The sequence below is a fragment of the Capra hircus genome, chromosome 28, assembly GCF_001704415.2.
Source record: "Capra hircus breed San Clemente chromosome 28, ASM170441v1, whole genome shotgun sequence".
In the NCBI taxonomy this organism is placed as follows: domain Eukaryota; kingdom Metazoa; phylum Chordata; class Mammalia; order Artiodactyla; family Bovidae; genus Capra; species Capra hircus.
The window spans coordinates 34,585,838-34,657,926 of NC_030835.1; positions in this window are offsets into that span (position 1 = coordinate 34,585,838).

Here is a 72,089-nt window from a genome sequence, read left to right on the forward strand (position 1 = left end):
TGTCCATCACCAACTCCTGGAGTCTACCCAAACCCATGTCCATCAAGTTGGTGATGCCATCCAGCCATCTCATCCTCTGTCGTCCCCTTCTCCTCCTGCCCCCAATCCTTCCCAGCATTAGGGTCTTTTCCAATGAGTCAACTCTTTGCATGAGATGGCCAAAGTATCAGAGTTTAAGCTTCAAGATCAATCCTTCCAATGAACACCCAGGACTGATCTCCTTTAGGATGGACTGGTTGGATCTTCTTGCAGTCCCAGGGACTCTCAAGAGTCTTCTCCAACACCCAGTTCAAAAGCATCAATTCTTCGGCACTCAGCTTTCTTTATAGTCCAACTCTCACATCCATACATGACTACAGGAAAAACCATAGCCTTGACTAGATGGACCTTTCTTGGCAAAGTAATGTCTCTGCTTTTTAATATGCTATCTAGGGTAGTCATAACTTTCCTTCCAAGGAGTAAACATCTTTTAATTTCATGGCTACAATCACAATCTGCAGTGATTTTGCTATATATAGGTTAGCAAATTTTAATAAACTCAGAAATGCACAGTGTTAAACATTCTGTAATTTTCTTTCAATTAGGTCAATTTATATATTTTCTTATGCAAAATGAATTATGTTCATTCTGATATAATAGAGCATAGGAAGACATTCAGTCTAATTAATTTTTGGTCTAATTAATTTCAGTTGCATTGTCATAGTTAAATAAGAAGTCAGAATATTTTAATTAAATGATAGTATCATGGGCTTTTTTTATGCTGCACTTTCTGACTTTAAGATATTCTAACATATTATTGAATGTAATTTTTAAAAATTAAAACATTAGTATCTTGACTCTCCAAGAAAAAATATTAAAATACTGGAAATGTACTGTCTAGGTCAACAGTCCTATGCCACTGTCCTATGCCATTGAGGTATAATAACAAAATTATCTTTTATATTATCTTCAGAGGTCAATATGAACAAATTACTCACATATGTTTTAGAAGTTTGAATATTTTGAATTCAGAATGTCACAAGGACTAATTTACTGTAAAGTCTCCTCCTTCAATAAGTAGAAAGCACTTACACTGCTTAAAAAACATTTCCAACTGCTTAACCATCTCTAAAGACTGTGGATGGTTGTGCACTCAATCACTTACAGCTATAGCCACTGGTGACTTTTATTCCAGACTTGAACTTGCCCTGGTACTAAGCCAATCCTGGTCAGTAAGAAGGCTGCTTCAGTAATCCTGGGCCCACCAACTAGAAGAGTCTGAATTAGTCTGCTATCAGCCTGGTATCTGAATCACAAAGGATGAGCCCTGGGTTTCCATGTACCATCAAGGGGTTCCATGATTCCCTACTCCTGACAAACTAGATCCAGCAACTAATTGAATTTCTCCAAAAGCACTTCTGTGTTCCATAAGGAGCTGACATTTTGCCCAGCTGCCTAGTTGAAACCCTGTTTTGTTTGTGGTTAAAAAAATGGAAAGGTGGATAAACTGTTATAAGTAATATATGTAATTGTTTCAACCACATGGATCTAGTTCTTCTCAATGGACCGTTTTCTTGACTTTGTAAACTTCAAAATGAAAGTAATACTTCCACATAAAGCCAAGGAGAAAGGCCTTAGCTGACAATTATTGTATCCTGACTGTCTCTGAACCCAAGCTTGTACTGTTCACCACACAACAGGCCAATAAGTTGAACGACATGAGGCTTCTTTTATACTAGAGCGATGGCACCCCACTCCAGCACTCTTGCCTGGAAAATCCCATGGACAGAGGAGCCTGGTAGGCTGCAGTCCATGGGGTCGCAAAGAGTTGGACACGACTGAGCGACTTCAGTTTCACTCTTCACTTTCATGCACTGGAGAAGGACATGGCAACCCACGCCAGTGTTCTTGCCTGGAGAATCCAGGGATAGGGGAGCCTGGTGGGCTGCCATCTCTGGGGTCACTCAGAGTCGGACACGACTGAAGCGACTTAGCAGCAGCAGAGGGGTATGGGCGGTTGTCACAAACTTCTTGGTGCTAGAACCCTTTGTTCTTGCATCTGTCCATGTAGGTCTGGTCACAATGTTTCTATAAATCTCCAACAAGACAAATATTATTCTCTGTTCTGCAACTTTTTATCTCTATATGAATGGAAAAGTGTTATACTTTTAAAGCTTGGAACCTTGAGAAGGGGGTATCCTATATATTTCGGGCTATAGACAACATTCTTTTACAAAAGGTGCAGAGCCAGTGTAACCAGACACAGATAACAGAGCATGAGGCTTAGAGCTAAAAGAATAGATTAAGTATGGAGTCAGGATTTTTTCTTCTCTGTGACATTGCCAGTAAGCGTATCTCTTCAGAACAATGCCCAAAAGGGAAACTAATTATTTATGCCACTTTCTTCTATCCAGTCTTATCCAATGAGCAGCCTTATCCTCATTTTGCACCTTACCCTTTAGCATTCTCTGTGCTTCTCTTCCCACTGTGTTCCTGATACTGCTTTGATTTCACCCCCAAGGCTATCTTGCCTTCTTACTTCTGATTTAGTTTGGCCAATGTGGTGTATCTGCAAGAGACTTGGGGTAGGAGACAGAATTCTGGATACTTCTTCCCTCAGAAATGTCCATGTTCTGGCATCATGTTTCTGGGGATAGCTATATCCAAACAACCAATGTGCTTACTAGGACAGCGCTTCTCCATGTTTCCATCTTTTACCTCCTAAGGGTCTAAGAATTAAAAGGATTCTGTTTTCACGGTCACTAATTCCTGGATCCCTTAGCATCCTTTGTTGAATTCCCAATCTCTGAACATGACTTTTTAAATCATTTCTTTATTAATTTGTCTTCAGAATCTAATCTCCTGTGCCCTGTGCTTCCTGTCAGAACTCTGGTCAATCTCCCAAAAGATCTTCCTTGAAGGGAAGAACTTGGACTTGAAATTCAAGTTAGATCTCTAAGGTCTTATCTGTATCCAGGACACTTAGGATAGAAAACAAAAGGAATTGGTGAGAAAGTTTCAAATGTAATATTGAGATAACATTCAATGCGAAGGCATCCGACTGTGGTGGAGAGCACACAGAATACTTATTTTCACACTGTGCAAAGCCCAACCAACTGACATGGAGGAAAAAAAACAGCACATTCACTGAATACATTTCACCTCCCTTCAATCCCAGTATGTCATGCTCTGAATTTGTTAGCTCTGACAGGTCTCAAATGTACAACTGTGCCAACCTCACTTGTCAGCATTTTTGAACTACCTGTAACCATAACCCTTTCAAAAGCCCTTTTAATAAGGAACTCACAACTATTCACTGTGTTTAAAAATCTGCTATTAATCCTGGCTAAAGTAGGTCTTGCATTGTAAGTAACATTAAATTTTACACCCCCTCATGACTTTATAATTTTAAACACTTGACAGATATTTAATGAGGATTTTGCCTCCTTCTCTCTGTAAAGCTCTTCTCAGTAATATGTGGTTATCTTATTCACCAGGTGTCTGCCCATGCAATAAAAAGGAATACAAATGATTTTTCATTATGCTAGTAATTTGAATCATAATTCTGTTTCCCTTCCATTTACAGAAGCAGCATGGTGAAATGAAATCAGTGTCCTCTAGACAAAATATCATTACAATTGGAACTTAAAACATACTCTTATTTTTGCTATGTTAATAAATTCCTTTATGATTACCATTGCCTGATTCTTTTAAAGGAATTATTAAGTGATGGGAACTAGTTTTGGCAACGTCATCAATACCTTACCTTACTGATACAGTATTATATAAACACTGTGCACAAGATCAATAAGGACCAAAAAGTACACATGCATTTACAAGGAACATTCCCCAAGAAGGGATATGTGTATGTACGTGACTGGCACAGGATATTTCACTGCAAATACTGTTGAGATCCTAGTGCAATTCACTTCAGTCAGTTCAGAGGGTAGTGAATTTAAAAGAAAGAAAGAAAGCCTTCCAAGCTGAATCAGACAGTGGACCTAAATGGCAAGATGTAAAAACAGCTTTATGTTCCTCAGGGAGTCTTTCCAGCTCTCATCCTCCCAACCCTGAATTGTTAGTCTGGTGACTACATAGCATTCCACTAGCCCAGCCTCTCATAAACTGGAGTCAGAATTATGGGGGGAACCCATTACAAAGGAATGGGAATTTTATTCTAAGTGGATGAAGGGCTGTATCTTTAACCATTTCATTCCCTTTGGTTGTTCTGTGTTTCTCCCAATATATGCAACTGAAGCAATACTCTGCCTATGCCAGTCTGCAGTCACTTCCATGAAAGAATCCATGAAATCTTATGTGATTATGTCACAGAGTCTGGTTCATCAAAGACCACATAGGTCATCAAATTTCTTATCATCTTGAATCTTGAATGTTACCAAGATGAATTTGATAAACATTAATTTCAGATCAAATGAACTAGGTATTTCACTTAACAGTACTTTCTTAACACAGTCGCATGAATAATGTCTATTAAGTCTTTGATGTACTGAAAATATCTAAAATAATGAGGATCCTTGAGTGGCTAATTAACATAGACTAGAATTATACATGACTCCTTTCCTAATAGATATAGTTTCTTGGTATCCTGGATGATTTAGAGTCAGAAAAAGACCTGTTTGATCAAAACATACTTTAAAATGTGACTAATCATAGGCAATTTACCAAGCCACAGGGAACAGCCTGACAACCTTCTGTGTATCTCCTCTGAACCCATTGCTCCCCTGACATAGTGCGCAGAGAGCAACAGGGAGCTATCCCTGGTGCTGTCCTGTTCTGAGCCTCCTGGACACAGAATTTTCCATAGTGAACACAACCACTGTCATGATTTGGGGCTGTCAGTTAATCTAAGGTGCACGTTTCAGTATTACGTTTTTCCTATCAACTTTCTTTCATCCAAGAGAAAGAGCAGACATCTCTTAAATAAATTAACTGAGGCATCAGAAATACAAAAATAATAACAGGAAAGTCATTCTGATTTTAGAAGAAAGTATAAACTATTGTACCTTCATCAGAGTTTCCCTAACTTAGTTTAACCATCAAGTTTCTGTATGACTACTGATATTCCTTAATACCTAACATTCTAGGATATACTCTTCTCTGTCTTTAAGTGCCTGTAATAGACTTCCCAGGTGGTTCAGTGGTAAAGAATTTGCCTACCAATGCAGGAGGTGTGGGTTCAATCCTTGGGTTGGGAATATCCCCTAGAGAAGGAAATGGCAATCCTTTCCAGTGTTCTGGCTGAAAAATCCCATGGACAGAAGAGCTTGGTGGGTTACAGTCCATGAGGTCCCAAAGAGTCAAATACAGAGTCTGACATGACTGAGCATGCATAGAAATGCAACTACAGTTCATGCTTGCCTTGTCCTTTCTGCTCGAATTTTACTCCTGTATCACCTCTGATTTACTCATATGATTTTCCACTAGACTAGGTGTTTCCTCAGGAAAAGGACCGTGGTTTTTCTTTTTTTTAATTTATTTATTTTTGGCTGTGCTGGGTCTTCATTGCTGCACACAGGCTTTTTCTAGTCGCAGTGAGCCGGGACTACTCTTCGTTTCGGTGTGCAGGTTTCTCATTGTGGTGGTTTCTCTTGCAGAGCACAGGCTCTAGGCACAGGGGCTTCAGTAGTTGCAGCTCACAAGCTCAGTAGTTGCAGCTCACAAGCTCTAGAGCACAGGCTCCTGTGGTTGTGGTGCATGGGCTTTAGTTGCCTGCAGCATGTGGAATCTTCCTGGACCGAAACTGTGTCCCCTGCAGATTCTTATCTACTGTATCACCAGGGAAGTCTAACAGGACTGTCTTATCACTAGCGACTTTAAATAATAAAATGATGAATAAGATGGAAATCTCAAGTAGTTGTCTTAACAAAATATATTTTAAATAATTAAAAATGACATTTTTATTTCTAAAGAGAGTCTGGGTTGTAGCCTCCTCTGCCTGATTAAAATCTGGAGTCAAGTTAAAACAGGGGTGCTTTTTATGCAACCTCCCCTCCAGATGCTGCCCAGTAATAGAAATGAACACTACACGAATAATGCCAAGAAATTTGGAAAGTCATGTAATTTAACAAATCAGAAAAGCGGCAGAGAATTATGATGTGATTGGTCAGGTCCACGATGGCCCTTCTCACTGAGTCAGGTAGGGACAGGTTACAGGCAGGTAATAGTATATGGTGAGCTGGGGAAGGAGGATAGGGCAGTGAAAATACTAGCTCCTCTCCTACAGCAGCGACCCTTGAACTTATTCCTCCTAGTTTATTTCTTTGTTTGTCAAGGAGCATGACTCTCTGACTTACCAAGAGTATGATTATTTGCTACAAATTTTAAAATATAGAAAGATGTGAGTTGCACATTATTTTTGTCTACCTGCCTGCCTCTGGTTTGTTCAGATAGCTGTTAGGGGTTACTGGTTTGGAAAACCAATTGTTTCACACTTGAATGTGCATCAGACTCAATAAGCTTGTTAAAACACAAGTGGGCCTTAAAACTAGAGTTTCTGACTCAGTAGGTCTGATTTGGGACCTGACAAGTCCATTTCTAACCAACTTGTCTAAACCTCTGAATATAATCTATTGCCATTGGTTTAGTCATGGATTTATGGAATAACTCTGATGGGGTCACTCATAAAATATTTGTTGTGTGCATATTATGTATCAGACATTGCCCTGTACACTGTGCCCATCAGTCAGTGAAGTAAAGATCATTGCCATGTGGCTCTTATATTATGACAAGAGAAACAGATAATGAATAATAAACACAAGAAATAAAATTTTAAAATAATGGAAAAAAGAAAAAGTAGAACCAGGTACTTTTACTTGGCTCAAGGATAATGGAGAAGCAGGTAGTGCAGTTTGTGGAACTGAATGTGGTGATAAGTATCCATCATACTGAGAGACGGAGACAGCTTGAAGGAGAGGAGGAAATTCGACAAGAGGTTATCTGGGGAGGGGCATGCCAGGCAGACAGAATGGTTAAAAGCAAAGGCCCTGCTAAGGACTGAATGTTTGTGTGCCCCCCCAAAATCCATATGTTGAAGCTCTTCCTCCCAATGTGATGGTCTTTGGAAGAAGAGCTTTTGGAAGGTCACTGGGCTTAGATGAGGTCAGGAGAGTGAAGCCCCCATGATGGGATTAATACCCTTATACTAAGAAGGTGAAGAGATTGGAACACTATCTCTCTCACCATGTGAAGACTCAGCAAGAAGGTGATTGCCTGCTGGTCAGGAAGAGAGCCCTCACCAGGGCTCAACCATACTGACACCTTGATCTTGGAATTTTCAGCCTCCAGAATTGGGAAAGTAAATGTTTATTGTTTAAGCCACCCAATTTATGATAGCTTGTTATAACAGCCTGAAACACTAGGATAAACCCTTAGGCTGGAGTATGTATGGTATGTAAGAGGAATAACAAAGAGGGGGTGTGGCTGAATAAAGGCAAGGAGCATACAGTGCTAGGACTCTTAATACTCTTCAGGACTGATAGATTGATCAGCAAAGTGAGTATAAGTGTGCCCCACTGTATGCTTAGGGCTTCCTAGGTGGTGCAGTGGTAAAGACTCTGCCTGCCAATGCAGGAGACGCAAGAGATGCAGGTTCGATCCCTGGGTCTGGAAGGTCCCCTGGAGAAGGAAACAGCAACTGATTCCAGTCTTGCCTGGAGAATCCCATGGACAGAGGAGCCTGGTGGGCCACGGTCCATGGGGCCGCAAAGAGTTGGACACAACTGAGTGACTAAACACACACAATATATACTAACCTTCCCATCAGATGTAGACAACTACATTTATGAGGCTCAAATGATGCTAAAGCTGAAACTCCAGTACTTTAGCCACCTCATGAGAAGAGTTGACTCATTGGAAAAGACTCTGATGCTGGGAGGGATTGGGGGCAGGAGGAGAAGGGGATGACAGAGGATGAGATGGCTGGATGGTATCACTGACTCAATGGACGTGAGTCTGAGTGAACTCCGGGAGTTGGTGATGGACAGGGAGGCCTGGTGTGCTGCAATTCATGGGGTCGCAAAGAGTCAGACACAACTGAGTGACTGAACTGAACTGAATGAACCAAATGCAGGATTCTTACATAGCAGCTGTTGAGGAGCAGCGTCTGGGAGACCAAAGTACACATAATGATTCTGTCATTAATTACACAGCTGATATTAGGAAAATTACTTCACCTCTCTGGAATCCACTTTGCTCAATTATAAAATGAAAAGAGTTGGACTGCATCATCTTACAAGTTCCCTTCTAGTTCCAACATGCTCATTCACCCCTAACAATTCTGTTAGGGCTGTAGTATAGTTATTTAAAAAGTGAAATTACAAATATACTGTTAAAAAGGACTTCCCTGGTGATCCAGTGGCTAAGACTCCATGCTTCCAATCCTGGGGACTCAGGTTTGATTCTTGGTCAGGGAACTAGATCCTACATGATGCAACTAAAGATCCCACAAGCCACAACTTAAAAAAAAAAAATTCCTGCATGACACAATGATGATCAAAGATTTTGCATGTTGCAACAAAGACCCAGCACAGCCAATTAAATAAATGAAAATAAATATTGAAAAAAGTAGCAGCTAACCATTATATGTATAATCATAAAGGATTTGATTTAGGTCATAGCTGAATGGTCTAGCGGTTTTCCCTACTTTCTTCAATTTGAGTTTGAATTTTGTAATAAGGAGTTCACGATCTGAGACACAGTCAGCTCCCAGTCTTGTTTTTGTTGACTGTATAGAGCTTCTCCATCTTTGGCTGCAAAGAATATCATCAATCTGACTTCGGTGTTGACCATCTGGTGATGTCCATGTGTAGAGTCTTCTCTTGCGTTGTTGGAAGAAGGTGTTTGCTATGACCAGTGCATTTTCTTGGCAAAACTCTATTAGTCTTTGCCCTGCTTCATTCTGCATTCCAAGGCCAAATTTGCCTGTTACTCCAGGTGTTTCTTGACTTCCTACTTTTGCATTCCAGTCCCCTATAATGAAAAGGACATCTTTTGGGGGTGTTAGTTCTAAAAGGTCTTATAGGTCTTCATAAAGCCATTCAACTTCAGCTTCTTCAGCGTTACTGGATGGGGCATAGACTTGGATAACTGTGATATTGAATGGTTTGCCTTGGAGACAAACAGAGATCATTCTATCATTTTTGAGATTGCTTCCAAATACTGCATTTTGGACTCTTTTGTTGACCATGATGGCTACTCCATTTAAGATCTTCACAACCCAGATAATCATGATGGTGTGATCACTCATCTAGAGCCAGACATCCTGGAACGTGAAGTCAAGTGGGCCTTAGAAAGCATCACTATGAACAAAGCTAGTGGAGGTGATGGAATTCCAGTTGAGCTGTTTCAAATCCTGAAAAATGATGCTGTGAAAGTTCTGCACTCAGTATGCCAGCAAATTTGGAAAACTCAGCAGTGGCCACAGGACTGGAAAAGGTCAGTTTTCATTCCAATCCCAAAGAAAGGCAATGCCAAAGAATGCTCAAACTACTGCACAGTTGCACTCACCTCACATGCTAGTAAAGTAATTCTCAAAATTCTCCAAGGCAGGCTTCAGCGATACGTGAACCGTGAACTTCCTGATGTTCAAGCTGGTTTTAGAATAGGCAGAGGAACCAGAGATCAAATTGCCAACATCCGCTGGATCATGATCATGGAAAAAGCAAGAGAGTTCCAGAAAAACATCTATTTCTGCTTTACTGACTATGCCAAAGCTTTTGACTGTGTGGATCACAATAAACTGTGGAAAATTCTGAGAGAGATGGGAATACCAGACCACCTGACCTGCCCCTTGAGAAATCTGTATACAGGTCAGGAAGCAACAGTTAGAACTGGACATGGAACAACAGACTGGTTCCAAATAGGAAAAGGAGTACGTCAAGGCTGTATATTGTCACCCTGCTTATTTAACTTATATGCAGATTACATCATGAGAAACGCTGGACTGGAAGAAACACAAGCTGGAATCCAGATTGCTGGGAGAAATATCAATAACCTCAGATATGCAGATGACACCACCCTTATGGCAGAAAGTGAAGAGGAACTAAAAAGTCTCTTGATGAAAGTGAAAGAGGAGAGTGAAAAAGTTGGCTTAACGCTCAACATTCAGAAAACGAAGATCATGGCATCCGGTCCCATCACTTCATGGGAAATAGATGGGGAAACAATGAAAACAGTGTCAGACTTTTTTGGGGCTCCAAAATCACTGCAGATGGTGACTGTAGTCATGAAATTAAAAGACGCTTACTCCTTGGAAGAAAAGTTATGACCAACCTAGATAGTATATTCAAAAGCAGAGACATTACTTTGCCGACTAAGGTCTGTCTAGTCAAGGCTATGGTTTTTCCAGTGGTCATGTATGGATGTGAGAGTTGGACTGTGAAGAAGGCTGAGCACCAAAGAATTGATGCTTTTGCACTGTGGTGTTGGAGAAGACTCTTGAGAGTCCCTTGGACTGCAAGGAGATCCAACCAGTCCATTCTGAAGGAGATCAGCCCTGGGATTTCTTTGGAAGAAATGATGCTAAAGCTGAAACTCCAGTACTTTGGCCATCTCATGCGAAGAGTTGACTCATTGGAAAAGACTCTGATGCTGGGAGGGATTGGGGGCAGGAGAAGAAGGGGACGGCAGAGGATGAGATGGCTGGAAGGCATCACGGACTCAATGGACGTGAGTCTGAGTGAACTCCGGGAGTTGGTTTTGGACAAGGAGGCCTGGCGTGCTGCGATTCATGGTGTCGCAACGAGTCGGACACGACTGAGCGAATGAACTGAACTGAGTCTTCCAATCCTTACATAGCATTCAAATTTCACTAATTATGTAAGTCAAATCTCCCACTTTCTTAGTTCAGAATTCCATTCAGGAGTCTTGTTTCATTAAATTGTTATTGTTTCTTTTGCTTTCTCCTAAGTGGAAGACTTTCTTTCTTGTCTGTTTTCTTGAGCCCCATAGCTTTAAAAAATGTAGATCAACAGACTTCCCTGATGGTCCAGCGTCCAAGACTGAGCTGCCAGTGTAAGAGGCACAAGTTCGATTCCTGGTCAGAACACTAGATCCCATATGACAGATGGTGTGGTCAAGTAAAAAAATAATATATAAAAACAACAAACAAAAAAAATAAATAAATAAGAAATGTTGGTCTTAAATATTGTCAAATGACCCTGAATTGGAGTCCACCTGAGGTTTCCTCATTACTGGACTCAAGATGTGCTTTCACAGTAGACAAACTACAGAAATCAGGCACTTTTCTCTGCCCTTCACATGAGAGGCCCACAGAGGGGATGTTAACCTTTAACACCTGGTTATATTCTTTTAACCAGGTTTCCCCACATAATCACCTTCCTCCCCTACCTTTTGTAACTTATATATTCAATTTATGGAGACATAAGCCAGGATTATATTAATATCCTATTTCCCATCAAATCACCATCCATCAGCACAGTTTCCATTGAACAATTCTCTGCTGAATCAAATACCACAATAATAGTAGGCCTGTAGTGTCTTTGTAGTCTATTGTTTTTCCTACATTTATTATTAGCATTCTACTATACAGAAAAGCTTTTTATTTTTCCCAGTTATTTACTGGTTCATTCATTTTAATTCATTTAGTTATATCAGTATAGATATCAGTTCAGTGATATGACCCCATGGACTACAGCACGCCAGGCTCCCCTATCACCAACTCCCAGAGCTTGCTCAAATTTATGTCCATTGAGTTGGTGATGCCATCCAACCATCTCATCCTCTGTCATCCCCTTCTCCTACTGCTTCAATCTTTCCCAGCATCAGAGTCTTTTCCAGTGAATCAGACATATTTATATAGTAGATATATATATTTGTATATTAATATAATAGACATATAAGTATAGACATATTTATATTTTTATTCAGTGGGGTATATTCCTTTCCTACCATTATCTATTTTGAGGCTCCAATTTTCCTAAATTTGGCCATGAGAATCCTAAAAGTGATATTGTGGCACTTTCCTATCATTCTTTGAACACTTTTTTACTTTCTGTCACAGCAAGATGTTCTAAGAAAAGTTGGAATTTCAATGCCCTACCCCAGAATCAACAGTTTTTCCAATCTTGGTTCTTTCAGTGTAGGTTTTGTATTTGGAAACCAAAGACTAGGTGTTTATTATGTTCATTGCTACCCAAGTCTCAATGCTCCTAGGCCTTCTTGGTGGACAGAGCCAGACAGCCAGACAGTATATATATATATATATGCGTGTGTGTGTGTGTGTGTGTGTGTGTTACATGCATATATACAACCACACACACACACATCTCTAACTAATTCAGTATCTCTTGACAAAGATCTAGTTCCGTACATAGATATCTTTTTAAGCCATCAGTTCACAGTGATATGTATGTCCAATTTTAATTAATCACCTCGTGATTCTTTTTAGCCTTAATTTACCTTTAACAGTGGTAAACTTAGCTCTCATCATTCTTAACATATTGACTTATGTGATCACTTTATGAATCTGCTTGATCCAAGCAGATTCCCTATGCAGATGATATGCAGATGATAATACTCTAATGGTAGAAAGTGAAGAGGAACTAAAGAGCCTCTTGGTGAAAAAGAGGGTGAAAGAGGAGAGTGAAAAAGCTGGTTTAAAACTCAACATCCAAAAAACTTAGCTCATAGCATCTGGTCCCATCACTTCATGGCAAATAGATGGGGAATAAGTAGAAACAGTGTCAGACTTTATTTTCTTGGGCTCCAAAATCACTGTGGATGGTGACTGCAGCCATGAAATTAAAAGACACTTGCTCTTTGGAAGAAAAGCTATGACAAACCTAGACAGCATATTAAAAAACAGAAACACAACTTTTCCATATAGTCAAAGTTATGGTTTTTCCAGTAGTCATGTACAGATGTGAGAGCTGGACCACAGAGAAGGTTGAGCGCCGAAGAACTGGTGCTTTTGAATTGTGGTGCTGGAGAAGAGTCTTGCGAGTCCCTTGGACAGCAAGTAGATCAAAACGGTCAATGCTAAAGAAAATCAACTCGAAATTTTCATTATAAAGGACTGATGCTGAAGCTTCAATATTTTGGCCACCTAATGTGAAGAGCCAAAGAAAAGGCCCTGATGCCAGCAAAGGTTGAGGGCAGGAGGAGAAGGGGTTGACAGAGAATCAGATAGTTGGATGGCATCACTGACTCAGTGGACACGAGTCTGAGCAAACTCCAGGAGACAGTAAAGGACAGGGAAGCCAGAGCTGCAGTCCATGGAATCGCAAAGAGTTGGACATGACTTAGGGACTGAACATCAACAACAAACCAGATTCCCTACTTACCTTACTTACCTCAGCGGTATATGAGACAGCTATCAGCTCTAAGGCTAATCTAGGTTACCTCTCCTGTTAGTCTAGGTCACCTCCATTATAACCTCTCTTATTCCCACTGACCTTACCCCTCCCCCTTTTCAGTCACCCAAATTTACCACCATATTTCTACTGAGCTCACACTGTTTATTTTCCTTTCTCAACAATAGCCCAGTTTAGGGAGGTCCAGTGGTTAAGACTCCATGCTTCCAATGCAGGGAGCACACGTTCTATCCCTGGTTAAGGTACTAAGATCCCTTATGCTGCTTGGGGCAGGAAAAAAAAAAAAAATAGCCCAGTTTAGACTCACTTTTCGGTGTGACCATAGATCTTCCATCAGTAAGAAACTCTCTAACTTTTATCTTCATGAAATAACTTGCTGTTGTACACTCAGTTTTTGTCTGGTTTTCCATCTTCAGAGCAGTGGTTTGGATAAGAATAAATAAAATCAGGCCCTAAGCTTGTGAAGATATGTAATTTAATAGAGCCAGATGCAACCTCTGAAGGATCTGCATAATGTATGGATTTTTACAATTTCTTTGAATCTGCAATCCAATTCATTATGTCAGTTTCCTGTAGTTACTCAGGCTCTGTCAAAATCTAAAAAAGCATTTTGACTGGATATCAATATGTTTCAACCCAAGGTAGAAATCAGCGCAATGAAGACTTTTGCAAGTTCTTGAACTCACCTGATCTCTTACGAAACTATTACAACTGAACATCAATATCACCACAGAATTTTTGCCAAAGTTTATAAAAACATAGGGTAAATCTTAATACACTGACAACATTGCTATATCCTGTGTTGGATGGAAACCAACCCTCATCCTCCCCCCAATCAAATTATGACATTTTTGTCTTCTTTAGCCCATCAAGCTCCTCTGTCCATGGGATTCTCCAGGCAAGAACACTGGAGTGGGTTGCCATGCTCTCCTCCAGGGGATCTTCCCAACCCAGGGATCGAACCCGAATCTTTTAAGTCTCCTTCTTTGGCAGGCAGATTCTTTACCTGATGAGCCGTTGGGGAAGCCCCTAAAGTGACACGGCTGCTGCTGCTGCTGCTGCTGCTGCTGCTGCTACTGCTAAGTCGCTCAGTCGCGTCCAACTCTGTGCGACACCATGGACTGCAGCCCACCAGGCTCCTCCGTCCCTGGGATTCTCCAGGCAAGAACACTGGAGTGGGTTGCCATTTCCTTCTCCAATGCATGAAAGTGAAAAGTGAAAGTGAAGTCACTCAGTCGTGTCTGACTCTGTGCGACCCCATGGACTGCAGCCCACCAGGCTCCTCCGTTCATGGGATTTTCCAGGCAAGAGTACTGGAGTGGGGTGCCATTGCCTTCTCCTAAGTAATCCTAAATGAGTTTTTCTGAATTTGTGCCAAATTTATCTAATAAGTAAATAGATACAAATTATTCCTACCATCATTTAAGTAAATAATTTGTTTTTATATTTTCTCTCCCTTTGTGTCATTACTAATACATTAGAAAGAGTAATCAGAAAGCAAATGTCTAGTTTTATTTAAATAATAATATTTTCTCAAATTTTTCTTACCTATTATAAGCCAAAACCAATACATTTATTTTTGATATTATCCCCCAATGCTTAGATATTGTTATAATCTAATATGTATGACAGAACTGAGGTTTATAAAAGTTAAAAATAATTTTCTCAAAATTATGTATGCAGTAAAACTTTGTTTTTCCCTCTGCTCTATCCCATGCATTAAATAATGCTTGCACATGGTAAGATGACCATAAATATTTGCTTAATGAATAAATGAATGTTAATAGATACAGGTTTGGCTATGTCTAGTCCCTTTACTTATCCTAGTTCGACTTCATCCTCTTGTGTCCAGTAAACATTTTAACAATCAAGTGGTAAAATGGGAGCATAATTCTCAATAAAGAAACAAATGCACAAAGGTATAGGTTGCTGATGCCAAAATATTCTAATTTACAGTATCACAATCAAAATGCATTCTGTGTATGTCCATTCACTGTATTTTTCAAGGAAATTGCAAACTAGAATTTGAAACCATCAATGAACCATTACCAGCAGTCCACACTTCATCCTAGATCAGCACCCTGGTCTATGATCTATAACTGAACCATGTCTCCATAGTTCAGGAGCCCTACCTGTTAGCCAATAGTAGCCAGTACTGCTAACATCAAGGTTTTTACAGAGCAGTTATTTATGGCTCTCAAAGAGGAGACGGTGTATAATTCAGCAGTCTAAGCCTTTTCTTGGCATCGGGAATTTTTGTTGCTCCTATGATCAAAGTCATTAGAGAAAGAACTTGACAGTAAAGAAAAGAGTTACAAGTTCTCCACCTGTGTACATTAGTCAGAGAAGTCAAGAGAACAACACACAGGAACACAGGCAAAGAACGGCTTTCTAGCTTGACAGTGCTTTTTGGTAGAGTTTGAATTAAAACCTTAGCTCAGTCAATAAAGAATCTGCCTGCAGTGCAGGAGACCTGGGTTGGATCCCTGGGTTGGGAAGATCCCCTGGAGAAGGAAAAAGGCAACCCACTCCACTAGCCTTGCCTGGAAAATCTCACGGACAGATGGAGCTTGGTGGGCCCCAGTCCACTGGGTCGCAAAAAATCGGGTACAACTGAGTTACTAGCACTTACGTACACTATTGAAACTGACCTGCCCTACTTGAAGGATTCTGTTATAGATAACGTTGATTTCCTTTCCCTGGATGGATGGCTGGGAAACTGGACACTTTATCATGTTCAATGGGCATATTGCACCCCAGAGGACCCACTCACTGACAGGTCTCCTGAGCTGCCCACAAGTCTGTTGACAAGAGAGAGAACACATCAATAAGCTGCAAAGGAAAAACAAGCTTGCCACCTCTTTAATATTTTGAAATGACATTTTTATGTTATAAGAAAATATTAGGCAGAGTTTTGTTCTTTACCAGCTATAAATAGGGCCATCCAGATTCTGACTACGACAAGATGATTATACATGGATTGGGATGGCAATTTTCTCTAATGTTCCGATTTTTTGTCATATAGAAGATGTATTTCCTCTTATTCATACTAAAATATTACTTTTAAGGGGAGATAAGTACAGACACTGTCTTCTTTAGTAATAGTCACTATTATTACAGTTGCAGAAACACAGAAACCCACCATATTTTCATGAGAATTTCTCATTTTAGAAGTAATGTTGGTTTTTCTGTCACTCAAGGCATAAGTTCTACAAATTGGAAAGTTGGGAACATACTGGTTATTTCCATTGTGAGGGTTCTATTAAGATGTCACAGGTGAAAAATATTGTTTTTATAGAATGCAGGAATATGAAACAAATCTATAATAAATCTGTATCAAACAATGGTACAGATAGTTTCAAAATAGATTAAAAAGTATTGGAAGTATTTTATTTCTTTTTCATATCTTTATTTAAATTTCTATTTTGAAATTTAAAAAATGGAATACATTGGCTATTTTGTAGAGCAAAAAACCAGTCAACTTTTTTTTTTATCTTTTAAAGTCTAAACGCTTTTCCATTTCATGAAGACAGCTACAAATATCTCTTGCTTTTTAGAGAAACTGGTTGTAGAAAATGATCTTAAACAAACACATGAGGAAATATTTGTTAGGACTCAAACTTAGCATGTGTGTTGACACATGCATATCTTTCTGGTTGGTGATATTATGCCCAATGAACCTAAGAATGCTCTGTTCTCCTCTCAGTTACCTTTTTTTCCCAGCAGAGTTCTTAATCAAGCTATGTAGTAAAAACAATAGGACCATAAACACCAAGTGACCCCTGTATTTACATCTGTGACAGGGCCTAAGAACCCAATAGAAAGTCGAATAAGATGTGATTTTAAAAACACATCATGTCTAAGGGGAAATTGCTGCCTCCCTCTCACCTCAGGTTGGGATGGGTACATGCTGGCCTGACAATATTCAAAAGCAACATAGACTCAGCTTTGCAATCCTAACATGTGGATGCAAGAAAAACAGCCTAGTCATGTGGCTACCTGTACGGATTTTAAAGGCAGTTTTGAAAACTTCTTGTGCAACCTTGAGCAAGTAAGTTATTTATACCTGATTCAAATTACTGGAGGCATTTATGTAAAAAGAAACTACAAATATACGTCCATACATACACACTTTTGTGTATACATAATGTACTATGAGTGAAAAAGTTAGCTTAAAGCTCAACATTCAGAAAATGAAGATCATGGCATCCAGTCCCATCACTTCATGGGAAATAGTTGGGGAAACAGTGGAAATAGTGTCAGACTTTATCTTTGGAGGGCTCCAAAATCACTGCAGATGGTGACTGCAGCCATGAAATTAAAAGACGCTTACTCCTTGGAAGGAAAGTTATGACCAACCTAGATAGCATATTGAAAAGCAGAGACATTACTTTGCTGACTAAGGTCCGTCTAGCCAAGGCTATGGTTTTTCCTGTGGTTATGTATGGATGTGAGAGCTGGACTGTGAAGAAGGCTGATTGTCAAAGAATTGATGCTTTTGAACTGTGGTGTTGAAAAAGACTCTTGAGAGTTCCTTGGACTGCAAGGAGATCCAACCAGTCCATTCTGAAGGAGATCAGCCCTGGGATTTCTTTAGAAGGAATGATGCTAAAGTTGAAACTCCAGTACTTTGAGCACCTCATGTGAAGAGTTAACTCATTGGAAAAGACTCTGATACTGGGAGGGATTGGGGGCAGGAGAAGAAGGGGACGACTGAGGATGAGATGGCTGGATGGCATCACTGACTCAATGGACGTGAGTCTGAGTGAACTCTGGGAGTTGGTGATGGACAGAGAGGCCTGGCGTGCTGCAGTTCATGGGGTTGCAAAGAGTCAGACATGACTGAGCGACTGAACTGAACTGAACTGAATGATTTATGCCTAATAAAACTGATACTATCATAGTGACCAGACACTCTGGCTTTTGACTTTGTGGACCCAAATTCTATAAAGAGGCCTCTCAAGTTTGTGATTTGATGACAATTAAGTTCTTGCCTGGAGAATCTCATGAACAGAGGAGCTTGGTGGGCTACAGTCCATGGAGTCACAAAGAGTCAGACACAACTGAACGACTAAGCACATACACACACACAATTCTAAAACTACCAAGGTAAAAGTGGTTCTTTTTTAAGTCTGTTAACTATTCCTTTAAGGAAACAACATTAATATTAATAAGTAAGTAAAATTATCATAATCCCACATTTTGGAACAACTAACTCACACTTACAAATTTCATCAAAGAAACACTAGTCAATGATCTTGATGACAATTGTAAGATTACTTATATATTATAGACACAAGTAAAATACTGAAGACGTTTGATGGATAAAAATATCTGTTAAGCATAACAATAGATGGGCTTCCCAGGTGGTGCTGGTGGTAAAGAATCTACCTGCCAATGCAGGAGACACAAGAGACACGGTTCAATCCTAGGGTCAGGAAAATCCTCTGGAGTAGGACATGGCAACCCATTCCAATATTCTTGCCTAGAAAATTTCATGGACAGAAGAACCTGGTGGGCTACAGTTCATGAGGCTGCAGAGTCGGACATGACTGAACGCACAGACACGTAACAATAGATATGCTAAATAATTTCTCAGTAAGTCTTACTAAGTTGTTGTTCTTACTTTTCCCATATAATTGTTTTAAGTTGGTATGTTGCATTTTCATTTTTATTTGGTTCAAAAAATTTTCTTTCTTTTCTTTTGTTTTTTGGCCTTGCAGCAGCAGCATCTTAGTTTCCCAACCAGTGATCAAACCTGTGCCCACTGCAGGGGAAGAACAGAGTCTTAACTAGTGAACCTCTAGGGTAGTCCTAGTAAGTTTTGCTTGTAAGTCAGTCCACACTTTCATAAGAACCTCTCATGATCGAATAAGTGAAAGAGAATAATCATCACAGAAACTGAAAGCCACAATTGGAAGCACAAACACCATTAGAATATGCACAGTAGAATTGAAAAGCAAGAGGCTTAATTTACAAATGAAATTTTGTAGTGTTAGAATAAAAATATAGATCTGAACGAAAGAAATAGAGAGTTCACATACACAAAATTGAAAGTGCAAAAAATGGGTAAAAACAAAGAGAAAATATGCAAAGATGTACTAATCTACTCAGGTTTTTTATTGACATCCTAATTGAAGAAAGCTGAACACTGAAGAACTGATGCCTTTGAACTGTGGTGTTGGCGAAGACTCTTGAGAGTCCCTTAGACTGCAAGGAGATCCAACCAGTCCATTCTGAAGGAGATCAGTCCTGGGTGTTCATTGGAAGGACTGATGTTAAAGCTGAAACTCCGATACTTTGGCCACCTCATGCGAAGAGTTGATTCATTGGAAAAGACCCTGATGCTGGGAGGGATTGGGGGCAGGAGGCGAAGGGGACGACAGAGGATGAGATGGCTGGATGGCATCACTGACTCGATGGACATGAGTTTGAGTGAACTCCGGGAGTTGGTGATGGACAGGGAGGCCTGGCGTGCTGCGATTCATGGGGTCGCAAAGAGCCGGACATGACTGAGCGATTTAACTGAACTGAACTGAACTGAATTAAAGACTTTGTACTTTTTGGTTACATGTCCCATCTAAATGTTAAGCTCCGCCATTGCAAACCCCAGCCTTGTATCCACCACAAGATCTGGCCAAGTTATACGCACGAGAGTCAATGTATTGAATTAATACAGTGTAGTCTGAAACTCAACCAATAATGTTTAGATTATTAAAAGTCAGAAGTAGATATTAAGCACATCCAGTAATTTTTGAAATTAATATGTTAACAAGAAAGCTGCCAGGAAACATAACATGAATTTTATAATTTGAAATCTACTGAGATACAGAAGCATAATTTTATTTTATTGCAGACATTTTCAATTACACAGCATACTCACTTCCCAGTTTAATAATGGAAAGCAGGCTAATGTCCCATCTGTCATGTAGCATTCTGCCTCAATGTGATCTTTGTGATTTCTGAAAGAATTAGTTGCTGGATTGGAAGCAATTTCTTCTTTTGACATGTAAGATGCTCCTTGTGAATATTCATTTGTTTATTCTTCACAAATTCCAATCCTATCTGTAGATTCCTCTTGTACTTAAACTATTAAATGAGATCTGAGGTGAATTGAAAAAGAACCACATTTCTTTTACTGTTAAAGTTGTTAGATTTAGCAAATAAAAATATAGACGTCAGTTAAATTTGAATATTAACAACAATAAATATTTTTCAGGATAAGTATGTCCTGTGCAATATTTAGGGTACATTTTTACTAATTTTTTTTAAAATTTACCTGAAATTCAAGTTCACCTGGGTAACCTGTATATTCTTTAACAATTCTACTTGGTCTTCCCTGGCAGCTCAGAAAGTAAAGTGTCTGCCCTCAATGCAGGAGACCTGGGTTCGACCCTTGGGTCAGGAAGATCCCCTGGAGAAAGAAATGGGAACCCACTCCAGTATTCTTGCCTGGAGAATCCCACAGACAGAGGAGCCTGACAGACTACAGTCAATGGGATCGCAAAGAGTCTTAAATGACTGAGCAACTTCATTTTCACTTAGAGCAAAGTCTCTTCCTTATGTGTGTTGTGATACAATCTACTGCTTCCTTGAATACAAAAATATAAATTATGTAGACTTTGTATTTTTGGTCAAGGACAAACATGAAAGAATTACATGTACTGGTAAGTACAGAATGAAAGAACATAAGGTGTGTAGCAACTGCCACAAGGTCTCTGCTATAGCCACTGGAGGACATTCAGCTATGACCAGGGAAAGGTGTCCAAGAATATGAAGCAGTGGACAACGGAAGGAAGGATAGCAAACTGAAGTAAAACATGAAACCATAATAGAGGCATCCAAATAGAATGCAGAGTGCAATACTGGGGAATTGGGGCATTCCAGGCTGATTCTGACGGATATGTCCTCACACAGAGGGGAACACAAAAGGGCAGTGGAGAAAAAAAAAAAACCAACCTATACTTGGGGGTCAAAACTCCCAGATTCATGCCCGTCTCATTTTAGGCTGTCTTTTGCCATCTTTGACCATTGATCATTTTATATGTAATAAAAGGATGATATCTGTGCTGCCAAAGGCTGGGAGGATCAAATAAGATAAAAACTGCAATCCATGTGATCCATTATACAAATATCATTTGTTATGCTTATTTGATGGCTGATTGATATATTATTATGGTATTATCAAGACTAAATTATAAGCATGTAAGACAATAAAGGTAAAAGGGATTTATAATGTGACTTTTTCATTAGTCAGTATAATTATATATTCAGGTTCATATTAGTTTATTTGGGTCCTATTAGAATTATTAGAGAAAAATTCTTCCTTTTATCTTCATTTATTATGTGGGGAGAATTTTTTTTTATAATCTTATTTCTTTCAGGCAGAATATCTAAAATACCTTTATCATTGGCTCATCTACCTGGTAACCCAAATGTTTTACTTCTTTCATATTTATATTCTTATATCTGAGGAATTTAATTTTCCTCTGCCACTATAAAAAATAGCTGTTTTATAAAAGAAAATTTTATTTTCCATTGTCCCAAGAAATATGAAAAGTATAGGGAAAAGATATATATAATCAAGCTGCCTCTATTGACATTAATCTTTTTTGAATTTGAACACTATTCATGAAGCTCATTTTCATTCAATTAACACTGACACATCCTCTTAAAAAGAACTGCCATAAAACAAATAGCTACAATAAGCTCATTTCGTGTAGAAAGCCAAGGTCCCATTTTTCCTCTGTACTCATCTGCTGAACAAGGTCAGGAAGATGTTGAAAGTGATTTCACATATATTTGTACCAGTAAAATGGTGAAACAAAATGTGACTGACAAAGACACAATAGAAAATCAGATAGAATAGAAAAATCAGACCAAGTGGGGTTATCAAATCTTGGCTATATTTTCTATCTTCAGAATATAAAATAATTTTCCTTGACATTTAGCTCAGTAAATGTTTCTAATATTTCAAATGCAAATTTCCAATTTTTGAAATAATTTCTTCTCATTATACTGTTAACACTTAAGGTGAGATATATTATACATTCCATTTCACAAAAGATTTTCCTCCTTGGAAGAACTTATTTGCATTATTCAGAGCTGAGAGTTGTAAATGTCAGTGAAGGCTGACTCAGTTGGTTAAACAAAATGCAAAGAGCACCGCACTCGTGAGTCTCAGCCCCATGTATCATTTGAGCTCTCCTCTCTTGCATAACTATAGCCTGTACAACGTGTCTGGGTCCATTATGTATGCAGCCATGGTCAAGGAGGACACACAATATAATAACGTGTAAGAGGTAACGCAATGAACTTGCTTAACAAATATGAATGAGCGTCTCCTCTGAGACAGGCACTTTGTTGAACATGTGCTAATGCATGAGACATATGGAAACTACATTCAGGTAGGAGAGAGAAGGGAGGGAAAGAAAAAAGGGAGGGAAGGAGGGAAGAGGGAGAAGTCACAAACCAAGTGCTAAAGATTTAGACAAAAAGGATTAGTAAGTGATATGAACTTTAATAAAGAACTGAAAACTCAAATTTGAAAATGAGCTAGCCATTACCACTATTTGACACTTCAAGTTTTATACCTTATGAGTTATTCTTTGTGTATTTCATAGCTATTGTATATCTAGAACGTCAAAATAAGCAAGATCTTGTTTGTCAGAGGACACAAATTTGGAATCTGAGCTGAGACAGGACTTGAAATAGAGTTGTTATTCAGTTGCTAGGTCGATGCGACCCTATGGACTGCAGCACGCCAGGTTTCCCTGTCCTTCCCTACCTCCCTGAGTTTGCTCAAAGTCTTTTCCATTGTGTCAGAGATACCATCTAACCATCTCATCCTCTGTTCCCCCCTTCTCCTCCTTTACCCGTAAAAGGGGGCATTAGGAAATGAATACGATAAACAAGATAAAAGATAAAATGTGTAAGTTGCTTTGGGGAACAGTGTTATTTAAAATGCTGATGAAAACTAAGCAAACATATCGAAGGCTAACTACCAACATTTTCCATGCAAGATTTGGGCTAGTTTGTTTGTGCTGCCATAGGACCACTTATTGTATTATCTTTTTAAAAAATATTTATTTATTTATTTGACTGCAGTGGGTCTTAGTTGTAGCTCCTGGACTTTTTCTTTTTCTTTTTTCCTAGTTGCGGCATTCGGGATCTTTAGTTGAGACATGCAGAATCTTTTAGTGGTCTCATGTGGAATCCTTTGTTACAGCATGTGGGATCTAATTTCCCAACCAGAGATGGAACCTGGGCCCCCTGCACTGGGAGTGCAGAGTCTTAGCCAATGAACCTCCAGGAAGTTCCAGCTTATCTCCTGTATGGACCACTAGCTGCCTTCTCCCACCAATTCCCCCAGGCCATCTTGACACTCTAGGTTTCTATAGAGGATGTCGTAATGTAAAGAGAAATATAGATTTTCCTGATGGAATCCATGAGCTGCTGCTGCTGCTGCTGCTAAGTCACTTCAGTCTTGTCCAACTCTGTGTGAGCCCATAGACGGCAGCCCACCAGGTTCCCCGTCCCTAGGATTCTCCAGACAAGAACACTGGAGTGGGTTGCCATTTCCTAGGTGAGGCCAAATGGAACATTTTATTCTTCTTGACAAATAAAAAGTTTAGAGTTGAGACTATGATCTAGACTGATTCAAGAAGGGAATTTTGAGGCTTTTATTTTTCTGAAAAACTGGGGACCCACATGCTCACTCTCCTTATGAATGGTGTGATACATGGTAGTGAAGACAGGAACTGCTAAAACTATTTTATTACACAGGGAAAGGGTGACATAAGAACAAGAGAAGAGCTGAAGAAATCTGAAGTAGAACTTGGAGCCTGAATCCGATCACACCTGAAATTTGTGCTAATTTTACCCTTTGCAGCTGCTGGCCTCTTCACTGAGCCTATCATATCTATAAATCATTCAATCCAATTGAGTTCAATTTTCTAATAAAAATTTCTCCTGCCTATTCATGATGGAACTTTCTTTAAAAAAAATTTTTTTTAATTAAAAAAAAAAACTTTTGGCCACGTCCCATGTCATGTGGGATCTTAGTTCCCTGGGCAGAAGGCAAACCCATAACCCCTTGCAGTGGAGTCTTAACCGCTGGACCGCTAGGGAAATCCCCAAGATGGAATCCTCTTTGTTTGAAGTTTTATACGTTTGAAAACTGTATGTCCCCCTTGTTGACTCTGCTATCCTGGGCAGACAGTGGATTTCTTTTCTAGCCTCAAACGTTTCTGTCTCCTTGAACTCCTACCACAGGGGACTGCTCAGCTATATGTCTTAATACTATCCATGAGTCAACAGCCCAGATCAATTTTCTGGAAACACTCTGGCCTCAGGATTGCATATTCTCTGACACAGGTATAGGTTCTGAGGGAAGTAGCTATAAATTACTAAAAATGCTCTCTTGGAATACTGCAGGATTGAAAAAAAGAAAAGAAAAGAAAATGTCCTGCCTTATCTATCAGCATATATTCTGAGTTTTAATATGATGTTTTTATAAGCAAGTTATATTTCATAAACAAATTACTTTTTCTTTAAGTTTGAAGATTTTGGTTATTGAAATTACTGCCTAATGAACACAAATCTAGCTTAAATAGTGTGTCTCCAGCTAAATGGTAAATTAGACTTTCTTACTGCATCCAGTTGTAGGAATATTTACGGATGAATTAAAAATATGTGGATATGATATGAATAATTATTCATGAAACACTTATAGATATTCTACTTTGTAGCACATGGGCTTCCCCAGTGGCTCAGACCTGCAATATGGGAGACCTGGGTTCAATCCCTGGATTGGGAAAATCCCCTGGAGAAGGGAATGGCTACGTACTCCAGTATTCTAGCCAGGAGAATTCCAAGGACAGAGGAGCCTGGCGGGCTACAGTCCATGGGGTCACAAACAGTCAGACACAACTGAGCGATTTTTACTTTGTGGCACATACTATTCTAGGTCCTATGAAGTTCATATTCAGTTCAGTTCAGTTCAGTCGCTCAGTCGTGTCTGACTCTTTGCGACCCCATGAATCGCAGCACGCCAGGCCTCCCTGTCCATCACCAACTCCCGGAATTCACTCAGACTCACATCCATTGAGTCCGTGATGCCATCCAGCAATCTCATCCTCGGTCGTCCCCTTCTCTTCCTGCCCCCAATCCCTCCCAGCATCAGAGTCTTTTCCAATGAGTCAACTCTTCGCATGAGGTGGCCAAAGTACTGGAGCTTCAGCTTTAGCATCATTCCCTCCAAAGAAATCCCAGGGCTGATCTCCTTCAGGATGGACTGGTTGGATCTCCTTGCAGTCCAAGGGACTCTCAAGAGTCTTCTCCAACACCACAGTTCAAAAACATCAATTCTTCGGCGCTCAGCTTTCTTCACAGTCCAACTCTCACATCCATACATGACCACAGGAAAAACCATAGCCTTGACTAGACGGACCTTAGTCGGCAAAGTAATGTCTCTGCTTTTGAATATACTATCTAGGTTGGTGGTAACTTTTCTTCTAAGGGGTAAGCGTCTTTTAATTTCATGGCTACAATCAGGAATAATAAAAACTCATGTCTACTTTGAAGGACCTCATAGACAATAAAAGTGCGATAAGAGCGTCACCATCATAGAGATACAGTCATATAAATGAGCCGAAGATTGTTTCTGTATATTGGCATTTAACTATTTCTTTCCATGTCTTTATTTATTTACTTATTTTTTTGGCTGCAAGACACGTGGGATCTTAGTTCCCAAACCAGTGATCAAAACTGTACCTCTTGCATTGGAAGCGTGGAGTCTTAACCACTGGACCACCATGGAAGTGCCAATTGTTTATTTCGTTAGATCAGTCTGAGATGTTATTAGCTCAAAGTCCAACAGTGACTAGCTTAAAATTTTACACATCCAATTGTTAAACAGCACTGAGTTACACAGATATTTTTAGCCTTTTAAAGTCTCCCTGCTTTGCATATCCCACAAAACTGTACCTAATGCCTGCTAGCTAAAGATAAGATAAAACCACAGGACAATAGAAAACACTGAGTTGCTATTTCCCTTGGGAGCTGTCTGCCCAGCAGAGTCCTCTCCAGACTGCTGAGCACATTCTCTAGAAACAGAAGGCCCTCTCTGAGCCCCTCTTTCTTGGGACTTACCCTCTCCCCTTCTAGACAGTGGCTCCCACCCCTTAAGCCTCCAGAGACTGATGCTGTGAGGTATTCCCCTGTATGTATACTCATCAAAATAGAGCTTAGGAGTACAACTGCCAGGTCATATCTTTTTCCTTGCTTATCCCCCAAATCCTCAAACACTGCCTACAGCACATAAACCAGATTCAGTGAAAGGGAAGGATATAGGACACTTGAGAGGACAAGGAAGGGGATAAAGGCAATCACAGTCATGGGCACGGAATGTGCCAAGATCTGAAATGTAGTACTTTCTGGATATGACCTTTCAGGAATTCAATGTGACTGGAATGTCAAAAGCAGAATGTGAGAAATGAGACCAGACAGGTAGACAGTAGATAGAACGTGTCATGCCAAGAGGTTTGTATTTATCCTGGCAGCAATGGAAGGCTGTTAAGAAATTTTAAGTGAGGAAATAGGTGATCAGAATTGCATTTTAGAAAGATCCACCTGGCAGCAGTGTGGAGAATGGTTCTAAAGAAAATCAGTATCTAAAAAAGTTTTCTCAAACAAAAAGCTATTATAGTGAGAAATTATGAGGCCTTAGACAAAGGTGTGATAGAGTTATGGAAACAATGAGTGTTTTGTTGGTTTTTTTTTTTTTTTTAAGACCAAGAATTGAGAGAATTTTTCTGACTGACAACATAATGAGTGACAGGATGTGAAGAGAAAACTATAACTTCCTAGAATTTGGTTTGGGCAAATGGATACATTGTGATGTATACATTAAAGCTGAAATGGAAAACTTAGAAGAAGAAATGGATGGATTTTTTTTTTTTGGTTGATCAGCATTAATTTCAATTTTGGACATGTTGAATTTGAGGTCTTTAGGTCACGTATGGATGTGAGACTTGGATTGTGAAGAAAGCTGAGCACCGAAAAACTGATGCTTTTGAACTGTGGTGTTGGAAAAGACTCTTGAGAGTCCCTTGGACCGCAAGGAGGTCCAACCAGTCCATCCTAAATGAGATCTTTCTTGGGTGTTCAGTGGAAGGACTGATGCTGAAGCTGAAACTCCAATACTTTGGCCACCTGATGTGAAGAGTTGACTCATTGGAAAAGACCCTGATGCTGGAAGGGATTGAGGGCAGGAGGAGAAGACAGAGGATGAGATGGCTGGATGACATCACCGACTCGATGGACATGGGTTTGGGTAAACTCCAGGAGTTAGTGATGGACAGGGAGGCCTGGCATCCTGCAATTCATGGGGTTGCAAAGAGTCGGACACGACTGAGAGACTGAACTGAACTGAGAGTCATTTAGTCATCACTGTTAGAGAACTGAGTGGAGCTAGAGATCCAAAATTCAGAAAAAAAAATATGGTTATAAGATGAAAATTTGTATCTAGCCAATGAGCACTGGTTGAAGAGGTGATGAGACTGTCCAAAAATAGTGACAAAATACAAGATTAGATTCCAAGGTACAGTGATATATGATGAACAACTAGAAAGACAGGAATATACAGAGGAGAGGTATCCAGGAAAGAGACAGAAGAAATACACAGAAAGAAAGAGAGAAATTAGAAGTTTTCACAACCTCCTTGTAAGATCAGCTATTTAATAATATTAAATTTAAATAACTTTTGTTCTTTACTTTGAAATATCAAAATAAGTGTGATCTCATTAGTACTTTTGAGCCATGCTCTTCAGATTGTAAAGATTGTATGGTCCATGTACATTCAAATCAACTAAAGGTTTGGTTTAAAATTCAGCAATATCTCCACAAATCTGAGTCAGTAATCTGCCATGTGGACCCAGGAATCTGACTTTACTAGCTTCCTAGGCTTACTCCTCAGTTCAGCCTAGTCACTCAGCAGTGTCTGACTCTTTTAGAGTCGGTTTAGCAGGTTTAGTACTACTGCCTTATGAAGAACTTGGGGTAAGAGCTCCACTGATGTGAAACTGAAAACGAGAATTAGATTCCAGGTTTTGATATTAAAGATCTTTAATCCTCTTTCTACAGTGCTCAGATCAAGATTGCAAAAAATAGTTAACTATGCAAGAAAGATCAACCTAGTCATCAGTTTCTGAATCCAATTGAACAGTTAAACTCATGAAACAAAATAGGTTCTTTTCATGAACCATTATGTATGTAGTTTTATTTTTTTAAATTTTTGTCATACTTTAAAAAAAATTTATTTATTTTAATTGGAGGTTAATTACTTTACAATATTGTATTGTTTTTTTTTAATGATCAATGCAAGAGCCATAAAATACCAATCTGTGTTATAATTAATTAACAAAATTAAATGAGAGAGGGAATTCCCTGGCTGTCCAATAGTTAGGACTCAGTGCTTTCACTGCCAAGGACGGGGTTCAATCCCTGGTCGGGGAACTAAGTTCCCACAAGTCACATGACAGGGTCAAAAATAAAACAAACAAACAAACAAAAAAGATCAATCTGAAAAAAAAGGAAATGAGTTTCAGCTATTCCAGCCAAGTCAGTAAATTTAAAATGCACACTCATTTTTAAGTGAACAGGAACCTTTAAAATGTATCACAAACTGAAGATTAATGAATAAATGAGAAGAATGATCAGCTCCTGTAATAGAAATAATCACACAGAAAGCTTCATAAGAACAGGACAGCTGTCAGTCTTGTCACAGCAGGCCAATGCTTAGCACAGTGCCTAGCATATAAACTACTGAATTTTAATAAATGAGTTTGAGATTCAAACAGAACTGTGTTCAAATACACATCTATCACACACAACTCCTTTGACTTTGAAAAATAATTGTAACCTCTCTATCAGGGCTCTCTAGAGAAACAAAAGTAATAGAATATAGTCAAGTATACAGAAAGAGATTTATTATGAAGAATTGACTCAGCAATTATGGAAGCTGAGAAGCCCCACAATCTGCCATCTGCAAGCTGGAGGTCCAGGAAAACTGGCAGTGTGATTCCAGTCCAAATTCACAGGCCCAGGAACCAGGGGAGCCAATGGTGTAAGTTCCAGTCTGAGCCTGAAGGTTCAAAAGCCAGGAGCACTAATTTCCAAGGGCAGAAGCTGGATGTCCCAGTTCAAAGAGAGAGAACAAAGTTGCCTTCTGCTATTTTTGTTCTATTTAGTCCTTCAACAGACTGCATGATGTCCACCTGCATTGGTGACAGCAGGTGGGCATCTTTGTTGTCTATCAATTCAAATGTTCATCTTTTCAGGAGACACCCCTACAGACACAACCACAAATCATGTTTTACAAGCTATTTGGACATCTCTTAGCCCAGTCAAATTGAGACATGAAGTTAACCATCATATTCTCTCAGCTAATTTCCCTGTAAGCCTTCTTCTGGCAGTACACGGTACAGTGTATGAAAACCGACTCACACAACATAAGCAGTCAAAATATGCAGAGATAAATTGACCTTGAAGCTATCCAAGCTTAAGTCAGGGCCTCTTACTTGCACAGGCCCCTTTCAAGGCCTTGCATGGGGCTCTGCCAATGGGGTAACATGAACTGGTGTTTTTATAATATTTGCAAAAATAACATGGGTTTTTTTTGTATTATTTTTAAAAGAAAGAGTCCCCAAATGAGCTTTAGGCCCTAGAAAACTTGGCTTTATCAATGAATATATTATTATTATAAAAATAAATTATATACAACCTATAGAAAATTCCTAGTACACAGCTGGCATTCAATAAATGTATTATTTTCATGTATGTTTTAAATTATTTGTAATATAAATTGTTCCAGCAAGGTACACAGTAAAATATATAAAAATATAAAATGGAGGAACATGTAAGAACAAGTTTTCTAACAGAATAGAGGTAAGATGAATCTATATACATTTTAGCAGTCAAAGAAAAAAATGAAATAAAACTGGGTATTTATTTCTCAGTGTGCATGAGGCTAAAGCAGATGAACTGCTAAGGAGAAACTCAACTGTTCCCAGTATGAAGCAGGATATCTATCCTAAGAATTTTTTTTTTTTAATTAAAAGAAAACTAATGCAATGGACAATTATGTTCAGGGTAGCTATAAAGTCAGCAACTGGTATCATATACATATTAAAGCCCTCATAAGAAAAATGTGATCATTGTAGCTTTACTTTTTAGATTTTATAAATTTTTTGTAAAAGGATGTGGAAAAAGAGGAAAATGTGTGTTTATGAATGTAGGTATGGATGCAATGGTTGAATGAAAACTCTTGATAGAGGCGATAGGAAAAGCCAGTTAAGGACAGGTATTTGCATTATGAAACACGGTCACCATTGGATGGCAATTTTACAGGCAAAAAAGGGAAATTTATATGTGCAGTGACGTTAGTGAACAGGTAGTTAAAAACATATACAAATGTTTGGGATGAAGCAATTGACTCGGAAGCCGTTATACATAATGTCACACAGGAGTCGCGAGCCTGCCCTTTGCCTTCCCTCTTTCAGGCCGCCAGCTCCAGACACACCCCTGCAGTTGCAACCTCACACCGCTCACGCTGTCGCGGCCCGGCGCCATCTTGACTTCATGCCCCTCACGTCCCTCACGCCAACGTGCCCCTTTGGCCCTGGCGACCACACGCCCCTCACTTCTTGGTGACTCGCCACACTCAAGCTCCGCACGATGTTGAGATCTCACGCCCCTCACGACCCCACCACCTCACGGCCCCCGTGCCCCTCCCGCCTCTCACACCTCTCATGGCGCTTACGCTCCTTGTGCCACTCATGTCCACCTGCTGTCTAGCTCACCAGCCCCTTACGACTGGCAGGAAGTAATGCGAGCAGGCCTATTAAAAACGTTTGCTTCCGGGACGGCTCCAGAACTTGACCTGGCACCTCTGGGTCAGGCAGGAGGAGGCTCCAGTCTAGAGACCATGTGGACGCTGCCACCTCCGGCCCCAGATGATTGAGGAAAGTGGCTACAAGTGGAACGTGGCAAAGACATGTGCTCTTAGAAATGTATGCTCAGACTTCTGATTTTCTAAGACTATCAACTGACAGAACAGCTTGCAAATTACTAATTTTGCAAAAACAATGGAGCCACCTTCTTGTTGACTCTTGAGACATGACAAAAAGCTTCCGAAATGGCGACCTGGATACACTGGACATGATCTGAGATCAGTGAGTCCCGCCTTGAGACCGACCCTCATGCATCTAATACCAGCTGAGCACGTGCCTTTCCTCGCCTCACCAGTGGGTATGGACCATCTCCTCAATTCCTCAACTTCTTGATTCGTGTCTGTGGCAGTGAGGTCCGAGGCAAGCTGATGGTATTTCCTGTTTTAGTGATGCAGTGTGTGTGTGGTGGGAAAATGCTGGACAAATTGAGACGTGTTTTCTCCCAGATGTCAGATTCTAGTTGCCTGATGATACTTAGTAAGTTAGTCAGGTTTCTGAAGGAAGTTTTGAAGCTCCCAGCAATTGTCTTAGAAGGGCCATCTATTCAGCCCAGGCCTGTTTTCCACTGTAGAAAGAGTGTTGAGTATGCTTTTACACAGCAATGGCCGATCCTCCTCCTCCTCCTCTTCTTTGGGATTTGTGTGACTAACCCTCAGGCACAGGCTTGCCTGTGCAGAGAAGGTCTGGATCCCATGGAGGGTTCCTATTTCCAGTGTGAGATGGAGTGCTCCTAATCCTGGTATGAAAGTGGTGTGGGTTTCTGGTTCCCATACCTGCAGTGCCTCAACCCACGGTTCTGCCACCATTGCTTTTGGCGTGGCCATGCGGGTGATGCGGTATGCTTAACTCTCTGAGTTTTCAGAAAGATTTAAAGTTCTTTTTCTCCCAGCCAATTTTCTTCATGCTTATAGGGTTTAAATGGTACAAACCTGCATGAAATGAATGAGTTAATTTTTTGCCTCTCTAAAGTTGAAGGAATATTGTATTTTACAGGTGCCACATGGATGTCCTTACTTTCCAAAATAGTATTTTAAATAATATTTGGGTGGAGGTCAGTGTCTGTTTTTCTGTGGTGTTTATAAATCATGTACTAAGTTGAGCGTCGCTCATTTTTCCTTTTTTTCTCAGTTTATTTCCTGAGTTTTAATGCTGTACTTTTATTTCCAAACAGTTGCTAGAGCCTTGCTTTAAAACCTTTCTATCTAGACTTTGTTGGTTTGCTGAAAGGTAGAAAAAAGAAGTCGTAATTCAGGATCTAAGTTCTTAGGCTTGGTCCTCCTGCTGGACTTTTAAGTGTTAGAAGCCTTCAAGAAGCAGAAGTTTTTCGCTTTTTTATTTTTCCTAGTATGTGAGAGTTGGACTGTGAAGAAAAATGAGCACTGAAGAACTGATGCTTTTGAACTGTGGTGTTGGAAAAGACTCTTGAGAGTCCCATGGACTGCAAGGAGATCCAACCGGTCCATTCTAAAGGAGATCAGTCCTGAGTGTTCTTTGGAAGGAATGATGCTGAAGCTGAAACTCCAGTACTTTGGCCACCTCATGTGAAGAGTTGACTCATTGGGAAAGACGCTGATGCAGGGAGGGATTGGGGGCAGGAGGAGAAGGGGATGACAGAGGATGAGATGGCTGCATGGCATCACTGACTCGATAGACATGAGTTTGAGTGAACTCTGGGAGTTGGTGATGGACAGGGAAGCCTGGCATGCTGCAGTTCACGGGGTCGCAGAGAGTCGGACACGACTGAGTGACTGAACTGAACTGAACTGAACCTTTTTAAAACTAAACCAACAGAAATTAAATATCTAAGTCCATATTCGGGGTTAGTTAAAAACAAAAACCAAACTGTAATCAAATATTTACTTCCTACATTTCTGATACCTTCAGTTCAGTTCAGTCGCTCAGTCATGTCCGACTCTGCGACCCCATGAATTGCACCATGCCAGGCCTCACTGTCCATCACCAACTCCCGGAGTTCACTCAGACTCACGTCCATCCAGTCAGTGATGCCATCCAGCCATCTCATCCTCTGTCGGCCCCTTCGCCTCCTGCCCCCAATCCCTCCCAGCATCAGAGTCTTTTCCAATGAGTCAACTCTTCGCATGAGGTGGCCAAAGTACTGGAGTTTCAGCTTTAGCATCATTCCCTCCAAAGAAATCCCAAGACTGATCTCCTTTAGAATGGACCGGTTGGATCTCCTTGCAGTCCATGGGACTCTCAAGAGTCTTCTCCAACACCACAGTTCAAAAGCATCAGCTCTTCAGTGCTCAGTTTTCTTCACAGTCCAACTCTCATATCCATACATGACTACTGGAAAAACCATAGCCTTGACTAGATGAACCTTTGTTTGCAAAGTAATGTCTTTGCTTTTCGATATGCTGTCTGGGTTGGTCATAACTTTTCTTCCAAGGAGTAAGTGTCTTTTAATTTCATGGCTGCAATCACCATCTGCAGTGATTCTGGAGCCCCAAAAAATAAAATCGGACACTGTTTCCACTGTTTCCCCATCTATTTCCCATGAAGTGATGGGACCAGATGCCATGATCTTCATTTTCTGAATGTTGGGCTTTTAGCCAACTTTTTCAGTCTCCTGTTTCCCTTTCATCAAGAGGCTTTTGAGTTCCTCTTCGCTTTTCTGCCGTAAGGGTGGTGTCATCTGCATATCTGAGGTTATTGATAATTCTCCCAGCAATCTTGATTCCAGCTTGTGCTTCTTCCAGCCTTGGAGATAATTTTTTTTTTGTTATATAGCTTTTCAATTAACCATATAAATTTTGTTAAACTGAACATCCTATCACAAGTCTTGTGTTGTAAAATCCAATTTTTTTTTTTTTTGGTTGAGAAGTCAAAATTATTTTAAAAATTTAAACTAGTAAAGGAAAAAAGAAGTAACACCTAGTACTTTCTTCTCTATTTTATTGGTTAGAGAGAAATTTATAGATTTTAAAATAGTTACTTTTTTCTTAAAGTACATTTCAGGAAAAATCAAATATATCAGGATGAATACTTTTGATGGTAGTATCATAATTGTATCAGTTCTGAATTTTGAAGAGTATATGCATTATGTATGCATACTGATAAGGCCTTTTAACAGTATGAGAGAGTGTGTGTGTACCTTCTTTTCAAGATTAGGGCTATGTGCAATGCTTTAGTGCTTGGAGGGAGATAACCGTGAATTTTGAGGCTGATTGAGTAAAGAAGTTTCCATCTAATGAAAAGACGTGTAATCAGTTTAGTCGTAATTTCTTTGAAGATTGTCCACTGTATCTACACTGATATTTTGCGTGAATGTTTCTCTGTGTTCACAACAGACGAATTTAGTGTGTATTTAACAAGCTTATTTATTAATTTGCATTGTAGGTTTAATACGTATAATGTTGGTGCTTGAATGTTTACTTTGATTTTTCCAAAAGTTTTTGTTTAATATTTTATCTAAGTAACTATGTGATATAATTTCTTATTCTTCTAGTCATCAATGCATTCATTTGTCTTTATTATAGAAAAAAAAAAAAGCCTTACAATACTGTTTTCTTTAAAAAAAAATCCTTGGAATAAGCCATCATCATAGTTGCAAAGCATGAAGTGTGCTGATGGCTAAGAGGCCCTGACATAGAACATAGAAGCTCAGCCACTTAAGGAATAAGAGGGCATTCCACAAACAAATATTAGCATAATTTTATACTTTTCCATGGCATCTTTTTTGTCCTAGAAAAGCTTGATTAAAAATGAACGTTTTCTCGGAATTCCCTGGTGGTCCAGTGGTTAGGACTGCGTGTTTTCACTGCTTGGGGCCCAGATTCATTCCCTGGTCTGGGAACTGAGATTCCCACAAGCCAAAAAAATTAACTTTTTAATGTACGGTATCTAAAATGTGAATCCCCTAGATCAGAGATAAGCACTTTTTCCTAAAAGGTCAGCGAATAACAATTTGGGCTTTGCAGGCCCTACTGTCTCTGTCACAGCTATTCCATAGTAGCAGAAAACCAGCCATAAAAACTTCATAAATGAATGGAGATGGCTATGAAGTAATGAAAATTATTTAGACACTGAAATTTAAATTTCTTACATTGTCACAAAATATTTTTTTTCAATGATTTAAAAATGTAAAACCATTTTTTAAATAGCGGACTGTACAAAATGGTGGCAGACTGGATTTTACCACTATGATATAGTTTGCCAAACCCTGGCCTGTGTGTTTTTCAATAGGATTCCTCCCCTGCCCTCCAATAGTATAATACTTGATTAGACATAATTTATGATGAACCTCAAAATGGATGGCTAGGAATAAAATTCTCCTAAATTAAGTCTAAAATGACATTTTATCATTCTAAAGAAATGACATTATATAATTTTTCTATCATTTGTTGAGAAAACAATTTGTAGTAATTTTTAATAAATTTGTCACATTCTCCGTTGGAATTTTTGGAAATAAGCATAAAGATAGCTTATATGTAAATAAGTTTTACCTTCTTTCAAATTCTTTTGAAAAAAATTTAATTCTCCCTCATTTCAATTTGCATGTCTGATTTAAATGCCTGATGATTCTGAGAATGTTGATTGTGAGTAGTTTAACTTTTTAAAACTTCTTAATTTTATACATAACAGTATCTCGTTAATATATAAACATTCATAAAAGTTTGAAAGTAAAAATCATGTGACCTGAGCTTTGCGATTCACCTTTCTATATAAAAAGGAGATTCAATATCTTCTTTTTCAGTTTTTCAGCTTATATAGTTTGAAGAGTTTGTGTGCTAGTTCATATTTAAAATTTTTTCAGTTAAAATTTTTTTAGTGAAATAGAGTTGATTTACAGTGTTGTGTTCATTTCAGGTTTACAGCAAAGTGATTTAGTTATATATATATTTTTTTCAGATTCTTTTAAATTATAGGTTATAGGTTATTACAAGATATTGAGTATGGTTCCCTGTGCTATACAGTAGGTCCTTGTTGGTTATCTATTTTACGTGTATATTTTAGTCCTAAACTTCTAAGTGATCCCTCCCCCCATATTGGAAATCTTAATTTAAATGATATTCTTTGCAATAAGCTAATTTAAATGATCCCCCCTCCTAAAAGTTTGTTTATTCAAAGTAAAATGTATTTGCCCATATTTATTAATTTCAAACCTTATTATCCCTTCAAATTTATTTTTGTGTTCCTACACACTAACCTTTTCAGTGATTAGGCCCACACCAGCACAAACAAACTAAATGCACACAAACTCCAGCTCACTTCAGTGATGTGAGAATCAGGTTATTAGGTAGGGGACATCCTAAATTTCCAGGCACTGGTATTCCACACTTTCAGGATCTTCATATAACAAACAGGCAAACATACCCAGTTCTGAATATTTTTCCTTCCTTCTGCTACAGTAAAGCAGATCTCACTCCCTTCACTGAAGGCTAATCCTTCCACCTATACTTAGCATCTAACTCTTCTGCCTCCTCGAGGATCTTCAGTCAGTTTAGTTCAGTCACTCAGTTGTGTCTGACTCTTTGCTAGCCCATGGACTGCAGCATGCCAGGCTTCCCTGTCCATCACCAAATCCCAGAGCTTACTCAAACTCATGTCTGTCGAGTCGGTGATGCCATCCAACCATTCCATCCTCTTTCGTCCCCTTCTCCTCCCCTCTTCAATCTTTCCCAGCATCACGGTCTTTTCAGATGAGTCAATTCTTAGCATCAGGTGGCCAAAGTACTGGAGTTTCAGCTTCAGCATCAGTCCTTCCAATGAATATTCAGGACTGATTTCCTTTAGGATGGACTGGTTGGATCTCTTTGCAGTCCAAGGGACTCTCAAGAGTCTTCTCCAATATCACAGTTCAAAAGCATCAATACTTCAGTTCTCAGCTTTCTTTATAGTCCAACTCTCACATCTATACATGACTAGTGGAAAAACCAGAGCATTGATTAGATGGACCTTTGTTGGTCAAGTAATGTCTTTGCTTTTTAATAGGCTGTCTAGATTGGTCATAGCTTTTCTTCCAAGGAGCAAGCATCTTTGCCTTAGAGCTTATCTCATCACTTTTCTACATGTTCACACTCATAATTTCAATGGGTTCCCCTAAGCAGAGGTCATATGTTTCTTATCATTGTTTTGGACCTTGATTAGGGCAAAATTAGATTCACTATAGTCCTGTTTCATGACACACTGTCATCATTAACCCATTCATGTACCTATTTTACTTAATTAGCTATTTACCAAGTTATTATAAATAATGTTACATGCTTCTAAACCCTCCAACCGAAACACAATGCCAGGATCTTGACCTACACCTAGACATTTAGTTTTCTTTACATCACATACCATCATTCTGCATGTTATGTTTATCATTTCATTGTTTTCCCAAATACATAGTTCAATCATATGTATACATACATATATATATGTGTGTGTGTGTGTATTATGTTTTAACTTCATAAAAAAGGTATCACTTTTTATTCAGTCCTTTGGACTCTATCTGCTGACTATAGTGGCACTAGGATTTTCTATATTTCACTGTAGCTTTTTATTCATATTGACTATACATTCCTTTGTGGGAATGTGGCATAATTTATTCTTCTATTTTTCTATTTAAAAGAAATGGTCATTTTTGCTATTATGAAAGCAGTATTTCTATGAATATTCTTACATGCATCTATTAATATTCAAGAGTTTCTCTTAGTTATCTATCTAGATATTGAATAGCTAAATCATAGCATATTTGAGTGTTTGATTTCAGGAGGAAATGTTAAAATGTTTTCATAGTGGCTGCATAGTGCTTTCAAACTTTTATTTACTTTATTACTAACAATGAATAGTGGATTCTGTGGACCCAGATCTCTCTACTTTGTTTGAACAGAATTTCTCATTTTGCTGGTAGAATCATTATAAAATGCTATTTAATTGTGGTCTTGATTTGCATTTTCCTAAAGACCAATAATGTTGTACTTCTGTCTGTTTCTTTGCCAGTTTTTCTTTTGGGGTATTTGTGCTCATATACTTTTCTTGATACTGATCTAATTGTGTATATTGTAAATATCTTTTTCCAGTTTGTAAGTTAGGTTTGAAATTTATTTAATTTAAAAATTAATCTTTGATGAATAAGTGTGATTAATCTTAGTATTTTAAGTTTAGTAATTTCTTTTTTATAAAATGTTTTCATGCATTGTTTAAGATACCACACATATATTGAACTCTAAAAATATTTTCAGTGCTCAAATTTTTTTTTATATTTAGTCCTAAAATCTATAACTCCTAAAATATGGAGTTTATTGTTTTAAAATGATGTGAGGAAGGAACCCAACATTCATATTTTTCCATATAAATTATGTTTCCAACTCAGTTTATCAAACTATCTTGCCATTCCTACTCTTTTATCATATCATCTCTAGCCCATGTCTAATATCTGTACTTCATGGCTCAGTCAATTTCTGATTGGTTAACTACTTAATTTGCTTCTTTTACACAAAAACTAGATTATCATATTCACTATTTCATAAAGAATCATAGTAACTGCTCTACCTCTACTTTTATTCATGTGTGCTCCCATGCATGTGTATGTGCACACACACACACATGCACAACACACACACAAGTCTTGGACATTTTTGGGTTTTGTATACATATATCCTCCCCATTTTGAAGCTCCCTCCCATCTTCCTCCCCATCCCACCTCTCTAGGTTGATACAGAGCCCCTGTTTGAGTTTCCTGAGCCATACAGCAAATTCCAATTGGCTGTCTATTTTACATATGGTAATGTAAGTGTCCATGTTACTCTTTCCATACATCTTTCCGTTTCTGGAAAGGGGATGTCCATAAGTCTATAAGTCCATATCCGTGTCCATAAGTCTATTCTCTATGTCTGTTTCTCCATTGTTTCCCTGAAAGTAGCTTCTTCAGTACCATTTTTCTAGATTCTGTATATATGTGTTCAGTTCAGTTCAGTCGCTCAGTCGTCTCTGACTCTTTGCGACCCCATGAATTGCAGAACTCCAGGCCTCCCTGTCCATCACCAACTCCTGGAGTTCACTCAGACTCATGTCCATTGAGTCGGTGATGCCATCCAGCCACCTGATCCTCTCTCATTCCCTTTTCCTCCTGCCCACAATCCCTCCCAGCATCAGAGTCTTTTCCAATGAATCAACTTTTCGCATGAGATGGCCCAAGTATTGGAGTTTCAGCTTTAGCATCATTCCTTCCAAAGAACACCCAGGACTGATCTCCTTCGGAATGGACCGGTTGGATCTCCTTGCGGTCCAAGGGACTCTCAAGAGTCTTCTCCAACACCATAGTTCAAAAGCATCAATTCTTTGGCTCTCAGCCTTCTTCACAGTCCAACTCTCACATCCATACATGACCACTGGAAAAACCATAGCCTTGACTAGACGGAACTTTGTTGGCAAAGTAATGTCTCTGCTTTTGAATATGCTATCTAGGTTGGTCATAGCTTTCCTTCCAAGGAGTAAGCGTCTTTTAATTTTATGGCTGCAGTCACCATCTGCAGTGATTTTGAAGCCCCCCAAAATAAAGTCGGACACTGTTTCCACTGTTTCCCCATCTATTTCCCATGAAGTGATGGGACCAGATGCCATAATGTTAGTTTTCTGAATGTTGAGCTTTAAGCCAACTTTTTCAGTCTCCTCTTCCACTTTCATCAAGAGGCTTTTTAGTTCCTCTTCACTTTCTGCCATAAGGGTGGTGTCATCTCCATATCTGAGGTTATTGATATTTCTTCCAGCAATCTGGATTCCAGCTTGTGCTTCTTCCAGCCCAGCATTTCTCATGATGTACTCTGCATAGAAGTTAAATAAGCAGGGTGACAATATACAGCCTTGACGTACTCCTTTTCCTATTTGGAACCAGTCTGTTGTTCCATGTCCAGTTCTAACTGTTGCTTCCTGATCTGCATACAGGTTTCTCTAGGGGCAGGTCAGGTGGTCTGGTATTCCCATCTCTTTCAGAATTTTCCACAGTTTATTGTGATCCACACAGTCAAAGGCTTTGGCATAGTTAACAAAGCAGAAATAGATGTTTTTCTGGAACTCTGTTGCTTTTTTGATGATCCAACAGATGTTGGCAATTTGACCTCTGGTTCCTCTGCCTTTTTTGTTTACTTTTTATTATTTAATTCTAATGTAATTATTTTGTTATCAAAGATCTTAATCTGTATTAAATCTACTTTTAACATATTCAGGGTTTTTAAAATTTCCTAATACCTTAATAGTTTTAAAAATGCTCTATATATGCTTAAAATAAAATGTATATTCTTTCACTGTTGAACTCTTTTATGTTATTTTAGTTCAATATTAAACACATGATCCATCTGCAGGATTCAAATCTGTAATCCTGCAGGCTTTTTTTTAAAAAAAAGTTTGTACCCCTCCCATGTCTTTGTGTGCTTATTTTACCCCTGGAGAAGGAGTGTATCTGTGGGATAGAGAGTAATTTACTCTGCCTTTTGACAGCCTGAATCTCTGCAGCAAAGGGACCAGCAATTTAAATGACCTAAGCATATGAAAAGAGATAAGAGAATTTGAAAGGAGAATAGAGCAGCCTAATTCCTCTCCTAAGCATTTTGCAAAGGGTAAAATTGGACAGAGAACAGATAAGCCCAAGGATGCCCCTGAACCTATGTACAGACCTAAGAATAGATAAGACATCTCTACCTAAGAACTATAGTCAATTACTATCTTCCTAAAAACAACTCTTAGGTTGGATTTTCACCCTTCTCCTAGGACACCATAATACAATTCAGATTTTTTACTTCAAGAGGACTGGCTGGGACCCTAGATTGTGCATTTCTAATAAACTCTCAAATGATGGTTATACTGCTACTTCAAGTAGCTAGACTAGATTAAAATTACCCCATTTAGAGGAGAGAATCTGAAAGCAACTGCCCAAAAACTATTATTGCCATTGGTTTTCTGTTTTGTTTTGTTTTGTTTTTTTCACTTTCTCTCAATAAGAAAAAGAGGTCTTCAGCTCTATGTTGACTTTACATACTCTTGTGAATATCTGGAGCTCATGGCAAATGTGGAGGCCAGCAAAGCAGGGTCAGAGGAAAAACAAAGGCTTTCAGCAATTCTCCTATCTTACACAACGACTGCTGTTCTGGATCGACTCCTGCCACTGGTCTACAAAGAAAATCTGCTCCCCTGGCCCCCATCCATTTTCTATTTCCTCAGGATAAATCTTTCAAGGAGGAAACAGCAGGAGCACAAATTCAGTACCTTGGTCAGGGCCCACTGGCTCAACAGACTTCTCAGCTCAGTAAAAACTGGCAAATGATTAAACTCCCTGCATCCCTCCAGCTATGACTTGTTTCCCTCAACCCTTTTACAGTTGCTCGTTACAGGAGATTCTATATTACTTGGCTGTATTTTTTCCACACCTCTTATTCACCGTCTAACCCTTCTAAATTGGTTTTTATTGTGTTAGTCATTCAGTTGTGTCCAACTCTTTGCAACCCCATGGACTGTAGCCTGCCAGGCTTCTCTGTCCATGGGATTTTCCAGGCAAGAATACTGGAGTGGGTTGCCATTTCCTTCTCCAGGGGATCTTCCCAACCCAGGAATCAAACCCAGGTCTCCTGCATTGCAGGCAGATTCTTTACTCTCTGAGCCTCTGGGGAAGCTCCCCTCTGCCTCCAAAAGAAAGATATATATGTGTGTGTGTATATATATAGGTCCTTGCAACCTTTTCTCCTGGCTACTTAAGTTTAAAGATGTTTCATGTTATAAACTTTACATAGCTAAGCAAACACCGTTCATTTTATAAGAGAACTGGTTTTAAATTGAGGAGTCAGGGTAATGGCCAAAAGCAGTTTCTGACTTCTGGAAGTATAAAATCAGCTAGCTAATGGCATAGTTTTCAGCTGATTAATTTTTTTTCTAGCTGGGACATCTGCTATCATTTGAGAACTGTCCAATCTGAATATCTGAAGCAGATGGGAACAGCATGGAAGATGTCAGATTGGCTTGTGGCTGTAAGTAATATTTGCTTCTTTTTGATAAGTCTTTATTTTGAACACTGTTGCTATTTCCTCTGAGTTTTAGCCTTAGGCAGTGGTCACCAATCACAGGTAAAAATAAGCTTGGCAGCCCACAAGAGGAGCTACCTTCCACCAAGCAGGGTCTCCAGGACACTACTTAATGTTGCTTTGATGCTCCCATGTTGTGTGATTAAACACTTGGTGAGATCTCAGGGTTGCCAGCTGGACATGATTTGACACCCTTATTAATCTTGAGAAATGTTCCACGTTCATCCAATTAGAAAAGTTTTGGAAAAGCCCTTGTGCCATGGGTCTCTGATGCTTCCAGCAGATAATGCCAGCTGGCAGTTTTCTTTTCATTAACTGAACTAAATCTTTCAGGATAACTCCACAGTTTGTTGTAATTTCATGGGTAAAGATGGTCAATGGAAAGTGAATATTACCTATTACAACACTTAAAAAATATTGGAAATCTTTAGAGATCTCCAGATTCCCTCAAGCTGCAATATGGTATCTCTTCTTCTGTGATTGCTTTCCCTATGAAGCCTGGCCACGAGTCTCAATTCCTTGCTTCTAGCTTGCTGGTAGAAGTACTTGACTTTGCCAATGTCATGGTCATCAGCTGGGCTCTATGGCAGGGGAATAAAAGAATTTCAGTATTTTAGCAGTGGCACTATGTTTTTTTGCCTGAAATATATGAAAAGAATTTGACCTTGCACAGATAGGTAACTGGAAGGAGGGGGAGTTATTTTTATCTGTAAATAGCCTTTACAGATAATTGTGGTTATTCTTCTTTAATTCCACATAAAAATTCTACAAGTGGCAGGTTTAAAGGTTTGTTGGAATGGCAAATCTGAAATTATACTAATAAACTTTTCATAGTTATCTTTAAATCATTGATCTGTCTTTTGATGTGAATAGACTACTTACCCATGAAAAATTTTGTAAAATCATATGCTGGCCATTTGGAAAATAATGGCTTACTTGTGTTATGCAAATCTTGTCACATTTCCTTATTCAGCAACAAACACTACTATTGTTAATATCACCAATAATCTCATCAGAAAGTCTGATGGTACTGCATCAGTAGCATTTAGTCAATATTAAAGTATGACTCAAGGATCAAAATATAATAAAATTAGTAATTTTTGCTGCTTTATCAAGGACATTCTTACATGAAACCAGCTAACTAGTTTTTTGTTTTTTTTTTTTCCTTTTTGTCCTGCAAGCATATGGAGGAAAAAATACAATGGCTCCTCGAGGGCCATTGTCCTAATTTGTGCTTAGGTACCAGCAGTCTTCACCACCACTGTTTTTGAACCATCAGTGTAAATTCAACACCATAAAAAGAACAAAGAATGCCTAGTTTTGATCTTAAAGACCCCCTGAAAGCAATTCCTATTCTTTAGAAATTGTTATTATACATAAAGTTATGAAATAGAGAAAACATAGAAGAAAAATAAAATTTTTTGAGCAGTCACTATACATTAGGGACTAAAGAACAGAAGTCAGAATTCATTTGGTTAAAAATAATTTAAAAATGAAAACAGTCACACAAAAATAAAACTAGCAAATTAGCTGAGGCAAAAGAGACTATATTGGCTTATATAAACATGTTGAGGTCAGATGAGGGTATTTCCAGGAACTCATGAACATGAGTTTGAACAAACTCTGGGAGACAGTAAGGCATGTGGAAACCTGGCATGCTGCAGTCCATGGGATCACAGAGTCAGACACGACTTAGTGACTAAACAACAACAGGAACTCAAGAATAATTGAAAGTGGAGAAACACACAGCATCTCCAACTCTCATGTTAGCCTTGTAGAAAAGGCTTTATTTTCTGAGCAACTCTTGCCATGAAATTGGGCCCTTGGCTGCTGGCAACTATGGCTTCATCTTTCTAACTCTCTCATCAGATATGAAATGACTTTTCCCATTATTAGTTCTAGTATAAAAAATTACATCAAAGACCAATTCATTGTTGGGAGTGTGCCATCTGTGGCTAGGATGGCAGAGGAGAGGTAGAGTGAAGAATGGCTTCTGTGATTGGTGGAGCACACTGGAATTATCTGTTTGGACTAAGGAGAGGAATAGTTCCCAAGAAATAATGTGGGGGTGGTTTTTGGGAGAAAGGAGATGTTCTTGGAAAATTAAATAAAGAACTATTACAGAAGTAGATAGATGATTGATTGATTAATAGATACGGATTATAAGCCAGAGTGAGTCAGCTGAATTTTGAAAATGAGGAACCTAATTGTTAGAATTTTAAGTAACTCCCAGCATCACAAAACTGTTAACTAAAGGAGGTGCTTTTGAATACCTGCTTCCAAATATCCTCACTTTGTTGTGATGCTTCTCAGTGAGGGTATGAATGATTCAAACTATCCACAAAGCTAAGAAAAATATGACTTTTTTCAACAGATCTTATTTACTACTGCTTTCTTAGCCTGATATTAATATTTTAAATGTATTAATGATTTGATGGTGGAAATGGTGAATTCATATTAAATGCATATTGGATGTATAGTGTAAACTTTCTGTGATAGCTTATCCATAAAGAATTGCTGTAATATCTTGTGCTGCCATACTAATAACCTAATAGTTATTGGATATTTACACTGTATTGAAGTCCAAATTTACCACTTTGGACATATAATGATGATGTAATCTTTTCAACAGCCCCATGAACCAGATTACTATATTACCATCCTTTCATAGATGATGAAACTGACTTCTGTGAGGTTATATACTGCCCCCTACCACCACATCACATACCCACGCACATTATTATTCTGGATAGGCTAGATTATTCTGAATGAACAAACAAACCAAAAAGCTTGGTAGCTTGAAAAAACACCGTTTTATTTATTGTTCCCACTTCCAGTTTATTTTTGGTGAGAGCTGTGGTGCACTGTTTATTATAGCCCCTCAGGAACTCAGTCTGAAGAGACAGCAAACACCTGAGAGGGAAAGAGAGCTTTCTACAGTATTGCACTGGTATTTCAGTGCTTCAGCACTTAAATATACAACTCCAGCCAGAATTAGTTACATGACCCCCTCCCAGTCCCAACAGATTGGAAAAGCAAACCTAAGACATGTCTGGAAGAACAAACATCAAAAATATTAAATATCTCTTCCCATTGGCCTGAAATTATGGTGTCTGGAATCTCAGTGTTCATTTCTTCAACCGAAGGCATTACTGTTCCTTAAGTATAAATTTCCATGAGAGAATAACACACTCATCTGTAATCTAATTAACAGTTAGGTTTAAATTACCTGATAATCTATAATATGCTTTGAATATGTATGAGAATTATGTTCATGATATGAAATCATGACAGGTCTGGCATGCAGTGTCCCATGAGCCACATGCAAGACCTTTGGGTTGGATAACAGAAAAGTGGAATGAAAATGTAAATGGCATGTGTTGATACCAAGGACAGACTGTTTATTTTGCAATTCTTCTTGCATAGTAAAGCTTACAAGTACTTTTACCACTGAAGTTCTTTTGAGCAATCTTCCCAATTCTTCCCAAACTTAAGTCATAAGCCAAACAAAAGCAGATCTTTTGTGCTCCAGCATCTACCTGTCTGGTACCTCTAAGGACTTGGTCACCCTACTCCTGCCCCGAATAGTTGCTCCCTCTAAGGATTAGTGGCACATTTGATATTCTCTCTTTAGATCCTTTCATGTCTCTTTCTTACTAGTCATCAAAAAGAAACAGAAGTGTGAGACTGGGAAAGACCCAAAGCATGAGAAATCTTAGTGAGCTCTTCAAAGCCATTATGTTTAATCTTGAGTTTATGGCCCTCTTCATGAGATAGGAATAGAAGAGTTCAGCAATACCCATCCCAACCCAAACAGAAGGATATTTGAGAATGAAATTATATATTCCAAGCAAAGCTTTTTGTAAATAAGAGTGATCTCTGGAAAGCTGTTACACTCATGTTTATAGATGATTGCAGCTGAAGGGTACTGGTTAGTATCAGCCAAGGGAAGAGGGATTTAGAGCAGAGTCCTAGAAGATACTGAATGTTCCAGTTGTTCTCTCATAGTAGAGTCAGGGACAATATCACTTTCCTGGCATCATTACATGATAATAAGTACTGAGTGATGGCAACTAAGGAAGCTCACACAAGCATGTTGTCCTAACTTTAATGGGGTTCTATCACTGAGGCATAGTTGACCACCCACATGGCCCATCTCAGAGTCCAGTTTCTTTAAAGAGTCAGCTGCTACTGTGTGACCCAAAACCCCCACCCCAAATCACACTCTTAGACTATCTAGTGTGAGTGGCCAGCCCCTACCCTAAATCATATTGTTACATTCATGTCAGAAATGATGTTCTGCGGGTTTAGAGTTTGCCTCCCAGAGGCCAAGACCAAATACCAAAGCTGTCCGTGTGTGTGTGTGCTCAGTATCTCAGTGGTGTCTGACTCTTTGTGGCCCTGTGAACTGTAGTCTACCAGGCTGCTCTGTCCGTGGGATTTTCCAGGCAAGAGTACTGGAATGGAGTGCCATTTCCTACTCCAGGGGATCTTCCTGACCCAGGGATTGAACCTGCATCTCTCATTTCTCCTGCATTGGCAAGCAGATTATTTAGCACCATCACCTATACTACACATACACACACACACACACACACACACACACACACACACAGAGCTATACCCAAATCTTTCACATTTGAATCGCATTCATTAGTCGTATTTTGTCCACTGAGGGAAAAATGGAGCAAAAGAAAAATGATATTTAACAACTTTTGTAAATATTCCTGTTTATGAGGAGAATTTTGCAAAGAAATATCAACTATTCCAACTTCTTCAATAGTATATCACACAATCAATCCTAGAAAGTAAAATCTAGGAAAAGCTCATAATTAACTTTAAAATAAGTGGGGTTAGTTATGGACTTTTCACTATTTTAAAGGAGCTGGCACACTGAACTTTATATACTCTCCTTCCAATTGACCTAATTAACTCAGTCTCTAGAGGCCTTTGGCTTTATTCTGAAGTTCAGGGCACGTCACTGCTGATGAATAAATTAATGGCATAGAGGAATCAAAGTCAAAATTAGCATAAAATTAGTATCCCACTGCTCACTATCTTGAGGGAAAACTAAATTTATTATGAAATCTGTTGATGAAAATATACTCTGACAAAAATTTTGATTTCATTTTTAGATACCTTTGCAATAATATTGTTATTAACCCTGTGCTATGTCAAAAGCATAATACAGCTCTTAATAAATAATTGTTATTGCGTGATCACCCCAGTATTTATGGTCTGTTAAAAAATAAGAGCTCAACAGGAAGAACAGTTTTAGCTGTGAAATCATATTGATGATCTTTTTAATTGATTTTATTTATGTTGACCTGTGGAGACTCTAGATAAGGGGTGAGGGAGCTTTTACATTTTAATGCAGTTTCTAAGGCTCCATCACGGAGAAGGCAATGGCACCCCACTCCAGTACTCTTGCCTGGAAAATTCATGGACGGAGGAGCCTGGTAGGCTGCAGCCCATGGGGTCGCTAAGAGTCAGACACGACTGAGTGACTTCACTTTCACTTTTTACTTTCATGCATTGGAAAAGGAAATGGCAACCCACTCCAGTGTTCTTGCCTGGAGAATCCCAGGGATGGGGAGGCCTGGTGGGCTGCCGTCTATGGGGTCGCACAGAGTCGAACATGGCTAAAGCAACTTAGCAGCAGCAGCAGCAGCAAGGATCCATCATAATGTAGGATCCTAAGGAATCAAAGAAAAGAATATATATCTAAATGGGCTTCAGATAATAGAGATGCTAAGAACCAGTGTGGTAAGGAAATAATGCACTCAGAAATAACCAACACATCCAAAATGTTTATTTTCTACAACTCTTTATAACTATTATTATTCTTTAGAGTGTGCTATACCAGAAAGATTTCTAAGAGAAAAATAGCAGACTTGGAGAAAGGAATATTGTACAACAAAAACAAATTTAGTGTAATTACTAGAACCTGCTTCCCATCTATCTCTCTCCCAGTTTCTCTCATATTTTTATGTGTATTCATTTTTATAATTAAATGATGTTTATTTTCCAATTAATTTCTTTTGCATCTTATAAACAAATTATCTCTTAAGTAAAGCAGGGCTAATTAATATTCAAGGAAGACCATTTAAAGTACCTGGTAAACACATTTCTGGAAGAAAAAGTGATCTAAGATCACTTAGATCTAAGATCTAAGATGTATCCAATAATCACAGAGAAGAGGAGGTTAGAAAATTATAATTTAATATTATGACTCTAAACTTCATTGTGTATAAAACAAAAATCAGACAAGGTGTTTTCCTCTTTTGCACACCTGCCTTTGGAGATGCTGCCAATTTTGATGTTTAGAATCCTTTTTATAATGTAAATAAAATAGTAAATCCTTTTAGAGAGTAGTGCCAAATAAAGGTTTGTATCTTCTAAAGTGGTATTGTGCATAGTATTGGATTAAATAACTCTTTAGCAAGTCATGTTTCTCTGTGTTGGTTGCCAGGAAATTCAGAGGTAATAACTTTCTGTTATAAGTCTTGTTGTAGTGTTTCTCCTGGGAGAACATGACCTTCAAAAATATAAGGAAATTCAGACCCTCTGTTTTAAATCTGAAAATAGACCCTGGAGACAGGAAGAGAGAAATGACTAAATATTTCAGGTTTTATTCTGTCAACACTGCTGTTCCCTTGGTTCATCATGCCTGAGCCTAGGCAAGAAGGATAGTTCCTTTAAAAGAGGTAACTAAACACTGGGAGTTTAGTGTTAAGCAAAGAGAACATAAAGAATGGGTGTAAGCAGTAAGAGCAGTTTGTCTTACAACTTGCCTGCTTCAGATTCTCCTACAGTCTGTTGGCTACCAATGTCTCTGAACTCCCCCGGGCCCATTGTTCATCCTCTTCCATGAGGGAAAAGGTGATCCCTCACCTATATTCCTCATTCTCTGGTGAAACTTCGGATGTTCTTGTATTTCATTACATTTTTTCCAGTATTTTCTTGACTTCAGTCTATTTTTTTTTTTTTTTTTTGGCTCCTCTCTGGGACTTGCAATATCTCAGTTCCTGGACCAAGGATTGAAGGCAGCCACATCAGTGAAAGCCCAACCTAGAATCCTAACCACTAGACCGCCACGGGACTCCCTACTTTTTTTTTCATCCTTTTACTCCAACCAAAGTATTGTTGATTTACATTATTGTGCTAATTTCTGCTGTATTGCAAAGTGACTGAGTTATACACAAATACACATAATATTCTTTTTCACTATGGTTTAATCCCAGAAGATCAGGTATAGTTTCCTGTCTGTACAGTAAGACTTTATTGTTAATCCCAATAGTTTGTATCTGAATTTGTGTGCTGTGTGCTTAGCCTCTAAGTCATGTCCGACTCTTGCTACACCATAGACTATAGCCTGCCAGGCTCCTCTCTCCATGGGATTCTCCAGGCAAGAATACTAGAGTGGGTTGCCATTTCCTTCTCCAGGGTATCTTCCTGACCCAGGAATTGAACCCGGGTCTCCTGCATTTCAGGCAGACTCTTTACTGACTGAGCTACAAGGAATAGCCAGTTTCCATATGCTAACTCCTAACTCCCAGTCCAGCCTTTTACCTCCATCTCTGCCCCTTGGCAACCACAAGTCTGACCTCTGTGAGCCTGTGTCTGTTTTATAGATTAGTGCATTTGTGTCATATTTTAGATTCCACATATAAGTGATATCGTATAACATTTGTCTTTCTCTTTCTGATTTGCTTCACTTAGTATGGTAATCTCTAGGTCCATCCCTGTTGCTTCAAATTGCATTACTTAATTATCTTTTGGCTGAAAAGTATTCCATTGATATATGCACCACATCTTCTTTATCCATTCGTCTATGAGTGGACATTTACTTTGTTTCCATGTCTTGGCTATTGTGACTAGTGCTGCTATGAACATAGGGGTGCATGCATCTTTTTGAATTATAGTTTTGTCCAGGTATATGCCCAGCAGTAGAATTTCTGGATCATATGACAACTCTAGTTTCAGTTTTCTGAGGAAACTCCATATTGTTTTCTGTAGTAGCTACACCAGTTTATGTTCCTACCAACAGTTCAGGAGGGTTCTCTTTTCTCCACACCCTCTCCAGTATTCATTACTTGTAAGCTTTTTGATGATGGCCATTCTGACCAGTGTGAGGTACCATTGTGAGATGGTCTTAGTTTTGCTTTGCATTTATCTAATTATTAGTGATGCTGAGCATCTTTTCATATGCCCTTTCACTACCTATTTGTCTTCTTTGGATAAGTGTCTATTAACGACACTTTTTATCAATTGGGTTGTTTGGTTTTTTTGTTATTGAGTTATAAAAGCTGTTTGTATATTTTGGAGATAAAATTCTGTCAGTCTCATCATTTGCAAATATTTTCTCAAATTCTATCGATTGTCTTTTCATTTTTTTATGGTTTCCGTTGTTGTACGAAAGCTTAAGTCTGATTATGCCTATTTGTTTATTTTTATTTTTATTTCTATTGCCTTACAAGGCTGACCTAAGAAAACACTGATACAATTTATGTCAGAGAATGTTTTGGAGCCTGGCTACTTTATAATGCTAATGGCTGCTTCCTGAGGGATCAAAGCCTCAGTTTTGGATTGGACTGGTAAAGCATGTAAATACCTTATGGTTACAAAATTCCACAGGCCTTAAGAGATTTGGTCTAAGAATGAACAGTTTACTGTCCATTTCCATATTAAAGAATGTAAAATTATTTTGTATCTCTGTGAAATAGAAACTCAAAATAAGGGTAAACTTGATCCATTTTCTATTTCAATATTTCTTGCTTTACTTAATTATGATGCATATTTGCCCTCTCTCGTATCCTGTTTTATTGTTTTAGGTCATCTGTTTTGAAGCAGGCAGGACATAGGACAAAACTCTCCAAAAAGTGAGTCATATACAAAAACCATTCTTCTAGGGGCAAAGGCTGAGATTTTGTGATGCAAAAGAGCTGAGAAAAAAATTCTATATATTCACCATATTCCAATAGATAACCGCGCTACTTCATTTAATAACCTTGTTGCATCCTATCTTCTCGCTGGAAGGAGTTAGGTGACAGCACGACGTTGCTCAATAGAAGATTTTCTGTTTTTCATCGTGTCGAACAATCACTACATAGTAAACTGAATGGCAAAATGGCAAAGGGGATAAACAAGTCTCCGAGCCCAGCTACAGAATGGGGACTTTGCATTTGCTGTGACACAAAACAACAACAATCTCTTGATGTTTACTGTATCAAAACTGCATTGTCTGCCTGGACTATTACTGTCATAGAGGGCTCTATACATTTTGTTTCAACTTCACGTACCTCCGTGATACATCATTATTTGCTACGAATACTTCACTTTCCGCAAAGAGAGGGAAAATTGTGATTAATATTAATACATCAGCCCCATCCCTAATCAAGAGCAAGTGAGAATGCAGGGACATAGAGCAGTGTATTCTCAATTTCTAATGTCTTTGGTGTGGTTCTCTACATGTGTCTAAAAGAGACTATCCGAAAGGGAATAAACTGTTTTAAAGGTATGTATATGTTTTCAGACTATGATCAAAATTAATTTTTTAATGTAACATTATTTATATATAATGTTACTTTTAATATTTAAGTTCTGAAAAATCTGATCTTCTTCAATGCTTCTGACTTTTAAACTATATATGTCTGTGTGTATGCATATGTGCATGCATATGTTAATATATAGAAATATGTGTGTGGATGTATATGTATATACTAAATACATATGTACAAGAGTGCATATATGTATGCTATATGTAATGCATCAACATGCAATCATACTTATGCTTACAATGTCTTACTGCATTTGAGAATCATAAACACTGGCTGCTGATACAAAATTCCAGCCTTCTTCAAATTTGTTCATTTACTCATACAACTAATTTACTCAACAAATATTTATTAAGGTTTTTGCGCAACCCATTAAGCTCATTGATGGAATTTAAAGTGATTAAGGCTGGTGCTTGTCCTAAAAGAGGTGATAATCCATTAAAGGAGATAAGACAATTATACAAGCAGCTATTACAGAAGCAAGAATAATTAAAAACCAATTCATGCCAATGGAGTACTATTCTTTTACATAAATAGAATTTGGAAAATTTTCATGGAGAATGTGACATCTAAAGTATGTCTTAAACAATGAAGACATTTCCAAAGGTTAAAGGAGAAAATTGGTACATTTAATCAGAGGAAGTGACTTAAGAAAGTGCAAAGAAACATGAAATAAATTCTGGTTGAACTCGAGTGTCATCAAATTTAGTACAGTGTCACCTATATTTCAGGAACTGTTAGATGAAATTGGGAAAGGCAGTTGATGGTAGAGGATCTCAAATGTGTGACCAAAAGGTTTAATCTTCAGTTTATAAGCAGAAGGGCATCATTGAAGTCTTTAGATAACTAAGTAAAATGAACATAGCTGGCTTTATGGGCTTCAGCTAATGGTAGCGTAAACTATAGTCTATTATGAGGAGAAGCCATCAAGCAGTGGCCTTATGTCCGAGTTCACAGAAAAGTGATGATAAAGGTTTGGAGGATGATAGTGTTGCAATGTAAGGGAGAGGCAGCATGCATATTTCTGTGTGTCTGAGCACACATGTGAGTGTTTTTGGCACAGCGTTGTTGTAACGGATGTAAGGAGCAGATCCTTTCTTTAGGATAGTAGAAGTTCGGAAGAAATCAATAGTAAATTATTTTTAAGCTTCATACTTGGACAACTGAGACTGTATGCCGCTAACAAGTACTGTAATAAGGGGAAATAAAAAGAACAACAGTTATACAAAAAAGATGGAACTTCTGGTTTGAAGGATAGAAATACTGTTTACTAACAGGTCACCTTTGTTTTACTAAAAATTGTTCAATTTAGTTCAGTCACTCAGTTGTATCCGACTCTTTGCAACACTAAGGACTGTAGCATGCCAGGCTGCCCTGTCCATCACCAACTCCCGGAGTTTACTCACTCATATCTATTGAGTCGGAGATGTCATCCAACCATCTTGTCCTCTGTCGTCCCCTTTTCCTCCCACCTTCAATCTTTCCCAGTATCAAGGTCTTTTCAAATGAGTCAGCTCTTTGCATCAGGTGGCCAAAGTATTGGAGTTTCAGCTTTAGCATCAGTGCTTCCAATGAATATTCAGGAATCATTTCCTTTAGGATGGGCTGGTTGGATCTCCTTGCTCTCCAAGGGAGTCTTAAGTGTCTTCTCCAACACCACAGTTCAAATGCATCAATTCTTCGGTGCTCAGCTTTCTTATAGTCCAACTCTCACATCCATACATGACTACTGGAAAAACCATAACCTTGACTAGATGGACCACCATTGGCAAAATAATGTCCTGGCTTTTTAATATGCTGTCCAGGTTGGTCATAACTTTCTTTCCAAGGAGTAAGTGTCTTTTAATTTCATGGCTGCTGTCACCATTTGCAGTCACCATCTGCAGTAATTTTGGAACCCCCAAAATTAAAATCTGACACTGTTTCCACTGTTTCCCCATCTATTTGCCATGATGTAATGGGACCACATGCTATGATCTTAGTTTTCTCAATTTTGAGCTTTAAGCCAACTTTTTCACTCTCCTCCTTTGCCAGGGTCCAGCCCCAGTGGATCCAAGGAATTTGAAGCGGGGACAGAGTCGGCATCTGAGGAATTAATTGCTTAATTAAAGATATGGAGGGAGATTAGAAAGAAATAGTGTAGTAGGAAAATAAGTGGAGAAAAGGAGGCTGAATAACTTGGTTTACATGGAATACCAATAAAACCTCGAGACAAGAGGTTTGCACCACCTACGTAGGCCACAGGCGTCCTCCCGTTCTCCCGAAGGAGAGGAAACACTAAGGCCTCCCCGGTCAGATCTTAGAAGCCCAGGCAAAATTAGTAGGCTTGGTGAGCATCCACGCTCCAGATGGGAATTCAGCCAGAAAGTGAGAGAAAGAACGACATGAGGAGATGAGTCTTTCCAGAAATTGATCCAATTTATTTATTTTTCAGGTTTGCTTATATACCTTTTGTTACACATAGAGACAAATGGAAATTTCAAAGTCATGTGGGGGTCAGCAGTCCTGACCTTTATCAAAATCAGGTGCTTCATATAAATGTATACAAAAGGTCTTAGGTGGCTTTACATCATCTTTTGGCCATGAGGCCTGCTGACATTTATGACCCTTTCTTTCTAATAACAGTCAGTTAACCAGAAAACCTGTTTTCCAAGAATGTTTTTTCTTAAACCAGGTGTCACCCTCCGAAGGTACCAGATAAAGTTGCATTCCTATAGGGTGGGGGTGTAGTGGGTTACAATTAAGAAAGGAATTTACTTAGCCTAAGGTTTAACATGATTAATCTTAAAGTTAATACTTATTTCTCCTATTAGCTAGTTATATTCATTATAAGGGCAGGGAATATGGAGATTTGGCAGCAAACATTGGCCCAATAAATGAAAAACCCTTCACCAAATATAATTCCTAGTCAACCCACTATACTAATAATTTCTAACTTCCCAAAAGAATCTGTCTTTAGAAAGTTTAAAACATCTCGTGCCTCTCATGGTTGGGAGGCTGTGAACAATCACATGTGGCCGGACAAACCTGTTCAGGCAGACTAGAGAACCTTCAGAGGAGTTTGTTAGTTGAAACATTCTTGTCACACCCAGGAATTTTTATTAACTGGAGCTGTAAGTTAACTTCTTCTCCAAGAGAGGTGGTGGAGGACAGCCCCCCGTAAAGTCAGAGGTGTAGGTGAGAGCATAAAGCAGTAAAGTAGGCAGACTCTGGTTTTGGGGGTAGATGCTCGGGAACAGGGGGTCTCCTAAGGCTCGATCCCGCCTTTGCATATGCCGAGCCTCCTTCCTCATGACCTTTGCCACGGGCGGAGTTCCTCACGCTGGCTCCCGCCACTCTTTCACTTTCATCACGAGGCTCTTTAGTTCTTCTTTACTTTCTGCCATAAGGGTGATGTCATCTCCATATCTGAGGTTATTGATATTTCTTCCAGCAATCTTGATTCCGCCTTGTGCTTCATCCAGCCCAGCTTTCTCATGATGTATTCTGCATATAAGTTAAATAAGCAGAGTGACAATATGCATCCTTGATGTACTCCTTTTCCTATTTGGAACCAGTCTGTTGTTCCATGTCCAGTTCTAACTGTTGCTTCCTGACCTGCATAAAGATTTCTCAAGGGGCAAGTCAGGTGGTCTGGTATGCCCATCTCTTTCAGAATTTTCCACAGTTTATTGTGATCCACACAGTCAAAGGGTTTGACATAGTCAATAAAACAGAAATAGATGTTTTTCTGGAACTCTCTTGCTTTTTCAGTGATCCAATGAATGTTGGCAATTTGATCTCTGGTTCCTCTGCCTTTTGTAAAACCAGCTTGAACATCTGGAAGTTCACGGTTCACATATTGCTAAAGCCTGGCTTGGAGAATTTTGAGCATTACTTTACTAGCGTCTGTTCAGTTCAGTTCAGTCACTCAGTTGTGTCCAGCTCTTTGCGTGTGAGATGAGTGCGATTGTGCAGTAGTTTGAGCATTCTTTAACATTGCCTTTCTTTGAGATTGAAATGAAAACTGACCTGTTCCAGTCCTATGGCCACTGCTGAGTTTTCCAAATGTGCTGACATATTGAGTGAAGCACTTTCACAGCATCATCTTTCAGGGTTTGAGATACCTCAACTGGAACTCCATCACCTTACTAGCTTTGTTCATAGTGATGCTTCCTAAGGCCCCCTTGACGTCTGACTCTAGGTGAGTGATCATACCATCATGATTATCTGGGTCGTGAAGATCTTTTTTGTATAGTTCTTGTGTGTATTCTTGCCACCTTTTCTTAATATCTTCTGCTTCTGTTAGGTCCATATAATTTCTGTCCTTTATTGAGCCCATCGTTGCATTAATTATTCCCTTGGCATCTCTAATTTTCTTGAAGAGATCTCTAGTCTTTCCCAGTCTGTTGTTTTCCTCTATTTCTTTGCACTGATTGCTGAGGAAGGCTTTCTTTTCTTTCCTTGCTATTCTTTGGAACTCTGCATTCGGTATATCTTTCCTTTTCATCTTTGCTTTTCACTCCTCTTTTTTTCACAACTATGTATGGATGTGATAGTTGGATTATAAAGAAAGCTGAGCACCAAAGAATTGATGCATTTGAACTGTGGTATTGGAGAAGACTCTAGAGAATCACTTGAACTGCAAGGAGATCCTACCAGTCCATCCTAAAGGAAATCAGTCCTGAATGTTCAATGTTGAAACACAAACTCCCAATACTTTGGCCACCTGATGTGAAGAGCTGACTCATTTGAAAAGACACTGATGCCGGGAAAGATCGAAGGCAGGAGGAGAAGGGGATGACAGAGGATGAAATGGTTGGATGGCATCACCAACTCAATGGACATGAGTTTGAGTAAGCTCCATATGTTGCTGATGGACAGGGAAGCCTGGTGTGCTACCATCCGTGGGGTCACAAAGATTTGGACATGACTGAGCAACTGAACTGAACTGAGCTGAACTGAGAGATCGGAAATTTGCATGTATTATTTGTCTAACCTGATTGAATCACTTGAATCTTTATGCATTCTACTAGTTTCTTATGCCTATTGTAAAAAATTGTCACAAACTTGGTGGCTTAAAACAATAGAAATGTATTATCTCACAGTTTTGCAGGCCAGAAGTTTTAATTACGTATCACTGGGCTGAAATCAAAGTGTTGACAGCACTGTACACTCTCCAGAAGCTCTAAAAGAGAATCTTCCTTGTTTCTTCTAGTCTGGTGACTTCCAGCATTCATTGTCTTTTGTCACATCATTCCAATTTTAAAATCTCTCTGCTTTTCATCACATCACCTAATTCTCTTTCTGTAGGGAAATTTCTTTGCTATTCTGTTTTAAGGGCACTTAGTAAGGCAATGGCACCCCACTCCAGTACTCTTGCCTGGAAAATCCCATGGGCGGAGGAGCCTGGTAGGCTGTAGTCCATGGGGTCGTGAAGAGTCGGACACGACTGAGCAACTTCACTTTTCACTTTCATGCACTGGAGAAGGAAATGGCAACCCACTCCAGTGTTCCTGCCTGGAGAATCCCAGGGACGGGGAGCCTGGTGGGCTGCCGTCTATGGGGTCGCACAGAGTTGGACACGACTGAAGTGACTTAGCAGTAGCAGTATTGCATTTAGGGCACACCAGTCTTATTTGAGTTACATCTGCAGACTTTCTCTCAAATATGGTAACATTTACAGATTCCAAGGATTAGGACCTGATATTTTGAGGAGAGTGCTTTTTTATTCTTCCACAGTTTATGATATGGCTTCCAAAGAGTCACATGTATCCCTCTTGCAGAATGCTTTCATTCCATCACAACATCCCCCGAGATCTCAACCCATTAGAGTATCAACTCAAGTCTAAAAATCACGTTTCATTGGCTCCACAGTCTCAAATATCATCTAAATAATTCAGTCAGGATGGGGGAGACTCTGAGTATGAGTCATCATAAGATAAAATTTTCCCCATCTGCAGACCACTGAAGCTAGAAAACAAGTTATCTATTTCCACAATACAGTAGTGGGACACATACAGTACAGCAGTTATAGCCACTTCTATTCCAAAAGGGAGAACATTTTTTTATTTTTTTAATATAAATTTATTTATTTTAATTGGAGGTTAATTACTTTATAGTATTGTATTGGTTTTAAAAAGATGTCATCAGTTTCAAGCAATTTCAAAATTCAGTTGGGAAAGTTTCACTAGGTTTCAAGGCCTAGAAGTAAATCCTCTGTGGCTCTCAGTCTGCCCAACAGCTCAAGTCTCTCCCCTCACAGTCTTTCTTTTCTTGAAGTATAGTACATTTGCAGCAGAATGATTTGATAAACATGTTTCAAGCCAGTAGAGTTTTAGAATTTTGACAGTCTTTTTTTGCTTCTTCTTGTCTCTGCCCTGATCAGGCCAAACTTGTAGTGTTTCTGCTGATATGACATTCGCATGAAGGTCTCCTATATATACTATGAGAATTAACACCATCAGGAAAGAAGGTTCACAACAGATCTTTCCAAGATAATCACATCTCTATTCCTGGCTTTTGCTGAGATGTCTCAGTGGGTCCATGCCTGCTTTCTTCACCACTAGGGAAAGCTTGCTCCTTCATCGATCACAGCCTGTCCTGTGGAAGGGACTTGCATAGCTCAGTGAAGCTATGAGCCATGCTGTGCAGGGCCACCCAAGACAGACAGGTCATAGTGAAGAGTTCTGACAAAACTTGGTCTACTGAGGGAGGAAATGGAAACCTACTCCAGTATTCTTGCATGGAGAACCCCATGGACAGTATGAAAAGGCAAAAAATATGAAACTGGAAGATGAGTCTACAGGTCTGAAGGTGTCCAATGTGATAAACTAGAAGTGCGTGCTTAGTCCCTCATTCTTGTCCTCTTAGCAACCCTATGGACTGTAGCCCAACAAACTGCTCTGTCAATGGGATTTTCCAGGTAAGAATATTGGAGTGGGCTGACATTTCCTCATCCAGGGGATCTTCCTGACCCTGGGGTCAAACCGGAGTCTCTTGCATCTCCTGCGTTGGCAGACAGATTCATTACCACTGAGTTGGAGAGCAATTACTAATGGCTGTGGAAAGAATGAAGTGGCTAGGCCAAAGCAGAAATGACACTCAGTTATGAATGTGTCTGGTGGGGATGGTAAAGTCTAGTGCTGTAAAGAGCAATATTGTGTAGGAACCTGAATGTTAGGTCTATGAATCAGGGTAAATTGGACATGATCAAGCAGGAAATGGCAAGATTAAACATCAACATCGTAGAAATTGATGAACTAAAATGGACAGGAATAGATGATTTTAATTCACATGACCATTGTATCTACTACTGTGGGCAAGAATCCTTTAGAAGAAATGGAATAGCCTTTATAATCACCAAAAGAGTCTGAAATACAGTACTTGGGTGCAACCTTAAAAACAACAGAATGATCTCAGTTCATTTTCAAGGCAAATCATTCAACATCACAGTAATCCAAGTTTGTGCCCTGACCACTGATGCAGAAGAAGCTGAACTTGACTGGTTCTAGGAGGACCTATAGCACCTTCTAGAACTGACACCAAAAAATGATGTCCATGGGGATGCAATGCAGAATAGGAAGTCAAGAGATACCTGGAAGAACAGGCAAGTTTGGGCTTGGGGTACAAGATGAAGCGGGGCAGAGGCTAACAGTTTTGTGAAAAGAATACTCTGATCATAACAAACATCCTTTTCAAACAATCTAAGATATGACTGTACACATGAACATCACCAAATGGTCAATACCAAAATCAAATTGATTTATGTTCTTTGCAGCTGAAGATGGAGAAGCTTTATATAGGCAGGAAAAACAGACCTAGAGCTGACTATGGCTCAAATCATGACCTCCTTACTAAAAAATTCAGGCTTAAATTGAAGAAAGTAGGAGAAACCACTAGGCTACTCAGGTATGACCTAAATCAATTTCCTTATTATACTGTGGAGGTTATAAGTAAATTCAAGGAAGTAGATCTAATAGACAGAGTGCCTGAAGAGATTCATAAGATTGTACAGAAGGCAGTGACCAAAACCATCCCAAAGAAAAAGAAATGCAAGAAGGCAAAGTGGTTGCCTTGGAGACCTTACAAATATCCATGAAAAGAAGAGAAGTGAAAGGCAAGAGAGAAGGGAAAGATATACCCAACTGAATGCAGAATGTGAGAGAATAGCAAAGAGAGTTAAGACAGCCTTCTTGAATGAACAATGCAAAGAAATAGAAATTATGAAATGGGAAAGAGTAGAGATCTCATCAAGAAAGTTGGGGGCTATCAACAAGTTTGGGCACAATAAAGGACAAAAACAATAAGATCCTAACAGAACCAGAAGAGATTAAGAAGTGGCAGGAATACACAGAACTATTTTAAAAAGGTCTTAATGATCCACATAACCACGATGGTGTGTTCACTCACCTAGAGCCAAACATCCTGGAGTGTCAAGTGGGCCTTAAGAAACATTATTCTGCACAAAGCTAGCAAAGGTGATGGAATCACAGCTGAGCTATTTAAAATCCTTAAAGATGATGCTGTTAAAGTATTGCGCTCAGTAGTCAGCCAATTTGCAAAACTCAGCAGTAACCACAGGACTGGAAAAGATCAATTTCTATTCTAATTCCAAAGAAGGGCAATGCCAAAGAATGTTCAGACTACTGTACAGTTGTACTCATTTCACATGCTAGTGAGGTTATGCTCAAAATCCTTTAAACTAGACTTCAGCAGTACATGAACTGAAAACTTCCAGATCATTCGAAGAGGCAGAGGAACCACAGTTCAAATTCCCAACATTCGTTGGATCATGGAGAAAGCAAGGGGATTCCATCAAAGCATCTACTTCTGCTTCATTGACTGTGCAAAAGCCTTTGATTGTATGGATCACAACAAACTCTAGAAAATTATTAAAGAGATGAGAGTACCAAACCACCTTGCTTGTCTCCTGAGAAACCTGTATGCAGGTCAAGAAGCAACAGAACCTTGCATGAAACAACTGACTGGTTCAAAATTGGGAAAGGAGTACAGCAAAGCTGTATATTGTCTCCTTTATATGTGAAATGCCAGGCTGGATGAAACACAAGCTGGAATCAAGATTGCTGGGAGAAATATCAACAACTTCAAATATGCAGATGTTAGCACTCTATGGTAGAAAATGAATTAAAGAGCCTCTTGATGAAGATGAAAAAGCTGGCTTGAAACTCAACATTCAAAGAACTAAGATCATGGCATCTGGTCCTATCACTTCATGGCAAATTGATGGGGAAAAATTGTAAGCAGTGCCAGATTTTATTTTCCTGGGCTCCAGAATCACTGCAGATGGTGACTGTAGCCATGAAATTAAAAGGGGCTTGCTCCTTGGAAGGAAAACTATGACAAACTTAGACAACATATTAAAAATCAGAGACATCACTTTGCCAACAGAGGTCCATGTAGTTGAAGCTATGGTTTTTCCAGTAGTCATGTATGGATGTGAGAGTTCAGCCATAAAGAAGGCTGAATGCCAAAGAATGGGTGCTTTCAAACTGTGGTGCTAGAGATGACTCTTGAGTGTCTCTTGGACTACAAGGAGATCAAATCAATGAATCCTGAAGGAAACCAACCCTGAATGTTAATTGAAAAAATTGATGCTGAAGCTGTAGCTCTAATACTTTGACCACCTGTTGTGAAGAGCCGAATCATTGGAAAAGATCCTGATGCTGGGAAAGATTGAAGGCAAAAGAGAAGGTAGCAGCAGAGGATAAAATCGTGAGATAGCATCACTGACTGAATGAATTGTGTTCCCTCTAGAACATGCTTTTTCCTAAAAGGGAATGTACTAATTTTATCATCTTCTGCAGTCCTCATAGGTTCAGAACGTTCAGTATCAGAAAGTGATGGTTACTTTTTCCTCAACGGTTCTTTCTTCAAACTACCTTTTTACTCTCATGTTTTCGCATGAGCAGCAAGAAGCAGCAAGGATGCATAATCAACACTTGAAAATCTGTTCCCCTAAATATCCAAGCTTATCTCTTAAAAGTTCTGCTTTCCACACAACTGTAGGACTCAATTCAGTTAGATTTTTGACCACAATATAACAAATTTCTCCTCTTTTTCTCAAGTTTCCAGTAACATTTTCCTTATTTTCTTCTGGACCCTCAATAACACCAGCTTAACAACATTGTCCTTTCTGCGATGATATGTGTATTCTGTAACATGATACATTCTTTTTCTACTGTGGTCTTCACTTCCTCCTGAGCTCTCATTGGCAAAGTCTTTAATATCCATATTTCTAGCAATAATTTATTTACAGCATGTGGATTTTTCAGTCAGGTCCACCGTTTTGTGTTTTGTTTCCTATCATTTCTATTATCTGCCCTCTACCCACTTCTGAAGCTTTGTCTGCATTTTTAAGTATTTGATACAGTGACATCTCACTTCCCAGGACCAAAATCTGTTTTAGTTTCCTGTGCTGCTATAACAAATTACCACAAACTTGGTGGCTTATAACAATAGAACTTTTTTTTTTTTCTTGCAGTTTTATAGGCCAGAAGTCCAAAATAAGTATCACTGAGCTCAAAATCACTCTGTGTCTGCAAGATTTAGGGGGAAATCTATTTCTTGCTTTTGCCAGAGTTTGGTCACATTACTCCAATTTCTGCTTCTGTCTTCACATCACCTTCTTCTCTTTTGCCTGTGAATTTTAGGCTACTTCTCTCTTACTATAAGGACACTTGTTATGGCATTTAGGGCCCATCCAGATAATCCAAGATGCTGTCCACATCTCAAGATATTTAACAGAATCACATCAGAAAAGACTGTTTTTTATTTTCCCAAATAAGGTAACATGTACTGTTTCTAGAGATTAGGATCTGATATCTTTGGGAGGAGTGCCATTTCAGTCTACTATATACGTACCCAATGTTGAATTATAATTTCCGAGAAGCTTAAACAACTTGGCTGGGAGTAGATCAGTGGTAATATTATTTAGGCACTTTGCTTGCCCCTACCTTTAACTTGGTAGTCAAAATGTCTCCTTATGTATTCACTTTAATCTCTACTCAGAGACTGGATAAAGAGCAAGTGATCTGTCAAAGGAGAAAAATCTTTTTTGCTTATATGTTATAAAAATTAAAAATAGATAAGAGTAAAAATTTCACACAGAACCAAGATATATGAATATTTAACTTAGTTTTATTACACATATACTCAAAAGAGTTGAGGACTTGATTAAGGACTGATTAACAGTAAAACATATGCTCTCTGGACTAATTCACTTGCTGTAACCTATAAATATGTAATCTAACGATGGTTTGATTTTTTTTTCCCAATGGAGAGTCAGAGATTTTTAGAGCCAAAAGGGATCCTGAAATTGTCAATTTTAATTCCTTTACTTTCCTTTGTGGGGCATCCCTGGAGGCTCAGTGGTAAAGAATCCACTTGCCAATGCACATTAGATTCCTGGGTCAGGAAAATCCCCTGGAGAAGGAAATGTCAACCCACTCCAGTATTCTTGCCTGGGAAGTCCTATGGACAAAAGAGCCTGGTGGGCTACAGTCCATGGAGGTGGCAAAAGAGTTAGACACGACTTAGTAACTAAGCAACAACTTTTCTTTACAGATGAAAAAATAGATCCATAAAGGATAACCTTCTTGCCATGGACACAAAGTTAGCTTGCAGAAGTTCTCCATTTTTTTCCCCTTTTGCCTCATTGTTAGTGTTCTGATCTTTTAGACCTGTTGCTATGACCTTCATTGTGTCACAGAGTTCTATGTAGCATTTTACATGATTGATCATTCCTAATATAGAAAATTCTAGATAACAACTTTCTCCCAGAATTCACTTCAGATATATGGAGTACCGTTGGCAGAGAAAATAAACACAAAGAAAGGAAAATAGAGGAGGTTTCTAGCTTAAGAAACATGTTTTATTACTAGCCACAGTTAACGTCTGTGTTGTTAATTGGACAACTTTATCAGCATATTAATTGGACAACATTTGTGACTCCGTGGACTGCAGCATGCCAGGCTTTCCTGACCTCCACTATTTCCCAGAGTTTACTCAAATTCATGTTCATTGAGTTGATGATGCTTTCTAACCATCTCATTCTCTTCTGCCCTCTTCACCTTTTACCTTCAGTCTTTCCCAGCATCAGGATCTGGGATTACCTCTTTAATAAGCCCAAATTTTAAAATAACATTAAATAATTAAAGTGCCAATTAATTTTAAATTTTTTAAAAGAATTTAAAATATTGCCTGGATGGGTAATTTTATTTTATTGAAATAGCCTTTAAAGTAATTTTCTTAAGCTCATATGAAATTAAATATGTCATTCTATGGTAATAATTTACTTGAAGAGAAGCATTAGCTGTGAGAACTTTGACAAGTATCAGAGAGAATAAAGTAGATATCAGATACAGACATATAATAAGCCATGACATACAATTTATCTCATTACCTCCTGTTTGCATGCTAGCAACCTATTCAAGCATCAGAAACACTAATCAATTCAATTTAGTAGTTAAAACAAACAAATTATCAGCATGATCTTGGAAAATAAGTGAATAATATGCCATTTTCTGTGTCTATGCAAGAATTAGAAAAGAAAGCCATTTTAAACATGGTTTGTAGCATACCATTTACAAATTGGGCTGTGTAATTGTATATGACCTATATTTGTTTTGTCAATTCTGTGGGATTTATTTTATATTTTGGATGTATCTTCATTGAATATCTAACTATTTATGGTTTCAGGATACTCCAGTGAACCTGTATCTTCCCAAAGAAATAGATATCATAGAGTTTGAAATGGTGTTAAGTGATTTTAGTCTATCTTTCTACAGTAGAGAGTAACTGAAGTGCCACCTTGGATAAGAAGGGAGAATCCAAAAAAAAAAAAAAAAAGAGTGAGAAAGAGGAAGGGGTGCCTTTGTTGAGTGTCTAATATGTTCTGTGTCAGTGACTAAATTAGCTATTTATTTTATATACATATAATGTTATAATATATGTATCCATGAGGGTGAGATGGTTAGATAGCATCACCAAGTCAGTGGTCATGCATTTGAGAAAATTCCAGGATATAACAGAGGACATAGTAGCCTGGCATTCTACAGCCCATAGGGTCACAAAAAGTCAAACACGGCTTAGCCACTGAACAACAACAATGTCCCCAGTCTTCATTCCCTTATAACTTCATCAAAAGAACGAACATTGGGATATATTTTTCTGTTTCTAGCTTTTGCACTATGGAAGGGAAATCTGAGCAGTTCTCTTACCCTGTTGGAACTTCAGTTTCCTCATCTAGTAAACGAAGGCTTTGGGCTAACCAATCACTCAGCTCTCTTTCAGCACATATAACCTTCATGCTTTTGTATATTTTGTATATAATAATGGACCCCAGTAGTAGCATCTGGGGTTTCAGTATATTCCTGCTCCAGACTTGGAAATTACAGTGTAGTTGTTCTTGCCAAGGTGGAGTCTACTGTTGACAACCTAAATAAAAGGATTATTTGACTTTTCCAGGGGTAGCTCCTAATGAGACATATTTTGAAAAAGTTACTTTCAGTGCCCTTTGTTAAACAATTCTGGGGGCTGCACACAGAACATTGCCTGCTGTGTGGTGGTGATACTGACAGCTGTTTAATCTGTTGCTATATGTTCTTTTTCACCATTCATTTTCCCTCTAAGGAAAATGTCTCACCTTGTAGTTCAGAAGTTGAGTGTGGTTTCTCAAAGTGTGTGTGTGTTTAGTCGTTCAGTCATGTCCAACACTTTGTGACCCCATGGACTGTAGACCACCAGGCTCTTCTAACCATAGGATTCTCCAGGCAAAAGTACTGGAGTGGGTAACCATTGCCTTCTCTAGGGTGTTTCTCAAAGTACTTCAGTGCTAATCCTGTTTCCCCTGCATTAGCTTTTTAAACTTAGGTCAATGTCCTTAACCTTGTTGTATCTGTTTTTTCATGTGTAACATGGAGTTTTGAGCATTCAATTGAGTAAAAATTATAAAGCTCTTAGTATAATGTCAACACAAATAAATGTTCAAAACATGTCAGCTTTTACAAACTTTTACTAACTTACTTTTGTACTTCACTGTATAAAGCAGGAGAATGATCCTCAATAATTTATGTCAACTCTAAGTAAATAACCAGCAAGATTAATGGCTAATAATGGGATGAATTGAAAGAGCCAGATAGTGTAAATATTTGCAGTTCTGTGTGCCATATGGTCTTTGTCACATTACAACCCTGTCTTAAAAGCAATCATTGACAATATGTACGCAAATGGGTGTGGCTAAGTTGCAGTAAGACTGTTTACAAAACAAGTGGTCAAACCACCCATCTCTGCATAATATTTCAGTAGGCAGCTACTATATTCCTTTCTACCGTCTCAGTGAAAGAATCCTAGATTGCCACCTACACCCCGTGTTTTTTATGGACACTTCCTTGTACATGTCCCTTGTGGATAAATGTAAAATTTTCCCAAGCAGATTTGCTGAGTGCATACTAAATGACCACAGTAGTGCTGTGGCAGGCTGAGCTTTTCAAGAAGGAGTACATGGGTCACAATCAAAAGGCAGGCAGGCAGACTCCCTATACCTAGTTTTTGCCGACTATAGGGCTTCTCTTTCTTTGGCTGCAAAGAATATATTCAATCTGATTTTGGTATTGACCATCTGGTGATGTCCATGTGTAGAGTCATCTCTTGTGTTGTTGGAAGAGTATGTTTACAATGACCAGTGCATTCTCTTGGCAAAACTCTGTTAGCCTTTGCCCTACCTCATTTTGTACTCCAAGGCCAAACTTGCCTGTTACTCCAGGTATCTCTTCAATTCCTACTTTTGCATTCCAGCTCCCTAAGATGAAAAGGACGTCTTTCTTTGGTGTTAGTTTTAGAAAGTCTTAGAGTTCATCGTAGAATCATTCAACTTCAGAGCTGTAAATATAGAGCTCACTAATTCTTCCAGCCTGAAAGGTACATGATAGTGTATTTTACATTATTTTATTTTAATGTCTCTAATTACTAATGAATTAGAACATGTGCTTAACAACCTTGGATTTTTCTCCTATAAATTGCCTGTTCTATCCTATTGCTCTTGTGATTTGCAGAAGTGCCTTGAAAATTGTACATACAGATAACTTGTCTGGAAAACTGTAGATGTGAATATCTTGTCTAATTTAGACATTGAAAATATTTCCTCCAGTTCTGAAAATTAACTTTGTTCATGGACTTTTGTTTAATATCAATCCTTAATTTTTGTGGTAAGGCTTTCCTCACAGCTCAGTCAGTAAAGAATCTGCCTGCAATGCAGGAGAGTTTGCTTCCTGGGTTGGGAAGATCCTCTGGAGAAGGAAATGGCAACCCACTCCAGTATTCTCACCTGGAGAATCTTATGGACAGAGGAGACTGACAGGCTACAGTTTATGGGATCACTAGAGTCAAACATAACTTGCAACTAAACCACCACCAAATTTGTGGTAGTCACATAGATCAGCTTTTTATTTTTTTGGTTGAACTTTTGAAGTTTCTTGCATATGTGTATGTAAAATATTTACATGTAGGGGAAAATCTGTCAGAAAATATGCTAGGATAATCATAGTGATTATATCTGAGTAGTGCCATAAAATTTATTAGTGCCACTCATTTGCAGTTGTTGGCAATACTCTGGGGGTTTTTTGTTTGTTTGTTTTATGACTACTTTTTAATAACAGTTTTAGGTCTATAGCAAAATCGAGGGGAATGTTCAGAGACTGCCCCAAATATCCCCTGGCCCCAAAGGCACAACCTCCCTGATTATCAACCTCACTAGAGTGGTGCGTCAGTTACAACTGATGAACCAACACTGAAACATCATAATTATCCTAAATCCATAATTTACATTACAGTTCATTGTTGGTGTTGTACTTGTGGATTTGGACAAATATATCCAAATATATACAGGTATCCACCATTATGTTATCATACTGAATATTTTCATTGCCCTAAAAATTCTTTATGATCTGCATGTAGATATCATCCCCTTTTCCACTCCCCCTCCCCTGGGAGCTACTGTTGTTTGTACTGTGTAAGTAGTCTTGCCTCTTCCAGAATTTGAATTATACAGTTTTTAACCTTTTCAGATGGGCTTCTCTCAGTTAATAATATGTTTTTAAGATTCTTCCATGCTTTTAATGGCTTGAGAGCTCATTTCCTTGTAACAATGAATAATATTCCATTGTCCGGATGTACCACAGTTATTCCATTCACCTACTGCCCCACCTTTTTTTAATTGATTTGAAGAAGATAAAACATGTATTGTACATTTAGTCCCAAATACAAAGGACTCTATCTGTAAGTTATTAATTACTTCCATTTTTTCCATCTGTCTATTCTTACAGAGGCATCTGGCAGGCTATAGTCCATGGCATCGCAAAAGAGTCGGATATGAGTGAGTGAATAAAAAATAAGAACAACAATGCCAACTCTACACTGTTGTACTTGCTTTGCTTTATAGAATTACTTTATATTCGATAGGGCTGGTTCCCTTCTTCTTTTTTAAGATGCATTGAGTTGTTCCTTGAATTGTTCTTCAACAGAAGAATGATTTCAAGTAAATATATGGAATTCTGCAAATTTGATTTGGGATTGAATGACATTTGTAGATTAATTTGAGAGAATTGGGCATTTTATATTATGCCGTCTCATCCAAGAAAATAAACAGTCTTTAATTTATTTCTGATTATCCACTATGTGCTTTTTTAGCAGTTAGCATCTTGTTTGCAGAGGCCATGTTTACCATGCAGTAAGTCAGTTCCTATGGGTGTATGTGTTTTCAGTTGTGTTTGACTCTTTGTGAGCCCATGGACTATAGACTGTCAGCCTCTTCTGTCCATAGGATTTTCTATGCAGGAATACTGGAGTGAGTTGACATTTCCTTCTTCAGGGGATCTTTCTGACCCAGGGATTGAACCCATGTCTCCTCCATGGGCAGGTGGATTCTTTACCACTGAACCATCTGGGAATCCCCAGTTAGATCCTAGGCATTGTTTATTGTTTGTTAATGCTGAGAAAAATGACTTTATTTTGTTAATGTAGAAAACTATTGAGTGAAAATGTTGGCTTAAAACTCAACATTCAGAAAACAAAGATCATGGCATCTGATTCCATCACTTCATGGCAAATAGATATGAAAACAATGGGAACAGTGTCAGACTTTATTTTCCTGGGCTCCAAAATCACTGCAGATGTTGACTGCAGCCATGAAATTAAAAGACACTTACTCCTTGGAAGAAAAGCTGTGAACAATCTAGATAGCATATTAAAAAGCAGAGACATTACTTTGCCAACAAAGGTGTGTCTACTCAAAGCTTTGGTTTTTCCAGTAGTCATATATGGATGTGAGAGCTGGACCATAAAGAAAACTGAGTGCCAAAGAATTGATGCATTTGAACTGTGATGTTGGAGAAGATTCCTGAGAGTCCCTTGGACTGCAAAGAGATCCAACCAATCCATCCTAAAGGAAAGCAGTCCTTAATATTCATTTGAAGGACTGATGCTAAAACTCCAAACTTTGGCCACCCGATGTGAAGAACTGACTCATTGGTAAAGACCTTGATGCTGGGAAAGATCGAAGGCAAGAGGAGAAGGGGATGACAGAGGATGATATGGTTGGATGGTATCACCAACTCCATGTATATGAGTTTGAGAAAGTTCTGTGAATTGTTAATGAACAGGGAAGCCTGGAGTGCTGCAGTGCTCACAAAGAGTGGGACACAACTGAACGACTGAAGTGAACTGAACTGATAGGTTCAAATCTAGCAATCTCTGATGAACTCATTAATTGGTTCTGTTGCTTTGTTGATTCAGTTATTTTCTTTTTTATTTAGATCAGTCAGTCAGTCAGTTAGTTAGTTCAGTTGCTCAGTCATGTTTGTGGAGGGCACAAACAGAACCTTATGCTCACCAGGACCCAGGAGAAAGGAGCAGTAAACCCACAAGAGACCGACGCAGATTTGCCCATGAATGTTCAGGAGTCTCCTGCAGAGGCGTGGGTCAGCGGTGGCCTGCTGCAGGGTTGGGGGCATTGACTGTAGCAGTATGTGCATGGGACCTTTCAAAGGAGGTAGCCATTGTCTTCGTTAATTCCTCCATAGTTTCAGTTTAGTTCAGCTCAGCTCAGTCGCTCAGTCGGGTCCTACTCTTTGCGACCCCATGGACTGCAGCACGCCAGGCCTCCCTGTCCATTGCCAACTCCTGGAGTTTACTCAAACTCATGTCCATTGAGTTGATGATGCCATCCAACCATCTCATCCTCTGTCATCCCCTTCTCCTTTTGCCTTTGATGTTTCCCAGCATTAGGGTCTTTACAAGTAAGTCAACTCTTCGCATCAGGTGGCCAAAGTATTGGAGTTTCAGCTTCAGCATCAGTCCTTCCAATGAACATTCAGAAGGACTGAATTTCCTTTAGGATTTCCTTTAGGATGGACTGGTTGGATCTCCTTGCAGTCCAAGGGACTCTCAAGAGTCTTCTCCAACACCACAGTTCAAATACATCAATTCTTCGGCACTCAGCTTTCTTCATAGTCCACCTCTTAAAGCCATACATGACCACTGGAAAAACCATAACTTTGACTAGGTGGAGTTTTGTTGGCAAAGTAATGTCTTTGCTTTTTAATATGCTGTCTAGTTTGGTCATAATTTTCCTTCAAAGGAGGAAGCATCTTTTTATTTCATGGCTACAGTCACCATCTGCAGTGATCCTGAACCCCAAAGAAATAAAGTCTGCCACTGTTTCCACTGTTTCCCCATCTATTTCCCATGAAGTGATGGGACCAGATGCCATGATCTTCGTTTTCTGAATGTTGAGCGTTAAGCCAACTTTTTCACTCTCCCCTTTCACTTTCATCAAGAGGCTTTTTAGTTCTTCTTCACTTTCTGCCATAAGGGTGGTGTCATCTGCATATCTGAAGTTATTGATATTTCTCCTGGCAATCTAGAGTCCAGCTTGTGCTCATCCAGCCCAGCGTTTCGCATGATGTACTCTGCATATAAGTTAAATAAGCAGGGTGACAATATACAGCCTTAATGTACTCCTTTTCCTATTTGGAACCAGTCTGTTGTTCCATGTCCAGTTCTAACTGTTGCTTCCTGATCTGCATACAGATTTCTTGAGAGGCAGGTCAGATGGTCTGGTATTCCCTTCTCTTTCAGAATTTTCCACAGTTTATTGTGATCCACACAGTCAAAGGCTTTGGCATAGTCAATAGAGCAGAAATAGTTTGGCCCCAGGTGAATAACAGGGAGGGAACGTGGCTCTACCCATCAACAGAAAATTGGATTAAAGGTTTACTGAGCATGACCCCCCAGTTAGTCTTTCCCATCAGGAAGCTTCAGTAAGCCTCTTATCCTTCTCTATCAGAAGGCAGACAGACTGAAAACCACAATCACAGAAAACTAACCAATCTGATTACATGGACTACAGCCTTGTCTAACTCAAGGAAACTATAAGCCATGCCGCCGTGTAAGGCTACCCAAGGCAGATGGGTCATAGTGGAGAGTTCTGACAAAATGTGGTCCGCTAGAGAAGGGAATGGCAAACCACTTCAGTATTCTTGCCTTAAGAACCCCATGAACAGTATGAAAACGCAAAAAGATAGGAGACTGAAAGATGAACTCCCTAGGTTGATAGGTGCCCAATATGCTACTGGAGATCAGTGAAGGAATAACTACAGGAAGAATGAAGAGACATAGCCAAAGCAAAACAACACCCAGTTGTGGATGTGACTGGTGATGGAAGTAAAGTCTGATGCTGTAGAGGGCAATATTGCATAGGAACCTGGAATGTTAGCTCCATGAATTAAGGCAAATTGGAAGTGGTCAAATAGGAGATGGCAAGAGTGAACGTCGACATTTTAGGAATCAGCTAACTAAAATGGACTCGAATGGGTTAATTTAACTCAGATAATTGTTACATCTACTACTGTGGGCAAGAATCCCTTAGAAGAAATGGAGTAGCCATCATAGTCAACAAAAGAGTCTGAAACGTAGTACTTAGATACAATCTTGAAAATGACAAAATTATCTCTGTTCATTTCCAAGGCAAACCATTCAATATCCCAGTAATCCAAGTCTATGCCCTGACCAATAATACTGAAGAGGCTGAAGCTGAACAGTTCTGTGAAGACCTACAAGACCTTCTAGGACTAACACCACAAAAAATGTCCTTTTCATTATAGGGTACTGGAATGC